Source organism: Paramisgurnus dabryanus, chromosome 15 (assembly GCF_030506205.2).
Source record: "Paramisgurnus dabryanus chromosome 15, PD_genome_1.1, whole genome shotgun sequence".
Classification (NCBI taxonomy): Eukaryota; Metazoa; Chordata; class Actinopteri; order Cypriniformes; family Cobitidae; genus Paramisgurnus; species Paramisgurnus dabryanus.
Genome location: NC_133351.1, coordinates 31,214,617 through 31,286,705, shown reverse-complemented (window position 1 = coordinate 31,286,705; position 72,089 = coordinate 31,214,617). Strand labels below are relative to the sequence as shown.

At 37.6% G+C, this 72,089-nt stretch overlaps 3 protein-coding genes and 3 long non-coding RNA genes across 6 annotated transcripts in view; all 6 read left to right on the top strand.

Moving 5' to 3' along the window:
• Positions 1 to 16,484, top strand: part of LOC135782653 (uncharacterized) — a 237,809-nt gene extending 221,325 nt beyond the window's left edge. The window contains exon 8 of the long non-coding RNA XR_010545450.2: positions 16,353 to 16,484. This is a non-coding gene — a long non-coding RNA (uncharacterized lncRNA). The remainder of the gene's footprint in view (positions 1 to 16,352) is intronic.
• A 9,115-nt stretch (positions 16,485 to 25,599) lies between these two features.
• On the top strand, positions 25,600 to 29,841 carry LOC135782655 (uncharacterized). The gene is made up of 2 exons (XR_010545453.2): positions 25,600 to 26,232; positions 29,609 to 29,841. It is a non-coding gene; the product is annotated as an uncharacterized lncRNA (long non-coding RNA).
• Positions 29,842 to 36,251: 6,410 nt separating this feature from the next.
• Positions 36,252 to 43,572, top strand: LOC135782908 (N-lysine methyltransferase KMT5A-like). Its single transcript, XM_065293396.2, has 5 exons — positions 36,252 to 38,365; positions 38,940 to 39,084; positions 41,862 to 42,024; positions 43,115 to 43,307; positions 43,413 to 43,572. Exons 1-5 carry the CDS (start codon positions 38,282 to 38,284, stop codon positions 43,524 to 43,526), a joined length of 699 nt encoding a protein of 232 aa, XP_065149468.2. The 5' UTR covers positions 36,252 to 38,281; the 3' UTR covers positions 43,527 to 43,572.
• Positions 43,573 to 43,832: 260 nt separating this feature from the next.
• LOC135782658 (uncharacterized) lies at positions 43,833 to 46,255 on the top strand. The gene is made up of 3 exons (XR_010545457.2): positions 43,833 to 43,942; positions 45,825 to 45,911; positions 46,168 to 46,255. It is a non-coding gene; the product is annotated as an uncharacterized lncRNA (long non-coding RNA).
• Positions 46,256 to 46,374: 119 nt separating this feature from the next.
• LOC141280850 (uncharacterized) lies at positions 46,375 to 47,929 on the top strand. Its single transcript, XM_073812021.1, has 3 exons — positions 46,375 to 46,824; positions 47,134 to 47,166; positions 47,318 to 47,929. The coding sequence occupies exons 1-3, from the start codon at positions 46,375 to 46,377 to the stop codon at positions 47,927 to 47,929; spliced, it is 1,095 nt and encodes a 364-aa protein (XP_073668122.1).
• A 76-nt stretch (positions 47,930 to 48,005) lies between these two features.
• LOC135782648 (uncharacterized) lies at positions 48,006 to 52,783 on the top strand. The gene is made up of 3 exons (XM_065293086.2): positions 48,006 to 49,334; positions 49,451 to 49,573; positions 51,645 to 52,783. The coding sequence occupies exons 1-3, from the start codon at positions 48,119 to 48,121 to the stop codon at positions 51,863 to 51,865; spliced, it is 1,560 nt and encodes a 519-aa protein (XP_065149158.1). The 5' UTR covers positions 48,006 to 48,118; the 3' UTR covers positions 51,866 to 52,783.
• The last annotated feature ends 19,306 nt before the right edge of the window (positions 52,784 to 72,089 follow it).

Below are 72,089 nucleotides of genomic sequence, written 5' to 3'. Positions count from 1 at the left end.
AGTTTATGGTAACCCTGAAGCATCACATTAATGTTCAATGCTTTCCTACATTTTTTATATGATGATGCTTCTCCTTCTATGGGTGTCTTTGGATAGTAAAGTGTCCTTTAAATGTTCAATTAAAAATCTAGCTGGAAGTAGTATGTAAACTGGATACATATTACCTACTGTTTTTCAAAATACTATGAATTCAGACATACAGTACTACTCCCCTCCCCAACAGATTTTCACCTACCATGGCATGAAAGTAGGATGCAGCACTTGTCTTGTGTCAGACCGTTCCTCTGCCTAATGAAGCTAATGCCTGACTCGTCTTTTCCTGTCCAGCCGACTGTGCTGTGTCTTAGCTTACTTTGCCTATTAGATTATTTGTCTGCAGTCTGTCTTGCCCCTCTTACTCATCAGGCATCTTCCTGCTATCCCGTGTCCTGAGATCCAGTTGTGTGCCTGACTGTCTCTATTATTAACTACCATTTACAGCTTGAGCCGGTCAATAAATTAGTCTGTTGTCTGTCTGTTCTGAATCCTGCCTTGATTTCTTGAAACTGGGACATCTTGACGTCCTTGTTGAAAGAAATTAAAACATGTTCCTTGACTGCAGTCTTGGGGGAAAGTATATGGTAACCCTGAAGCATCCCATTAATGTTTGATTTTATGTAAGCTGGGTTAACCTCCGCATTTTATACCTCATGCTTCTGCTTTAGTGCTTTTAGGGTGTTTTCAGCCCTGTAAGCTCTGTAAACCCGGGTGTTGGGTACAATGTTGCAATTTCATATTGTTTCGGTTTGCATTCACAAGGCAATATTTCCAAAGGAACCAGACTTTGTTAATACAAGTCACGTGCACGTAAACTCTCCTTTAATTGTTCAGAGTGCATCTGATTATTTTCTGTGATTTCGCTCAAATGTATCCGTCGGGATTGACAGACAGCTGCGGGATTATTTTGTGGCTGTTTTGGTAACTGCAGTTATATTACTTCATTATTGTGAGCAGGAATCAAAACTTAGGCGGGACTACATTCTTACCATGTACCTTTTGTGGTAGAACAATTAGAAGAAATTTAATAAGAAACAGGTGAGCTTTGTTTTTGAATGCCATTGACATGCTCACCAAAAAAGCAATTAGATAGCCTGTTGTCGGTTGGGTCGGATTGCTTCACACGTATAATGCTCCAGAGTTTATTGCAATTGTGCAGTTGTTTTGCTGCGGATCTGAGCGCGATTGCCATGTTCACATATGCCTAAACAAACCGAACCAAGGGAGAAAACGCACCAGGTTCCAAAACAAAGGCTCAGGGGTCTCATTTATAAAACTGTGCATAGGATCCAAAAAATATTAAGACTTATAAAACAAAGCAATGTTCCCTTTATAAATCACAGATCACATGCAAGTGTATGTACATGAATCATCCTCAGATCCCACCCTGAAAGCCCATTCTTTCATTAAGTTTGTTTTTATAGATCACAACCTTTGCATGGGAACTGGCGTATGCACATTTCCAGCCCTGTTTTGTGCGTACGCATGCTTTATAAAAGAGACCCCAGGTCTGAAAACACCCTTAATGTCAACTCTGTAACTGGTATTTCTTTATGACTGGTAAGGCCAGCCAACTTTTTACTATAAAAATACACAATTACAAATCTTTATGGGGCGGTTTCCCAGACATGGCTTATCCTAAGCCCAGACTAAAATGCATGTTTGAGCTGCTTTTATTTAAAAACACCATGTCCTGTTTCATTTGAACATATTTGCTTGACATTGCTTTGTCTTAAGATGCACACCTGAAGTGTTTCTGTAAGGTATGTTTGTAGGCCTAGTCCTGGATTAACCTTAACCCTGTCCAGGAAACCGCCCCAATAAGTATATATAACTAATGTAAGACATTTTTTGGTCATCTCAGAAATTGTAAACACTGGTTTGTGTTGCCAAAAAAACTTGTCTTTGCTCTGTATGCTGAACTTGAGTCTAAAATATTTTGCTCTTTAAAGGCGCAAAAGAGGATGTTTTTTGCCGACTGAGAATCCAAAAATGGTTACAGAGTTTTTTAAATGAGCACATGCGTAAGAACAGCCTCCCTCCTTCACAGCTCATTTCTAGGGAATACCTTCCAAAACTCATGCACGAATATTTGAACACGAGTGTTTCTTTACCACCGGCATATGCTTTGTCGCGTCAGTGGATTCATTATGTGAAATGATATGATAATAAACACATAAGATGTTAAAACGTTAGATCAGTCGACGCTACTCCCATATCAACTAGCATGTAGCAGACTGGTCACTGCCTTACAACTACAGTACAAGAACAACGTCAATATACCTGAATAACAGTACAACAATAATTATTCCCCAAAGAAAGAATAATCACTGTTACCTGTCAGGAAGAATTTAGCGAACTGCGCGTCTGTCTTGACTCCTCTCTGTTCCTTCATTGCTCTCCAGCCTTAAAATGTTTCTCCAATAACGACTCTGTTTACATTACGTTCTTCTGACAATTATCTCCTATTCCCAGTGAATTAAAAAAGTATTTCTTTTGCGTCCTCCTTCGGGTTTTTCGTCCATGGTGCAAATTCGAGGAAGAAAGCAGGATTGACAATGAAAACAAACCGAAACTTAAGACGGAGTTTCATGCGTTATGCGCATGCGTCGCCTGTGTTTAGTTACTGGAGCACGCACGTCTCTCACAAGGATCCTAATGGCAGTGATTGACAAGCCAGAGAGCCAATCGCTGATGCGATGACCGCATGAGCGATTGGCTGATGTTTTTAAGGCCCTATCTTGTGCACAGATGACGTATATTAATATTATTTCTTTCAGTGCACCTAATAAATAGTCTTTTATCATTTAGTAAAGACAGTTTCAAGTAATATTGCAAAAATGTATAAAACAAACATCCTCTTTTGCACCTTCATTCGGACCACTGAAAAAGTCTGACCCATCAAGGTTGCATGTAATTGCTGGTTATAAAATTCTTAAACTCATCCTGCTTTCTGCGATTCCAGCTATAGAACTGGAAGAGAGAGACATTTTCATCATTGACTAAAACAAAAGAGCTGAATGACTTTTAACCTGACGTTTTGACTTTAACTACAGTTCTTATATTTGAGTGCATATGAGATGATCAGATGCCTCCTTTCGTCCCATTACACATCACTTGACTCGTCTGCTGTCTCATATGGATCTTCTGAAGTAACTGTGTTACTGTCCTCCCTAGAGAACCAATAGTCTGTGTTCACAACATTGGCCATCTCACTTTGTAATTCATCAGACAATGTTTTAGCATTATGCTTATCCTACCAGCAAACAGATATGCACTTTAGCTGGACCTTTAATAAAAAAAAATATCTTTGCATTAAGGAGTCAGGATCAGATTTAGGATATGATGGAGGAGTTTTCTTCTACCTAGGACTTTTTTTCCCACAGGGTTTTCTCCTAGAAGTTTTTTCAACCCCTTGGGAGTCCGTAGAACTTCTATACGTTACATTAAACTCCGCTCACTAGTATGCTTTATTCTTAGCCGCTGTGCTACTTTTGTTGTCCTCTGATTTTCTGTACTCTCTCTTATTTTTATTAATATGTTATTATTAATGTAAAGCTGCTTTGAAACAATTAAACAATTGTGAAAAGCAATAAATATTGTTTAATTGAATTGAATAAGTGAACTGACGCCACTGATATTAATGCAAAATTTTTGTTATTTTGTTACAGACTGATCTCACGGAAAGTCATGTTATGGTCACGCAAAAAAATATCCATGGTACAAAATTCAGCTTATTTCGTGCCTTGAGCACAAATGTCTTTTTCGTGTCACTCGCACAAATTTCTATAAATAGTTTCTTGTGTCAGTGGCACAACTTTCTTTTTTGTTTCATTTTCATGTATTGTTTTCTCATTGTTTTTTCTATATTCTTACTATTGTTGCTTGGGGTTGGGGTTAGGATTACGTTCTGTTACATTATTACACATCCTAACCCAAACCCCAACCCCAACTCCAGGTGAGATTAGTTTTTAAAACATTTAGAAACCAATACATAAAATTACATCCTAACCCAAACCCCAAGCCCAAGCAACAATGATTTAAAAATGGAGAAAAAATTTAGAAAACAATACATAAAATGACATGAAAAAGAAAGTCGTGTAACGGACATGATAAACTATTTATAAAAATTTGTGCGCTAGAAAAAAGCTGAATTTAGTGTCATGGACACAAATAAATAAATAAAAAATTGCGTGACTATAACGCGACTTTCAGTGAGATCATGTTGTGTTATAATATTGCTATAAAATGTTTTTTTTGTAATGTTTAGTTTCAGTTGTTTTCATTATTTCTGTTTGGCATCAGAACACAGCATACAACATTACAAACACACAAGCATTGACCACCACAAAAATTACAAAGCATGTTGATGCTTAATATTATTTTTGTCAAAAAGTTTGCTGTTTCTTCTCAGTTGTTTTTTCTTCATGGCAGAACATGGCATACAACCACAGACTGCATTAATCATGGACGTAGTGTCCATGAAGTCACCCGTAGGTTTCTAATAGCATTTTAGAAACCTACAGAACCACGTGTCACTCATTCATGGTTATCCGAAAATGGACAAAGAGGCAGAACATGGGTGGAGCTGAAGTGCCTGGTTGCTGAAACCACGCCCGTCTAGCTCGACAGTATTGACAGCAGCCGCAATTCATCTGTCACTTAAGTAGCCATGCCCTTATTTATGCAGAACTTTCAGGCCTAATATAATTTCACCAGATGAGTTACAAAAAAATATACACCCCTCCATGCTATTAGCTATATAGACAAAAAAATCCTATTTGTACCAGGCTGTAAACATATATATTTCTACTGTAAAGTTGGGCATTGAAAATGGGGGTCCCTTTTGGAGCCTTTCTCTAGTGGCCAGTCGATGAATTGCAGTTGAAGTTACTTCTGTGTTGGCTTTATGGGAGAGACCTCTCTCTCTCTATCTCTCTCTCTCTCTCTCTCTCTCTCTCTCTCTCTCTCTCTCTTTCCTCTCCCCCCCCTCTCTCTTCCCGTAAACCATGTTCATACAGTACAGTAGCATTATAAACATTTCATAATACAATTTTCATGTCCCTGTAAACCACATATAAGGACTATATATGTTTCAAGAACTTAAAATTATGTAATGACTTTAATTTTATAATGGGATAAATAAGTTTATAGTAGAAATAAGTAAAAACATATTGGTATAAAAAATAAAGTAATGTGTCACACAATTTTTTTTAAACGCTTGCTGGTAAACTCTGTATGTAAGAATTTGAGCAAAAGGTACATGGTTTACAATTCAGTTTTCAAATGAAAAACATGTAGTCTGTCTCACTCTGAAACCCTTTGGCTTTGATTTCCGAAAGCTGGCCCAGCTATTAAGACAAGGATCTGAGAGATTATTACTAAACAGGAATTGCTCAAATGACTCCATCTGTCAAACAGTGATTTTTCAAAAGACCACTTTTCAATGGCTAAAAGCTTTCAGTCATATGACAAAGATTTAGCAATAAATAAAAGAACTCATACTACTTCAACACAACACATCTGGTGGTAATTAAAATATTAATGGAAACAACAAGCAGCATAACAGAACTTTGATGGACCATGACATTATTTTCATTGAAGACTTACTCTCATATTGGACCTTTTACTCAAATTCCACTCCAAGCATTTAATGAACCCATTTGAAAAACTTCCGAATGTTCTCCAGGGGAAATAAATCAGCACTAGACACTGTGCTGTTTGTGTCAAAGAATTTGTGTCATACCATGAGGTTTTATCAACATAAGAAAAGTTTTGCTTTTGCCCAAATTGCAATGAATATATAATATTTTATTATTATTATTATTATTAAGTTGTAAGAAATCTTATCTACTATTTTAAATATTTCAAACTTGTATAGCAAAATTCTTAGAGAAAACCTGAGTTTATTAAGATCAGGCCTTATAACTCAGCATGCAGCACCATACTTGTCCAGGGGTTATTTCCAGACTGGACTACAGGCAGTGAAACCGCTCCAAAAGAACCAGAAAGCAGCAGCTCACCTTGCTGGTGGAATGATCTCCAAAACTCTGTCCGGTCTTCCAAATCTATCACAACATTCAAAAAACATCTACAAACACATCTCTTCCGTGAACACTTGAAAGAAACATATAAAAAATAAAAGTAATCTTGTTTAATGTTTCAATACCATTTAAAGGGATAGTTCGGCCAAAAATGATATTAAACCCATGATTTACTCACCCCCAAGCTGTCCGAGTTGCATATGTCCATCGTTTTTCAGACAAACACATTTTCGGATATTTTAGAAAATGTTTTAGATCTTTCAGTTGATGATTAAATGTGAAGTTACGGGGTCCACGACCTTCAAGTCCAAAAAAAGTGCGTCCATCCTTCACAAAGGGTAGGCTGCGTAAGCTCTCATCCTGAATGCGGACGCGACTAAGATGGCAGCGCTACCGGAAGGTATTTATTTACGTTAATAAAGTTTTAAATATGGATATTTCTACAACAACACCGCGCGGATTACCCTCAGAAGACCTGTGTTTATCATCCTGGAGCCGTTTGGATTTAATTTGTGAAGGATGGACGCACTTTTTTTTGGACTTGAAGGTCATGGATTCCGTAACTTCACATTTAATCAACTGAAAGATCTAAAACATTTTCTAAAATATCCCAAAATGTGTTTGTCTGAAAAACGATGGACATATGCAACTCGGACAGCTTGGGGGTGAGTAAATCATGGGTTTAATATAATTTTTGGCCGAACTATCCCTTTAATAAAAAAAATATTTTACTAATTTTGACATATAATCATGTCCCCTTTATCCCAGCCACAACCCCTCTGTTTTCACATGCACAATTAGAACCACTTTTACGTAGTGCAGGACAGTGAAATGCGCTTTGACCTCTTGAAAATAAAACTGCATAAGCTTTATTGAGGTCCCACTATGAGAGGCTGACTAATTAAAGCTGAGGTTTTTCAACATTCTCAATGGAAATCTCTTTGCACTGAAATTACATTGCAGTATCAAGTTAGGTTGAAGAGGACACTAAAAACACTGAATGTTGACACATGGTCTTGTGTAACCTTAGTAGGCTCGGCTAAGTGAGGCCACCAGCCCTTGTTATGGTACATTCACACAGGGCATAAGTTAACGCTTTGCATTCACTTTTTTCCCATTAACGGCAGCCAATCATATAGCCTTATGCAAATAACCTAGGCAGAGCCAGCCAATTACGTTTATAAAAGACCAGAGCTTGTCTTGTGGCCACTGTGATTGGCTGTTGGCCATGCTTCAGACAAGCCTTCGTCAAGCGGTAACGCTTACGCCTGTGTGAATGTACCGTTAGCCTGTCCACTTGTGGCTGCTGTCCTGTCTAATATTCACTATTACTTTAAGACCTGCAGTGCTAGAGACCATATTGATTTCTTTTATGAAAAGAGGTCATTGGCATTGAAGTGGCATTCCAAAATCAACAAAGATGTTGCTTAAATAGAATAATCTTTTCCAAATAAATGGGTGAGCTGTTGCTCAATAAAAAGTGGTTTCTAGATGGAAGAGAAATGTTTTGTTGCCTTGTGGGAGAATGCGCAAATAAAGCATGAAATTTGGGCGGGACTCTGGGCTACATTTTTTAAATTTCACTGTGTTGTTTTTGACAGACACTTAAATCTAAGTTGAGTAACAGCTATCAACTTTACAAAGGGTATGTAGATAGAAAGAAGCTAAATGTACAGTAGTAGGCTGAAAGAGGTAGTAGATGAGAATGAGTATGTTTATATAAAGCCAAGCGCACACCACAGCATTTTAAAATCCTGGCCGGTTATGAAATCTGGTTGCAGCACACACTTAAGGAGAATCTTGTCAGATATAATTTTCTTAAATCTTGAACACATGATCACACTACAAGATTTAAAAATTATTGCGCACGCCAAACTACAGGATATAATTAAAGATTATTGTGCATGAGCGAGCGCTTCACATCACCTCACAGAGAGATGGATCAGATACTGTAGAGATTGTAAAGGTATAGAGACTGTGACACATTTTTTATTATTGTTAATGCTCACATTCACTAGCTAGTACACTAGCAGCTTTCTGCACTCACCTGGTCTGTTTTAAACCGAGACGATTTCTCCTCAGCTCTTGTTTTTGAGGCAATAATGATGATACAGTACAGTATGTTATCACGAGCATTATTCAGACAGGCATGTGTGGTATTTTCTTTCACTTACACAAGCCGTTTCTCCACCTCCGCTGTCTACTGGGCCTTACAACATCTTGTTTCACGGACGCTGTTTCAAAAGGTCTGTCATTCACCTCCCTCTCAGGTGCTATTGTGAAAGTAATGATGTAATCATCCCGATTGAAATTTTTGATATTGTAATAAACCTTAGCCCCCACCCATGGGCACTGGGGAGCTTTAGTTATTATGGGTTTTTATGCTGCCACCACCTTTAATTATCATCCAGTCAGGTCAGGGAGGAGAACGCAACACACACGTCACAGCACGTATAGCAAAAAATCACACTTCATGAAAAAAAATAGCAGCTAAGTAGCACTGGTTAATAATTTTCTTCAAAGTTAAAGGATATAGTCTACCCTTTTGCCATATTAAACTATGTTATTACCTCAACCTAGACGAATTAATACATATCTATCTTTTTTCAATGCGTGCACTGTACAGCACATTGTGAATGTGTTAGCATTTAACCTAGCCCTATTCATTCCTATGGTACAAAAAAAAAGTTTTATTTTGTGGCACCAAACTCACTGGTACAACTCCTCATGTAACAGTCTTTAAATAGGGAAAACACAGAAGTGTTTGGTGGCTTCCCTGTTGGGTACCATAGGAATGAATGGGGCTAGGCTAAATGCTAACACATTCACGACGCGCTGTACAGTGCGTGCATTGAAAAAAGATAGATATGTATTAATTCGTCTAAGTTGAGGTAATTACATAGTTTAATATGGCAAAAGGGTAGACTATTCCTTTAAGTATCATACCCCGGTTATCTAAGATCATACCAAAACACACACTGTAAAAATCAACCCAGTACACAGACACAGTAAGTGTGTCAAATTCCATACAGCCCAAACCCATATGTGAATCCTTACAATTTAAATTAACCAACAAATGACATTAGAGGAAAAGCAATTACATCTGTAACTGAGCACAGCATTAACAAACGCATAAATCAATGAATTGATAAAACACAGACTCCAATGACACCATCATCACATATGACCAAGGCTTTACTCAATATCAGCAAACGTGGTGCTAGCCAGCCACGAACGCCACAATGCGATCCTTATTTTCCCTGTGGACTCTGCAGGCTTTCTCCTCTTTGTTACTTTCTGGGAACTACGGCTTTGTGTAATAAATGCCGCTCCATCTGAAAGCAGGTGATGGCGATTAACTTCTAATGAAGGGACCGGCTTTACTGACGAGATGCATGTGACAATCGCAAGCAAATTTATCATTCAGCCCTATTCAGTGCACACCTTAAAAATAAAGTATACTATATACATGCAAGCAGATAAGACCAGAATATGAAAGCAATGTGCGTCAATACATTAAGTGTTTTCCTCTCATATAAAATCTAATTAGAAGATACTACATTTTATAATACATCCATTATAAAATGTCCTACTGCATCACATACGTTTTCATAATCTTTGTAACAATCTGCTATGCATGTGCTATAAAACGATATTGTGTATATGACTCGATAACAAATGCTAGACTAACATTCGTATCTCCACTCCTTAAATTCATGAAACATTGACCTTTATCGATGTGTACACCAAAGCTTTTAAACGTGGCTGAAAACGCCAGGCAGATGCCGAAAGCCAGCTTTTTTCAGTAGAAAAAATACTTCTGCTTTGTTTATCAGTCGTAGTACGATGCACTGGTTGGTTGTTGTAATATTTGTCTTGCCAAGTTGCGGCTCGTGACTGCTCTTCCGAGGGGCACAAATTCAAAATATGTGTTCAGAGTGTCATGTGTGTTGCTCGTGTTTCCAAAATATGTGTTTGTTGCGTCATGTGAACCATGTGCATCACATGTTTTGTCAAAAAGACACTCCCTTCTGATTTGGCATGAGATTATGCAAGCATCTGGAAAACGCAAGCGTCTCTTTTATCATAAACCCTTTAGATGCATCTGCAGCAGCCAGGCACTTATTTTGACAAGACACGTGATGCACATAGGATCACTCGATGTGTAGAAATGACGAACCACACACATGACAGGCTACATCCATGTTGTGACGACATCGCATTGTGCACCCTCAAAAAAAGAAGCCAACGACCGCCACTGGTCCCGCCCCTCCTCAACCGTGATTGGACACCCATGTGAGAAATGACATTGACAAGCTGAGCTTTTCACTCAAAGTTGAATATTTTTCAACTCTCTGCGCTCAGCGTGGGCAAAACGTTAAACACCAACTTTAGGCACTGCGGACCCATATTTATAGCACTTAAACATGGAAAAAGTTAGATTTTCATAATATGTCCCCTTTAAAATTTAGTCTGCACCTGAGTTTATTTTAATCTAACGAAACCTGCCAAGTGTGAACACACCCAAAGTTTAAGGTTTCAAGCCAAAAGATTAGATGACTTTATATGCTAATATAACCTTCATAACCCTCCGGCAATCACTGAACGTCATTTATTCCCTTCAGCTTCATTTTTTACACTTCTGTGAGAAGTTGCTGAAAGAGCATTTGAATAATGAGTGCTTACAGATGGCTCCTTTATTTCATCAATATTTAAGGTGATTTTTTAAAAAGAAATAAAGACATAATTAAAGAAATGCACGTTAATGGCCGACAAACTGTGTATTAGTGTTAATAAACTTGTGTGTATTACAGGTAAAAGAAACCATCTTCACTTATCCTGCAAAGGCAAAGATTAAGGTGAGGACACGATGGTAGGTCATCCCACATTGTAAGGTCTTTAAATAATAGGCTCATTACCTTTTAATCTAACCTTGCTCTCCCTCAGCAGGAAATGAAAGATACTCATCTCAGTAAAAAACAAAGCCCCTGGACTGTTAGCAATGGTTCATCGATGGTGCACAATTGATGTTGCTGTAAGCTGAAGAACAAATTAAAGAGAGAGGGTGCAGTAGTGCACTGGGCCTCCCTCTGGTTGGGCCAATCCAAGGAAGTCACTGAAAGGCCATTATCTCTTCATCTTCATCGCCCAGGCGGAGTCCAGCCCCACTGATGAGATGCAAGCCTATCAGCATGCTGGGTGCAAGGGAAATTATACAAGCCAGATGATGCTCAGAAACAAGATCCTGAAATTAATGTGTGTGTGTGTGTGTGTGTGTGTGTGTGCACTTACTTATGTCACTTTTGGGGACATTCACCAGAGTACACACCAGTAAACTGAGGACCACCTTGACAATTTAGGACTTTTTTGATGTCCTCATTTGTTTGACTATATAATGGCATTCAGCATGTCCTAAAATGGTGTCCTAACTTAAAATCTCACTTGTCCCAAAAATGCACTTTTACATGATTTGTGTACTCAAAGTGTGTATGCCCCCCCACTAATTTGTGTATAATGCAGCGCCCTCTAGGAGAACTGCACTTCCTGAAAGATACACACTCGGGAGATTCTGACCAATCACAGGTCAGGAAGATTAGGACCCCATATCGCCCCAATCGGCCATTAAATGAACTGCACATTTTAAATATAATGATAATCTGACCAATCAGAGGCCAAATACGCGATCAGTAGAGATTGCGGAAGATATTATATGAAAGAATGGACACATTAGTTACAGTTGTTTAAAATAAACCCTATCAATTCAAAACAGACTAACCTGTATTAAGAATCAGGATCTCTTATGATATGTTTCTCAACTTTGCATCGTATACTCGGTTTCTCTGTCGCGTCTGTAGCCAAGTTTCCATCCACTTGTCAATCGAATTATCTGAAGTTCGGTAAAAAAACGTATGCGAATAAAGCGGGTGAAAGTGTGTTTCCATCCAACGGCTTTAAAGCGAATAAAAACCTGTACGTAATGACGTCACATGCTGTTTTGCGATCAAATTGGTATATCGAATTGATTTGAGACATTTGAAGGTGTTTCCATTCATTTTCACACTGAATCGCACAATATTTAAGCAAACATTTGCGAACAAAGTTTTGCTAGACAAAATGGGTTGCGCCATACAAGTTATAAGTGCTTATGTGCCAGCTGAGCTGATAGCGACATATCAAGCTATAATAATAAGAAAATGACGTTAACATCAAATTGCTATGATTATGCAGATGCATGTAAATGCCCGACGACAACGGAGGCATTAACGTGAAATGATAGTCCGGATCAATGCTTTACGTAAATGAGAACGACAAATATCTTTCCTGAGCTGTTAATATTGGAAGCCAATGAAACTACGAGGGTTCTTTGGCCAAGGATCCATCTCATCAAGGTCGAATTTGCTTTTATTTTCCCTCTGGCACCGTTGCGAGATAACTCTCTTTTTTTAAACACATATCGCTGTTTGAGCACCTTACATTTACTCCGGAGGACGTCCCACTTGTCATAACCATTGTTGGACATTTCCTTTGCGAGTTCCTAATAAATTATGGCATTTCTTAGATTTTTGCTATCTAAAATAGAGCTGTAATCGTGCCTTAAAAGTTAGGCCTGAAATAACCGGAGCCCGACAGAATGCAGCCCGAACCCGAAAGCACATTTAGATTGAAAGCTTTTTAAAAGCCCGAACCCGTTTACAGCCAGATATTATTTAAATGTGCGCACGCAAACAGCTTTTATCAAGAATGAGTAATTTACAAATGTTTTAACATTATATATTAATGACTAACTGGGCTACACGTCACTTGGAAGTTGAAACAAAGAAAAAAAATAAGTCATCTGTATTCTGTAACTAACATCTCGTTCTTAATAGGCATATGCAATAAATTATAAATAGGCCAACATGCCAATAAAAACAATAATTTCTTAACGAATTAAATTAAGATAATACATTCTGAATAAGATGGTTATTTGAGAATAACGAAATTAAGATAAAGGTTCCGTGGGATTTGCTTCGGCAAGCCAACATCCCAACAAACACAAAACGTTCCCCTAACGTTCCCATATGGTTCCCATTTGGTTATTTTTTTGGGAACCAAATAAGAACGTTCTGGGAACGTTCCCTGTAGGTTATTTTTATAATAACCTAAAGAGAACCTTCCCGGAACGTTCCCTGCAGGTTATTTTTAGTTTTTTTTTATAACCTAAAGGGAACCTTCCCGGAACGTTCCCTGCAGGTTATTTTAAGGTTTTTTATTTATAACCTAAAGGGAACCTTCCCGGAACGTTCCCTGCAGGTTATTTGTTGGTTTTTTATTTATAACCTAAAGGGAACCTTCCCGGAACGTTCCCTGCAGGTTATTTGTAGGTTTTTTATTTATAACCTAAAGGGAACCTTCCCGGAACGTTCCCTGCAGGTTATTTGTAGGTTTTTTATTTATAACCTAAAGAGAACCTTTCCGGAACGTTCCCTGCAGGTTATTTTTAGGTTTTTATTTATAACCTAAGGGGAACCTTCCCGGAACGTTCCCTGCAGGTTAGTTTTAGGTTTTTTATTTATAACCTAAAGAGAACCTTCCCGGAACGTTCCCTGTAGGTTATTTTTAGGTTTTTATTTATAACCTAAGGGAAACCTTCCCGGAACGTTCCCTACCTCCTGAAAAAAACAGCTTAAACCAGGCTAAGCTGGTTGGCTGGTTTTAGCTGGTTTAAGATGGAAATAGCTGGCCAGCCTGGTCAAGCTGGTTTCCCAGCCTGGTCAAGGTGGTCTCCCAGGCTGGTCAAGGTGGTCTCCCAGGCTGGCCAAGCTGGTCTCCCAGGCTGACCAGGCTGGTCAAGCTGGTCTCCCAGCCTGGCCAGGCTGGTATTATGGCTGGTCAAGCTGGTCTCCCAGCCTGGCCAGCTTAAACCAGCTAAGACAAGCCAGCCTGACCACCAAGCAGGCATGACCAACCTTCAACGTTGAAATTTGATTAAAATAACCTCAGTTGTTTTTTCAACATTGATACAATGTTGAAACAAAGGTGAATGGTAAACGATTGCTAAAGGTTAATACAATGCTTAAAAATCAACGTTGAAATTTGGTTGAAATAATGTCAGTACGGCGAATGGTAAATGGTTCTTTTATGACATTTTAATTTGTGAATCCTTTAGATAAAAATGTAAAAACTCATTTAATGAAAATACTTATTTTTATAAAATTTAACAAAAGTAATTGATCAAGTTAAAAATATATTAGACACATGCAAATAAATCATCTTTGTATCTTTATTTTTCCCTTTTAAAACAAGTGCCTTTTTGGTAAATATTTTTCTAGGTTCCTCATATTATATAATGTTTAAGAAGCTAAAAATATTTTTTGTATACTATTTGATTGATTTTAACACTGGTGGGGCATTTGATTTCCATATGAATTTAGGAGATGGATTAGGCTATTTTTTTAAGCATTATTATGGTTGTTTTATTTTTATTATATTTTCATCACAATGTCTAAAATATAACGTTTCAAATTAGTGCTGGGCAAAGATTAATCCTGATTAATCGCATACAAAATAAAAGTGATTTTTTTTTGCATAATATATGTGCGTGTACTGCATCTAATTATTATGTATATTTAACCACACACACATTCATATATTAATTTCAGAATTGTTTTATTTATATATCTTTTTTTATTTATATTATAGATTATATAAAAATATAAATAAATATATATAAAAATGTAAATGTTTCTTAAATACATATATGAATGTGTGTGTATATATTTATACATAATAATTAGACACAGCACACACTCATATATTATACCAATAATCACTTTTATTTTGTATGCGATTAATCGCGATTAATCTTTGCCCAGCACCATTTCAAATATAAATTTTAAGAATACCCTTAATAATATAATAACATACAACCTTTTATCTGCTTTCTTTATGGTTCCACAGACAGCTCCCTCAGCCTTTTGTATGCAAAACATGCCCATGCGGGCCCACTGTGAGGTATATTGTGGGACAGTGTGGGCAAGGCAAACTCACACCACATCCCAAATGGGCCCCCAAATTATCATTGTTTGTTATTATCTTAGCAGATAATTTTCTTTTGATGTTTGTTGTTGTTGTTTAATCAAAAACCAGTTACTACACTTTTATTATAATAAAACCATTTTTTTATTTTTATTTTTTTATAAAGCTCTGTCCATTTAGAACAAAATGTGCATGCATGTTTATGAAATAATTGAACCCACCCCCGGGTGAAGATCTAAAAAGCTATGTTTTAAAAGCACAATATTTCTGTTTATTTTAATACAAGAAATGTTTATTGTTAAACAAGTTCTAATTTTCAGTTCAGTCTGGACGTGGGACATCTTTTTTACCATCTTTATTGTTCTTTAACATGTTGTCTTTTGTTATGTGTTATTAGCGAGGGGCAACCTTCCGATCTCTCTAATGAAGCCAACACGGAAGTGATTTAAACTGCAATTCATCGACTGGCTCCAAAAGGGAGTCAATTCCCATAGACTCCCATGTTAAAAATTGCCAACTTTACAGTAGAAGATAATATGTTTACAGCCTGGTACAAAAAGTGTTTTTGGCCTATATAGCTAATTTTGCCCGTCATGACAACTGTGAGGGGGGTGAATGTTTTTGTAACTCATCCGTTTTAATTATATTAAGCCTTAAACTTCTGCATAATTAAGGGCGTGGCCGCTTGAGTGTCGGTTGAACAGCCACTGCTGTCACTAGACTCGCGCTAGGTGGGCGTGGTTTCACCTCAGCTTCACCCATATCCCGCCTCTTTACGTCAATGTATCGCGAGAGCGAGTCAAGAAATTACACTCTCGCGGTACAATGACGTTTACCTGTCAGCGCAGCAAGAAGTCGAACACACGTATTTGCGTGCGCGCGCCTCGGTCCTTGTGAGTTCAAAGTGGATTTTAACCGTTTACCTCAGACGACAGTTTTCATTTCTATGGTAAATTCTAAGGTAAGTTTTTATTAATTCCTGGTTAAGTCATTAAAATAAGTTCACAGTTATGTTTGTTTTGTTTTTATTAACAGTTAATTCGATATGACTCAAATATTCTGAACTTTAATGTTGACCGTTGATGCAGTGGTTTGACTGAGCTCGTGACGCATCTGAGCTAATGTAGTAAAGATCTTTAATTTGTCTTTACCTTCTATAAAAATGTGTTATCCTCGTTCTTCAAATTTATTTGACATTGTTTAGTTAATTATAACGCAAGTTATTTAAATGTAGGGTTTGACGCGTAAATGTAGGGTTATTTAACTTACAGTACGGACACACAGTTTTCAGTAAGTTAGCCTGTTAAAACGGTTAAGAATTTAAACAGAAGCCATCAATTCTGGATTAATAACTATTGTATATTTATGTTCACTTTTCTTTACAGGTCATTTTCTTGTTGTGTTGTGATGTGTTCCATTGGCTGAAGAGTAAGTATTATTTTGTGTTTATATTGAGAATGAGGACATGCGTCACGGTAGCTTGCTGTCACGTGACAAATTGAGCCCGTCCACCATTTTGGGAGGGCACGCTAACGGTTGCCAGGAGCAACAGTGTATGATCAATTCAAAGACGGAGCGGGAAAGAGCAGAAATTGTAATATAAATTTCGAGGAAAATTTAGCAGAAATGGAGAAGAATGCGGCAAAAGGGTCCTTACAGGGAGAAGCTTACAACCAATGCCAAACAGAGGTATTTAGAGAAGCTTTGCGGATATTAAAAACGTTGATCCATACGAGGTGCCTGCAGCTGAATGGAAGAGAGACCTAACGTTAGACTCTTTACCACTGCACGTATTTGGAAATTGTTAATTACTTGGTTTTCGGCATCAGTTATTACACTATGCAAGAATTTAAAAGCCTGAAGTCATTGGAAAGCTACGAAACATTCTGCTGCGGCTGGGTGCGCGACTTGGTCATCTAACGTTACAAGCCTTCAAATTGTGAAAAATAACATTGTACTGGCAAAGGTAAGTTGCTTCACCTTTAGTCAAGTCACTTTTATTTATATAGTGCTTTTTACAATCCAGATTGTATCAAAGCAGCTTAACAGTAATAACAGGAAAATAACAAAGTTTGCTTCTGTGGATCAAACAGTGATGTATCATCCAGCTCAGTTAAGTTCAAATGAAGTAGTGATATATATAATGTTCGTTAATGTATTACATGCAGTGATGTACATTTTATGTCTTTGTAAAAGAGTACAAAAATAGTGTCAATGCAGGAAGATGAATTATTTTATTGAATATAAGGTGAATATTACTTTGTATGTTAATGAGTTTTAACACACTCTCATCGACTCGGAGATGCGGTCAAAAGTAATGTCCTTTCTTCTTACATCCACCCAAGAAATCCGACGTCGTCTTGTCACATCGGAGACATGCTCTCCTTGAGTCTTTTTCCATTTAGGGAAACGAAAAAACCGTAACAAATGGTTCCTAGACTTTCCACGACAATCGTGGGAGACACTGGTGCAAATTTTTTACACAGCAGTGTTTTCCAGGCATTCTAAAATAGCGCGACAACCTCCTCTACTACCAATACAAACAATGAACGAGTTTGGCGGGTTACCACCCAAAATGGTGGAAAGGGGAGGATGACTCGGTCTCTGGGGGCGGGGCACTGTGTCGTGACGACATCTCCTCATTCTCAATATTTGCATCCAATACATAAGCGCCCAAAAAGTGCATATCTGGTTTATCATTGTCATTAGGAAAATATAAGAAAATAATTTAGGATACAATGGTTATTGTTCAGCACAGCAATTCATTTCTTTTTGATTTGATTTGATTTATTGGACAAAAAGTGAAATAACACATTTGTCAAGGATAACACAATAAAGTTAAAATAACTTATTTCCATTGTGGTCCTTAATGTCACTATTCCTTCTACAGTATGTAAGTTAGGCTTACATATTTCAAACCCTTTGTTTTCAATAGACAGAGCCAGAAGTGAATTCATAGTTCAGAGTGGATGTTGACATAAGTTTTAGAGAGGCTTCATATTGACATATAAAATTTGTCTTTGTGGTGGTGTACATAACAGCATTATTTTCTATCTTTATGTATTATGGCTTTAATCATAATTTTTTAAATGATGGCTATGTCCATGAGCTACCACCCACCATTGTAACGCACCATCAAGCTAGCATTTTGTAATAGAAATCAATAATTTACAATTTATTTTTGAAGCATCTCCCCTACAATATTACAATGCATTTAGTATTTGTTTTGTATTCAGATCAAATTCTACTAATCGTAATAACTAAGATGCAGTGTTTTGTATTTCACAATTTATATTTTCTTTTGAAAAGGGGCCATGACTTGTTTTTTATTTTATTATGTGTTTCATATTGTAGGCAGATTACCATGCAATTTGATGAAGTGTGATAAAATACACAGAGGTGAAGTCACGTGTCTTTCCAGATGCCCAAATCTGTACCACTCAAAAGGTAATGAAGTGACAGTGTACCATGACAAATATTGTAAACATTATTTCTTTCAAAGTTGTACTTGGGCCACAGTTTTTTTCTATTTCTAACCAAAACATTACATTTATGATTCTATACTAATGAAATATGTTTTTCTTTTTCCAAACTTTATCAAATGCAATGATCGCTAAGATGAGCCTGAAGAGGAGATTTGGGAAGATGCTGTTTTATAAGTCTTTGCTTTGCCAGATCACCTGTGGTAAGTTTGTAAAAGATATATTAAAAATAGGACCAGAACATCTCCTAATCAAATTTTTTGATTAGGTCGGGATGTCTGCTAACATGATGCCTTGTTGGTCTGGGCGACTTTGAAGTCTCTCACAGACAGTCCAGAAGGTCTGGAGTCCATCTTAGCTTTTATTGGTAAGGGACTGCACAAAAGGCTGTTTGACCCACACCTAAAGCAACCAGTCAATAGCCTCTTTCACACAGTAGTTCTGGTAAATTACCATGAATTTACCAGAATGAATTTACCAGTAAATACAAAAATGTGCTGTTCACACACGCAGTGACGTTCCGTCTTTTTACCAGTAAGACATCATTCACACATCAGTATCAAAATACCGGTAAATTCGTTGAGAAAGCGGAAGTTCCTGTGGGGTGCGGCGAGCTCAGTGTTGTATTTGTAAACAATCCACGTCATTCATATCCACGGTCTGTATTTTGTTGTTTTCACGTCTGTGGTAAACAGTCGCGAAGTTGCTCATGATGACTAAACAACATTGCATGAGGCGACGTCAAACCGAAAATGCATTTTAAAGTCGCCATGAAACGGAAGTAGCGATTGCCTTATTTTCCCCGTGGTGACGTATATCCGAATGAAACGGCTTTTGAGATGAAATAAGGCAGTGCTGGATTTGAATTTGTCCATCGAGATCTGATTGGATCGTTTGAAGTTGGGTCGTGTTGCTAATTGCTAATCACTGCGATCTTCTCCCGGACCCCGCCCACCTGCCATACTTTTGACCGGAAGTGAAGAGAGATCGTTTTGAGGAGGGGAGGAGATTTGCATTTTTGATTAAAGATTATGAGCACACACGAATTTTTAAAAAACAATGAAGCTCACAGATAAGTCATTTGTTAATAATACCACACTATTAAAAATACATATATAGTTTTTCATTTCAATTTCATTGCGACTTTAAACAACAGTACTGTTTGCACTTTAGGCTTTACAGAGGGCGTGCTACGTCGGGAATTCTGCAAGTAGGTGGTAAGCTGTTTTAAACAGCTTTGGTGAAGAAATATGGATGTAAACTTCAGGTGTGCTCGACTTTCAAGCAGCATGTGTGTGGAAACGTCCGTAAACAGTGCGGGGGTAAACGCATCATTTGTATTAAACATTATGATTGGCCCGAAGCTGTCAGCACGGTCTGACGTCGTCTGTTCTAAATGCCGGTAATCCTATATTTTTCGTTCACACATAGCGCTTACCGGTAAAATACTGGTAATCTTACAACCTCTCTTACTGGTAAATTGGGAGCACTGATTTACCGGAAAGGTTCTGTTCAACTTCACACATGATCTGTTAACTGCAATTTACCAGTAAATGTTTGCTCTGTTCAGCATCTCTTTGGGGGGAGGGTTTTAAAGTTGATATGACCTAAGTATTCCGACCCTTTACTCAGTACTTAGTTAAACACCTTTTGAAGTAGCAGTTACAGCCTCAGGTCATTTTGGGTATGACACAGCAATCTTTGCAACTTCTGGATTCATTTGTAACCAAAGCAATCAGAAGCACCATTCACTTCTATAGTATTCTTTTATCCTACTATGGAAGTCAATGGTGCTTCAGGTCAGTTTGGTTACAGACATTCCTCCTAATATCTTAATGTGTTCATCAGAACCCATCAGCAACCATCAAGAGAAATTGGAGGCAGCTGAGCTATATTGCAGATATTGATGCAAATGATCTGAATATGTATAATGTAAATACGTACATAAGCTAGGCATGTTCCAATCCTAAACTTTCAATATAGTTAATGGACATTTATATTATATTTCACAAGTTAATAATGATTTATATGCATAAAATAATGATTTACTGACTGCTTAATATGTTCTAGACTTTAAAAACGGTTGTGTTAAAACAAACCCAATCATTGTTATTTTTGGGACACATTTAAACTCACTGCCTTGTCCCAAACTAGACACAGCTGTGTTTTTATTTGAACAACACATTTGTGTTACTTTTAATACAACGTTGTTGTAAACACACAGAGTTGTGTCTAGTTTTGGACAACACATTTAGTGTTTTTTAATGTAATATATAAACACTGATTGGGTTTGTTTTAACACAACCATTTTAATAAGATACTGTGATTTTAGAAGAATGCAAACAATTGCTGTATGTTAGAATTGTTAATTTTAAATTGCTCACAGTAGGACTATAATTAATTACTACAGTAAACAATTCTGCCAAATGCATAAATGCAACAAAGTATATAGTCAGTATGTGTTCATAATTATTTTCTACTTATTAGAAAATACATGTTGTTGTTGTTTTAGATTAACTACATACGGTCCCTTGGGGGAGCCAACCCAGGTGAAGTCCACTGAAGTCCCAATTGCCTACAGCATGAAATGGAGGAAGGGTAAGAAAGCATTCCAAATGCTTAGAATCTGCCCTTTAATAATAGGCAAGCTTTCTTTTTCGTCTCATTGTTTAAACTCATTTCTGTCCGTTTATTCTCAGCAATATCCAATTAAAAGAGACAGAATAAGATTGGACCAGTATATCACACTCTAAATTCTGCTGGGTTATTTTTAACCCAATGCTGGGTAAATATTGGACAGAACACATGGGTTACCTTTTAAATAAAGCACTGCATTGAAACAACCCAGTATAGGTTTATTTATTATTTACTAATGCAGTATGCCTACTAGAAATGGGTAAATTAAGGCATGCTCAAGAAGAAAAGTGGCCAAGAAGAAAATACATTACGTTAGGACTAGGGATGCTCCGATCGATCGGCCGCCGATCGGTATCGGCCGATAACGTCATTAAATGACTCGATCGGTCCTCGCTAAATTTGCCGATCTCATAAACCGATCTTTCTGTTTACCTTTGTCAACATAGGGCTCCTGAATGCGGCTGCAGTTAGAGAGCATTTTTACGCAATGCGAGCATTTTTATAACCCATCGCTCGTGTGTGACATGAAGATTTGCATTTCTCTCTTTGCGCTTGCAGAGATAAGCGTATTTTCTATGAGGACGCGATCTGATCAACAGCGCGACGCGTCTTCACATTCCCATCAAACAGCGTATACAACACACATCTATCGCGGATAATTGCATCCTCATGCCAAAAGTTTATTATTTGCATGCGTTTTAAAGTTTGAGCGTTTAAACTTTCATTTTCCTCACAGCTGCTCTTGTCCATGTACATCCGAGGCATGCACACACAGAAGCCTCAGTCATCAGTGCACGTGAACAGAGTGATCTCTCTCACGTCTTAAAGCTACAGTATCCTAATTCATCTCTCAATAAAATCACTTTCTGCTCTTCACTAAAGAACTGTTATACTTCATACGAATGCGTGTATGTTTAATTCATACAGTTTAGACTTTGAAGTGTTTTATTTTTATCACTTTTAACTGACATAAGGACTTTTTAAAGGCATATTCAATTTCTCTTTGCAGAAGAAATATTTGTTGTGCTAATTTTTTGATTCTCTATTAAAACAATAATAAACCTAATTACTGCAAGTAATATAACAAAGGCAACATCTGTGTTATTACTTTATCTAGAAAAAATGTTACCAGTAACAGTCATCAAAAAGCTTGCACATCAGCTTGAAAAATCGGTATCGGCATTGGTATCGGCCGATCACGAAGACAACAAATCGGTGATCGGTATCGGCCTGCAAAAACCCTGATCGGAGCATCCCTAGTTAGGACTAGGCCTGTCGCGATAAACGATAAATCGATTAATCGCACGGTAAATAAAATGAGCTCGATCATTTTTTTCGGCCGCAATAATTCACATTTGCATGCTTGTTTGTTTTCCTTGTCTCTCTCTCTCTCTACCAAAGAGACTGGATGACCGCTCCGTGCAACGAGTGACAAGGAGTGAACCCTCGTCAGTCATTTGTCAGTCGCATGATCTGTGTGGGGAGGGGGGACTCCTGGCGTAGCCTATCACAGTAGGCGTACTGAGGAGGATGAGCGCCGCGTAAAGGGCCGGGTATACTTTTTTTCCGCGTCCGTGTCCGGCTCGCGCGCGCACGCGTCCGCGCAGCTTTCCGAGTATAGTCCCCGCGGCTACACGCGGATGGCCGCGTTCGACACTATACGCAATACAAATGATTTCTTATTCAAATTATTCGTCTAACAGGCTGTCAGGGCAGCACTGATTTGGCGACATTTACAGTACATTAAAACATTTGGATAGGTGAAGAAAAGTAACTGATCCACCATTGCAAACACAGTTTAGGAAAAACAACAAGACAACAAAGAACAGGAATCAAACAAACATGCTCCACAGCTTTCTGTTATTGGAAGAAGTAAAAGTTAAAGAAGAAAAACGATAGTGTGTGTGTAAATGCTGTCTATTTCCTTTGTATAATTGTTTATAGTGGAGTGTCCTGTCTAAATATTTTCTCGCGCATGCGCTGTCGTACGCGGACTGTACGCGCACTGTCCGCGCGGTCTCAAATTTTGGGCTGCACGCGGACGGTCCGCGCGGCCGGCCGCGGACCCTCCTGATGACGAAAATGACGTCATGCGGACGGCGCGCATACGCGGACGTCCCTAGTATACTTTCGGCTTAAGGAGTGTAGCAGGAGAAAACACTAGTTGAGACATGAGTTGAAGAAAAAGATGGATTTACTAGAGGCTGTTTACACTTGTCATTAACATGCGTTTTCATCAATCGGATCACAATGTTTTACGTCTTTTCTGACTTTTCTGACACAAGGTGAACAGTGCTATTTTTAACCTTTCATTGATAAACTAAAGCGGGTGATCTCCGCAGTTTCATTTTGCAAGCGTGTGAAAGTTGCGCGATCTTATTTCATCAATTAGCCTTTCGCCGAGCCCCGCCCCCCTTAGTTACTGTTGCTACTTCCGACAAACAAATGACCAGTGTGACAGATTGCCATGACGGAAAGCGATATACCCGTGCGTGTCAGTGACATTTTTTGGAGCAATACCGCCGCGATTTCCTCCAGATCGAGGCAAAAGGGGTTACAGTATGCAGTGGAGGGATATATTCAAAATATAAAAATATGCAATGAAGGAGACACGACTACTATCGAGGCTAATGCTTACCGGTCTCACGCAAGAAATGAGAAACCACAAGACCTGTAACTCAAATGCAACCAGCACAGCCTTGTGGACCAGTCATGCTCTTGCACTGCCGAGTAAGTTATCTTTCATATGGTATAGTCTATTAATGTCTATTGCGAGTAGCTATTTTGTTAAAATACAAGTATGTTGGCTAGCTAAACCTACTGTGTTTCAAAGCCATTCAAAGCTAACTTACATTTCTCTGTCTGTTGTTTTGAGGATAGCCGTTTTGAGAATCATAATGTTTTATTTATGGTGATAGATTTCACAAATAGGAAATTGTTTTGTCTTAAAAGTTTCAGGACAGATAATATAATAAATAAAACGTATAATATAATAAAATTGCACAGCATTTACGGGATTGGGAAACTCAGGGGTAGGTTTTCCGTTCATAAAATGCTACATGAAAGATAAAAACAAATTATTTAAAGTTGATTGTTAAGGGCGCTATGTTGGACTTTGTCGTAAACTGACGAAAAATAAAGTTGGGGAGCTGAAAGTCCCAACACAACAGCAGCTAATGTAGCTAGCGTTAGCTAACATGTTAACTAATGTTGGCAAAATAACTCATTAAATTTAGCATAGAGAGTAGGTTAACATTCTGGCAATTATATTCATGGTAATCATAACTTTGGTCCAATTTGTGTTCTTGCCTCTAGTTAGTAGATCTAGACCACACTGTAACTAGTTAGCTGTAAGCCTTACCTTTGTGCAGACGTATTTATGCTTCGTAAATGTTCGACACATTTAACTGAATGGGGCAGTCCACAATGTTTTATCCATTGTATGCACCGCTCACAAACGCTGCGGGCGTGAATGGTTGTCGGAGGTGCTCGCATAGTAACGGTTGCTGTGATGTGTGATTGGACAATGGCCGTTTTGGGGGAGGGGCCGGCGAAAGGTCAATTCCGCTGAAAATTCAGAGAAAGCTCTAACATATACATGTAGAAAATACTGTGCAGCATGTTTACTTCCTAAACAAGCAGTGGACATAATATTAGTTTGCGTCCATATAAACTCATAATTACTCCCGCTGGCGTTTAAATGACAGCGGAAAGACTCGACCACCGTCTCGACAGACCACCCCCTCACAGTATTCAGGACAGAAGCGGTCGAAAGTGGACAAAAGAGACGGATTTAAATACCAGGTGTAAATGTGATATGTCTCTCTCGTCCACTTGTGATCTGATCAAAAACACATCTTAATACCAAGTTTAAACAGCCAAGTTTCAAAACCAAACGCTACAGCTGCAGTGTGGGAGTACTTTGGATTTAAACCTAATGACCGAGGTGAACCACTAAACCTGAACGAGCCGTTATGTCACATTTGTGGTAAAAACGTAGCACTTAAAAGTGGCAACACGACAAACATGCATATGCACCTAAAACGCAATCATCCTGTTATTTTGTTCATTTCGTGTGGATATTTAAAATGTCTTCCAGTTCCAGTATTACTTATTGTTTAGAAATAAAAGTTTATAGATCTTTGAAAAGGTGTATCTGCATTATTATAATGGTCCCGGAGCATCAATGTTATCGTCTATCGCGATAAATTCCGAGGCAATTTATCGTCTAGCAATATTTGTTATCGTGACAGGCCTAGTTAGGACTGATGTGATTTGTAACTGGTACTGATGTGCTTATAAAATAAGAAAAACATATAAATGATCAGAATATCAACTTGCATAATTATGCATAACAACAGTTCATAACAAGTAATCATAACAACAGTTACAACCATACATCACAATTGTGGTTATACAGGAGTATGAGTATGACATGACATGATGAACTTGTATGTTTAATTCAGGGGTGGCAAATGTTGGTCCTGGAGGTCTGCAGTCCTGCAGAGTTTAGCTCCAGCTCTAATCAAACACACCTGAACAGGCTAAAATCAAGGTCTAAAGAGTTACTAGAAAGCTACGGGCAGGTGAGCTTTTATCAGGGTTGGAGCTAAAATCTGCAGGACTGCCCTCTCCAGGACCAATGTTCGCCATCCCTGGTTTAAATGGCACATATTTTACAAGGCCAATTCTTATGAATTTGTACAGTAAATCATACAAATACCTATGACTATTATTAAAATAAGAATGAATTAAATCAGTACAATGAGCCACCTCGTAACATACATAGTACTAATTGCCATGAGATTGTGTTTTTTTATAATCAGCTGAAAAATTAATTTAATTCTTTCATCGAATTGTATTTACAATCTACACATTATAGAAATTATTGACTGTGATTATTTTATTTTGTTTACAGAATCAACACAGAAAAACTACAAGGCATTAAAGGCCCTTGACGTGGAAGACTTAATTGCATTAGCCCTGAAATTTGCCCCACACAGAAATTTAAAATGGTAATCATATTCAGTGTTTCCCACAGGATTTAGAGAGACTTTTTTAGAGCATGTGGCGATTACGTCACACACTAATTAGCATATATGTGATGTGTTTGCGTTTGATTGAGTGTTGGCACCTGAAATATGTTTAATTTCTTCTCTTTTATCTGTCACATTATATTGCATATTACAGTTTTTCTCAGTTGCTTAAACACATTTACTGAAATTATGCCTCATATTCTCTAAACAGTAAACACAATTGCATAACATCTCACACAATACTCCAAGTATTATATTTTCAGATCAAAATTAAACTCTACACTCAAAACCATGGAGGCAACAGTGAAGCGACTCAAATTAGGCTTTACTCGTGGCTCAGCCTCCCTCATAATCATACCATGGACAAGGACATGGTCAGCTAGAGTGGCTTGAATCTGAGACTGCTTGTCACCTTTCACCATGTCCTCCTCCTCTTCCTCCTCCTTCAACAAGTCCTCTTCCTCCTCCTTCTTTCCCTCCTCCTCCTCCTCCTTTGCTAATTGAGCCTTAGCTGTGCTGACTTGAGTGAACAGTATTGAATGCTAGTGCTTTCCATATGACCACATGGTGTAAGCCCCGAGAGATGTAGGGATTTGTGTGTAGAGTTTTGAAGTAAAACTTCACTGATTTAAAACTCATGTGTTAAATCAGGGGAGTAGTGTTTATTGTTCAGCAAATTGATTTTGAATGATTGTGCTTCTTGAAAAATGGCGTTATGGTTTTGAAATTTTAGTTCAAAAGCCTGTTTATCGTGTTTCCGCAATCGAGAAAAACTGTAAAACAACTGCATGCTATTTTTTACATATTATCTGTTCGGTTGTCAGACATGAAACGAGTATACTATAAAGTAGTGACAAAACACGACCCAGAAACACCTTGTGTTCAATTTAACCAGTTGTTCCTTTAACGGCTGCTAAAATCCTGATTTATAAACGCGACATCGTCTGAAGCGCTTGCAAGAATGAATTAAGCCGTTTACTAGGGGTGTCAACAATAATCGATTCGGCAATGCATCGCAATGCGCGCATGCACAATTCAGCATCGATGCAGCAAATGCCGTAATCGATTATGTCTCTGTTTATTTTCTGGAGATGACCGTGATAGACGGGTAAATAAAAACGCACCCTTTTCCATGGAAAGTGGACATATGGATACATTTCGGATTCTATGAAGTCTATGGGAAACAAGACTTAATTACTCTATGTGTAAAATTCTCATCTCGGTCAGGGCTCGCAAAATCGCTAGCCGACGTCTCGTTTCTATTGTGAATTCCTGTCGGGCTACCAAAATGTATCTCCACCCTGCCCGTCGGGCTATCTTGGGGAGGAAATAATATTTTAATTTTTTGCTTTGTCTCAGATTTAGTTTGGTAATTATAGTTTGTATAATTGTATGTATTTCGGTGTCCTCTTGTCAGTCATTATCCTCACGTACCAAGTGAAACTGTCAGGAAATGAAGTGAAAGCATAAATAAACTCATCCTCTAATGTGCACGTCTGATATGCGCGCGACCCTCTGCACGTGCTTCCAGGTTCTTCACGAGCACCTGCTTGCGCGAACTCAAGTCATTTAATAAAATAACGTCATTTCATTTTTACCTCATAGACTAACATTGTTTTATCGTATTTTTTTCTTTCTTCAGTTAGTAACTTAAATATGTGAGAAGGAAAATATGTTTGAGTGATTTACGTCTCGGCTATTGAGAGTATGATGTTACAAGCTGATAGGTGACTAAACAGCAGTGGTAAGATATGTTTACCTAAAGCGAATAGAATGTGTGTTTGTCATTTCGTTTTACCTCAGAGTCTAACATTAGGGGAACATAAAGGGAATTATGTTTATTCCTTTTTAATAAATATCTGATTTAAGTCTTCTATATTGTGTTTAAGTCACTGGTTGTTTATATATTTGATAAAATACCATGTTATCTAAATACAATGGGTGATGTGTTGAGGTATTTTTTATAAAAAATAACCTGTATTATAATACATTCATATAATATTTCAGAAATATAACAATTAAATTATTCTAACGTTAGGGGAACGTTAAAATAACCTAAAAATAACATTAGGGGAATGTTTATTTTCTTAAAGAAAACATTCCTGGCTAACCAAAAACCTTGGAAAATAGGGGAACGTTTTGGGAACCAAATTGTTAGCTGGGATGGGCAGGAATATTTGGATTACATGGAAATCCAGGATTTATCAATATTCTACATTAAACTGTGTATTTTTTTTATTCTGGCTACTTATATTCATTTCAGGCTACCAAAAATTAAAGAGTGTCTGCCCAAAGGGCTACCAGGGATTTTAAAATTTTGCGAGCCCTGGTCAGCTTTCGTTTTTGTTGAGAATAGTTGAACTTGAGTTTACTACTTGACTTATTAAAAATTTGCCTTGTTGTGTACAGTAGAATTCTGATGCATCGCAATGCATCGTAGAATTGAATTGAATTGAATCGTTACCTGGTGAATCGTAATTGAATTGAATTGTGAGGGCAGTGCCAATGCACACCCCTACCGTTTACCAGTAAAATATAAATGTAAATTGGAACCACCATACTCAATCCCACAGCGACATCTTAAAATAAAAACTCGTTTCAATCTGTATAAAAACTGTACTATTGCAGTACTAAACTTTTACCAACTTGTAGCTGTCGAAGTAACAAAAAAAAACCTTTTGAATAGATTTGTTCTAAAAATACTAAGGTAAAAGAGAATCATTTTGCTGATTAAATCAGTTGTTGTAGAGAAAATAGCCTACTTTTAAAGAAACCATGCGTAAAAGATAGCATACTTTTGAAAATTATGGTGTGAAACTTTTTTACTTGTATACACTTTATCATATTGGTTTAATAACTCTGCTTGTTCGAATATATATATATATTAATATATATATATATATATATATATATTTTAAACTATAAAGGCTATATATATATATATATATATATATATATATATATATATATATATATATATATATATATATATATATATAGCCTTTATAGTTTAAAATAAAATGTCGTAAAGAATCATTATCAAAATTACTAATATCCTGGCGCTGAACTTTTTCTTGTTTGTATGTCTCTTGTTTATCAGTATACCAATATAATTATTTAAAATGAAATATTCTTCTGATAACCAAACTGCAGCGCACTAAATATATTTAAAACTTTTTACGAAGAAGTAGGCCTACACAAAACGCGTTTCAAATCTGTATATGCATTTTTATCAGACCATTTGACGGGGTCGTGCAACTTAATGATAATACTTTTGTCATTGAATTGTTCATCTAAATGTTTAACCTAATGTTACACTAACTTACGTTGCCTTTATTGTTTGTTACTTTTGCAGATGGCAGAGATTGCTGTGGAGTTCTGAAGTTCATTGTTTAAATGTTTTCATTTTTAATATATTAAAATGTTTTTTTATGATACAATGTTCTACATGTTTATTGCCAATTTTATGTGTTATATAAGCAAATTATCTACCCTATTATATTATTATCTAAGTCTATAAATTCTATAAATGTTCCTGTGATTAATGATTTTGATTTTATGTCTACGAATAAAGAATCCATGGATCAACATGGATTGTGTGATTATTTGTTCATTTAAATAGATTATATATAAATAAACTTAGTTTATATAGTGAAATCGTGTTTTTTTTTAATGATTTAATTGTGAATTTTTATTATTAATGGTGCCTAAATATAGGGAATAACTAGAGGTTTTGAGAACGTTCCGGGAACGTTCTGGCAAGGTTCTGCAAACGTTCTGAGCAGGTTAGGTTGATGTTACCCGAATGTTCCCGGAACGTTCTGACAAAGTTAGGGGAACGTTCTGAGAACCTAAAAATAACGTTCTATTTCCGTAAAGAAAACTTTCCTGGGGAACCAACAGGGAACGTTTCAAAAATAACGTTCTGGGAACCAAAAACTAACGTTCTGGGAACGTTCCCGGAACCAAAACCTAACGTTCCGGGAACGTTCTGGGAACCAAAAATTGTTAGCTGGGATTAGTCTATATCCTCTGTCTAAATTATGTATTTAGTTAAACATTAAAAAACCTTTACTCACCATGATTAGGCTACATTTTTGTTGAGGAAATTATTAAATCCACTGTAAATGGCTTCAGCGTGGTCCTGCGCTTACTGATAGGGCATTCAGCAGGATTGAACTTGACCGCTCATTTACCGTGCAAAGGCGGAGCACGAGCCCGTTGAAAATGTTAGAAATGAAGCCCGAATCCGACCGAACCCATCGGGTTCGGGCAAAGATCTTCAGCTCTAAAATAGCCGTTATTTTCTCTGGTAAATTAAATTTTAAATGAATCTCGTCTCGTCGTGTGTCCACTTACATATGACTTTGTTGACACACGCCATGTGTGCCACCAGAGCGGACCTAAAACTTTTTCTTCTTTGTTTTGTGTGTGGGTTGCAACCATAAAATGACCTAAACCTTAATCGCAAATCATTATTTATTCGGCAAATAACGTTTCCATCAGCGTTTATCGCATAAGCCACATATCGATCAAGATAAAATCCGATGAGATCGAACGTATTTCTTTTGAGTCGATATTCATGAAATTCAATCGAATTTTACTGTTTCCATAAGGCATTTTTCATTCGATATCACTTAATTCGGATAAAAACATGTGGATGGAAACATGGCTTGTGTAAAGATGACCCGTGCAGCCTCTCCCTCGACTCACTCATCCAGTGACTGACAGGACCCGCGGTACAGTAATGCAGGCAGCACGTGTGTTTGTGCTGCGCAGATCGATCGGTTTGTGACATCACAGTTTTGCGAAAGCAATTCAAAAGCACACTCAACCGTCTGTGCTCGCGGTAGTTTGATTTCATATCCGGACCAATATGCGCAGCGCTGTATAAAATCGATAACAGTTGTTTATTAATGGTGCAGGAACAGTTTAATACAGGGGAGAAGGACATTAGGCTTTAAAGGAAACATTTCTTTCTAAAAGTAAAGTGGTATGTTTACATTTAATGCAGTAGGTGTCATTACAATGTTTTTTGTTTATTTAATCAAATATATATGACACAACCCTTACGAAAATTAACCATGGTTTTACTACAGTTAAACAAAAACAAATAGTAAACCATGGTAACTACAAAATAACCATGGTTGTTGATAACTAAAAACTATAATTGGTTAGTGTAGTAAAACCATGCTTTTGCTGATAGTAGCATTACCCCAAAAAACATGTTTTATACACTTTTACCACAATAAAACCATGGTTCATTTTCGTAAGGGAAATATGTTAAAACACGAGGAATTGCGTGCTTTTTGTTGCAGTTTGATTGGTTTGAATGTTTTTTCCTTCTTTATGTTTAGTTTGAATAAAATCGATCTCTGACCATTCTGTTTAAGTTCAGATGGCTAAGCGGACTGTAGCCCAACCCCCACTCCACACAGTAAGCACAGCAAACACCTCATGGCATCAGATAGTGATTTATAATATAATCATAGAAACAATCATAATCCTCATGCCATATTTCATCATTAATTATTTTATTCAGTTTCTAGAATCGAATATTAAATGTGTATTTTCAGTTTATTAACTAAAAGCTCTAAAAACAATCACAAATCAAGATGAAGTTTATATGATTTTTATAATTATATAGCTGGAATTCAAAGAAGTAAAGTTAGCAGTTCAGTCAGTGATTTCATGCTTTCCACCACATGTCTAAGCACCCTTCCCCCGACATCACAGTAGCACATCAGACTTTACAGCACATATACAATTCTCATTCAGAAATAAAGTCATATAAGCTGTTTGTTTAGAGAACTGTATCATTTAATTTAAAAGGTGTAGTCCACTGAAGTAAAGTTAGCAGTTCAGTCAGTGATTTCAGGCCTCACATGTCTAAGCACCCTTCCCCCGACATCACAGTAGCACATCAGACTTTTACAACACATATACAATTCTCATTCAGAAATAAAGTCATATAAGCTGTTTGTTTAGAGAACTTTATCATTTAATTTAAAAGGTGTAGTCCACTGAAGTAAAGTTAGCAGTTCAGTCAGTGATTTCAGGCCTCACATGTCTAAGCACCCTTCCCCCGACATCACAGTAGCACATCAGACTTTACAACACATATACAATTCTCATTCAGAAATAAAGTCATATAAGCTGTTTGTTTAGAGAACTTTATCATTTAATTTAAAAGGTGTAGTCCACTGAAGTAAAGTTAGCAGTTCAGTCAGTGATTTCAGGCCTCACATGTCTAAGCACCCTTCCCCCGACATCACAGTAGCACATCAGAATTTACAACACATATACAATTCTCATTCAGAAATAAAGTCATATAAGCTGTTTGTTTAGAGAACTTTATCATTTAATTTAAAAGGTGTAGTCCACTGAAGTAAAGTTAGCAGTTCAGTCAGTGATTTCAGGCCTCACATGTCTAAGCACCCTTCCCCCGACATCACAGTAGCACATCAGAATTTACAACACATATTCAATTCTCATTCAGAAATAAAGTCATATAAGCTGTTTGTTTAGAGAACTGTATCATTTAATTTAAAAGGTGCAGTCCACTGAAGTAAAGTTAGCAGTTCAGTCAGTGATTTCAGGCCTCACATGTCTAAGCACCCTTCCCCCGACATCACAGTAGCACATCAGAATTTACAACACATATTCAATTCTCATTCAGAAATAAAGTCATATAAGCTGTTTGTTTAGAGAACTTTATCATTTAATTTAAAAGGTGTAGTCCACTGAAGTAAAGTTAGCAGTTCAGTCAGTGATTTCAGGCCTCACATGTCTAAGCACCCTTCCCCCGACATCACAGTAGCACATCAGACTTTACAACACATATACAATTCTCATTCAGAAATAAAGTCATATAAGCTGTTTGTTTAGAGAACTTTATCATTTAATTTAAAAGGTGCAGTCCACTGAAGTAAAGTTAGCAGTTTGTCAGTCAGTGATTTCAGGCCTCACATGTCTAAGCACCCTTCCCCCGACATCACAGTAGCACATCAGAATTTACAACACATATTCAATTCTCATTCAGAAATAAAGTCATATAAGCTGTTTGTTTAGAGAACTTTATCATTTAATTTAAAAGGTGTAGTCCACTGAAGTAAAGTTAGCAGTTCAGTCAGTGATTTCAGGCCTCACATGTCTAAGCACCCTTCCCCCGACATCACAGTAGCACATCAGAATTTACAACACATATTCAATTCTCATTCAGAAATAAAGTCATATAAGCTGTTTGTTTAGAGAACTTTATCGTTTAATTTAAAAGGTGTAGTCCACTGAAGTAAAGTTAGCAGTTCAGTCATTGATTTCAGGCCTCACATGTCTAAGCACCCTTCCCCCGACATCACAGTAGCACATCAGACTTTTACAACACATATTCAATTCTCATTCAGAAATAAAGTCATATAAGCTGTTTGTTTAGAGAACTTTATCATTTAATTTAAAAGGTGTAGTCCACTGAAGTAAAGTTAACAGTTTGTCAGTCAGTGATTTCAGGCCTCACATGTCTAAGCACCCTTCCCCCGACATCACAGTAGCACATCAGAATTTACAACACATATACAATTCTCATTCAGAAATAAAGTCATATAAGCTGTTTGTTTAGAGAACTTTATCATTTAATTTAAAAGGTGTAGTCCACTGAAGTAAAGTTAGCAGTTTGTCAGTCAGTGATTTCAGGCCTCACATGTCTAAGCACCCTTCCCCCGACATCACAGTAGCACATCAGAATTTACAACACACATACAATTCTCATTCAGAAATAAAGTCATATAAGCTGTTTGTTTAGAGAACTTTATCATTTAATTTAAAAGGTGTAGTCCACTGAAGTAAAGCTAACAGTTTGTCAGTCAGTGATTTCAGGCCTCACATGTCTAAGCACCCTTCCCCCGACATCACAGTAGCACATCAGAATTTACAACACATATTCAATTCTCATTCAGAAATAAAGTCATATAAGCTGTTTGTTCAGAGAACTTTATCATTTAATTTAAAAGGTGTAGTCCACTGAAGTAAAGTTAGCAGTTCAGTCAGTGATTTCAGGCCTCACATGTCTAAGCACCCTTCCCCCGACATCACAGTAGCACATCAGAATTTACACATATTCAATTCTCATTCAGAAATAAAGTCATATAAGCTGTTTGTTTAGAGAACTTTATCATTTAATTTAAAAGGTGTAGTCCACTGAAGTAAAGTTAAGAGTTTGTAAGTCAGTGATTTCAGGCCTCACATGTCTAAGCACCCTTCCCCCGACATCACAGTAGCACATCAGACTTTACAACACATATACAATTCTCATTCAGAAATAAAGTCATATAAGCTGTTTGTTTAGAGAACTGTATCATTTAATTTAAAAGGTGTAGTCCACTGAAGTAAAGTTAGCAGTTCAGTCAGTGATTTCAGGCCTCACATGTCTAAGCACCCTTCCCCCGACATCACAGTAGCACATCAGACTTTTACAACACATATACAATTCTCATTCAGAAATAAAGTCATATAAGCTGTTTGTTTAGAGAACTTTATCATTTAATTTAAAAGGTGTAGTCCACTGAAGTAAAGTTAGCAGTTCAGTCAGTGATTTCAGGCCTCACATGTCTAAGCACCCTTCCCCCGACATCACAGTAGCACATCAGACTTTTACAACACATATACAATTCTCATTCAGAAATAAAGTCATATAAGCTGTTTGTTTAGAGAACTTTATCATTTAATTTAAAAGGTGCAGTCCACTGAAGTAAAGTTAGCAGTTCAGTCAGTGATTTCAAGCCTCACATGTCTAAGCACCCTTCCCCCGACATCACAGTAGCACATCAGACTTTTACAACACATATACAATTCTCATTCAGAAATAAAGTCATATAAGCTGTTTGTTTAGAGAACTTTATCATTTAATTTAAAAGGTGTAGTCCACTGAAGTAAAGCTAGCAGTTTGTCAGTCAGTGATTTCAGGCCTCACATGTCTAAGCACCCTTCCCCCGACATCACAGTAGCACATCAGAATTTACAACACATATACAATTCTCATTCAGAAATAAAGTCATATAAGCTGTTTGTTTAGAGAACTTTATCATTTAATTTAAAAGGTGTAGTCCACTGAAGTAAAGTTAGCAGTTCAGTCAGTGATTTCAGGCCTCACATGTCTAAGCACCCTTCCCCCGACATCACAGTAGCACATCAGAATTTACAACACATATACAATTCTCATTCAGAAATAAAGTCATATAAGCTGTTTGTTTAGAGAACTTTATCATTTAATTTAAAAGGTGTAGTCCACTGAAGTAAAGTTAGCAGTTCAGTCAGTGATTTCAGGCCTCACATGTCTAAGCACCCTTCCCCCGACATCACAGTAGCACATCAGACTTTACAACACATATACAATTCTCATTCAGAAATAAAGTCATATAAGCTGTTTGTTTAGAGAACTTTATCATTTAATTTAAAAGGTGTAGTCCACTGAAGTAAAGTTAGCAGTTCAGTCAGTGATTTCAGGCCTCACATGTCTAAGCACCCTTCCCCCGACATCACAGTAGCACATCAGACTTTTACAACACATATACAATTCTCATTCAGAAATAAAGTCATATAAGCTGTTTGTTTAGAGAACTTTATCATTTAATTTAAAAGGTGCAGTCCACTGAAGTAAAGTTAGCAGGGTCAGCCAGTGATTATGTTTACATGGACAGTATAATCTAATTACTGACCTTATTCTAAATAATACAGTATTCAAATTAAGGTGTTTACATAAGTTGCTTTTAATGCCTTCATGTTCCAATTTTACATGTTATAGAATATATCCATTAATTGCAGACATCATTAAATCCCCATGTTACTCCTGAACAACATAAAGTTCATTGTTGTTGTGATAGTATATTATTATTATTTTTTTAAATATTACGAAAGCTTAAAGTGCAGTTAATTATTTGTTATATGTGTTAGATGTAGGGTTGCTAACTTTGTCACCCTCACCAAATACAGGACAAAAGGTGGTCGGCTGCAGCAGTGCAGGCATGGTTTTGTGTGTATACAGTGTATTTTGTCCAAATGATAGCTAATCTCTTAATTAAAATTGTATAATAACTCTTATGCCTTGGCAACATACAATAGGTTTATTAACAGTTTGTTGGTACAGCAGGTACGTTTAACACAGTATTTAAATTGAACCATTACCTTATAAGACAAAACACTTGTGACTCCTGCACTAAGGGTAGTTAAACGTTATCCCCTTCATGTTCATCTTACATGTGACAAACTAAAACTAACATAGATTCAATGATTCTGTGAGCTGTAGTTTTGCAGAGTCAACTTCAAATACTTTAATTAAAACACACAGGATGTGAATTAGAAGTGTGAGAATGTCCAAGCAAAGTTGGAAATGTTTTGTTGGGGCCTTTAAGATCGATTTATTATGCAGGTCTGGATCAGTGATCTCTTTGTAATTGAGACTGAGCATTTTAATTATGAAGATCTTTGCACAAATAATAAAAGGATAACATGAAATCATATTATATGACCCCCTTTAGCGTATACTGATTGTGTTTGAGATTATTCTCAAGTGTTCAGCACTGCTTGCTACTTGTTTGACTTCATGCGGTGCCGCATGAACAGACAGGCGAATGACCGCGAGAGCATTTCGATAGCAGTCCGCTTTGTCTGAATTCTCAAATCACTCTTGTTGGATTTTGTTGTCATCTGCTTCTCAGTTGTTGTGGAGCCACATGAAGTCGAGCAAGCCTGTTGTATCAGTCACTGTTTAGATCAACGTAGCAGTCAAAAACAAGACATGGGAGGTCACATACAGGACAAAATCAATGAGACCCAAAATACGGACATCCCGACTAATACGGGACAGTTGGAAACCTAGCTAGAGGGCCTTTTCTGCTTGAAGCCATCTGTTTACAGCCAAACGGTTGACCACTGTGTGTGTATATGTGTCCTGTCACAAAACTCCCACATATTGTATTTGAAATGCGTGTAGGTCATGATGCACTTTGATAATGAAGCTAAAATATGAATATGAATTTGATTTGTGTTTACTTTGATTATGACTTTAGCCAAATAAGAGTAATTAAAAACCACTGTTTACATCATAGTTTCGCAGTATTGTTATTTGAATATTGTTGTGCATGTAAACATTGAAACCCACTTGTTTTAGCCACTGATGCTCCACATCACAGCAGCACATCAAACTGCTAACTTCACAACCAGAAGAAATGAACAGGAGATTTTGTGTCATTTGAGGTTATCAACATATAAACATGCTTTTCACACTGGAAAAGTTAACACCAGGTTATTCTAAACCCCGGGTTAACGGAATCCTGGGTTATCTGTTTCACGTGTCACACTGTTCGTGCTTAACCAGGGGTTAAGAGATAACCCTGGGTATTCATAATCTGAAGTTACACATTGTGTATTCCTAAACCCTAGGTCAGGTGTCTTAAACCCTGCTCATACACCTGTCTGTAATTATCAAGCAACCCTGAACACCTTGATTAGCTGTTTCAGCTGTGTTTAATTTGGGTCAAAAGTTATTATATTATATTTTTTACTTTATTTGTTTAAAAAAGCTTTGTTGCATGTTTAATTTTTATTAGGTAATAAAAAAGACAGTCCAATAAGATATTGTAGGTGGAGCAGTAAATGTTCTCAAGAAACAGAGCTTTCATTAAGCTGTTTTGTTGTATGTATTAAATGTTTTTAAAAGCACCTTCCATCAATTAATTTCCATGTGGATTTGTCTACATTTAGAGGAATCTCTCTGTAAATAGCAGTTGTTTTGGACAGTAGCACGAGGTGCTGTGCTGATCCCATTGTCTGTGGCGTAACAGCAACAACACTAAGCTGTGTTCATACAGCGCTGCGCAGATCGAACAAGATATGACATCACAGTACCGCGAGATCAAACTTTCTCAATACGTGCTCGAATCGCTCACGCGATACTTCAACGTGACATGCTTTCGGCCTTCCTATCAACGACACTTTTACTACGCAAGTCAGCAGCAGTGGATTCGTTTCCCCGGAAATGCAGACACGTGATAATGACATCACCGCTGTTAGCCCCAATTTCCCGCGAAACAGACTACACGCGCCCATTAAAGGAGGAAAGGTGAGTTCAGTCCTATGTATAATAACATATTTGTGCAAAATATGAAAGATAAGCTGGAGTAACATACGATTTGTGAAATATTTTATCTTATTTGACGGTTTGTGGTCAAAAATATTATCTTCCCGAGTAGCCCATAACGATATTGGCATTGGTCAGTAAACAAACATTCGGTTTCAGAGTAACATAACTTACTTTACTGATCTATTAATGTTGTCCATAAACGACTAAGTGCTTAGTAAAATTATGTGAAATAGCAGTAATAGATTGGGTAATTAGTAATTAATTCTTATTGTTTAATCTGAGTTTCAATCATGCGATTTTCTTATCATGCAAACAGTGGCACGAATAGCCACAGATATCTTTTAAAGATTTTAAATTGTGTATGTATAAGTTATCTAGAGTTGTGTATGTGTGTGTATATCTAAGCTATATGTATATTTACAAAAGTATACATGCATGCATATACATAAGTTAGATACATATGTTATACCATTTGTTTGCTATTTGGGTAAACAATTTTAGCAACCTTAATATTATGCTTGATTAATCGATTGATTCATTTAATTATTTTCAGTCATTGCATGTCACTGCAGTCGCTATGATGCTGGGTATACCAAGGCAGAAAAAACGAAAAAGACCTCAACAGGATGCTGAGCATCACATTACTTGTAAAACAGACAAGCCTGAGCTTTATGAGCAAGTTATCAGCAAATATAAAGGTAAGATAAATTCTGTAGTATAGATCGTTTTCTTTCATGTACGCAAATGTAAGTTGCAAAGCATAGTTTATTTGTATGTGCATACAAACTTTTGATGCATGCGCAATTGCGCATTGCGACAAAATGCAACACATCGCCTGGGCTACCTACTTCAAAATCCGTCTGTGCATGCATGATGGAAATTGTGTCACGTGCACTCTACGTGGACTTTTGTGATAGATCCTGCTGACTTAAAGGGGCAATGAATCTGTCGATTTTATTGTTTTATACTGTTGTCTGATTCAAGTGGTTTTTCCATTCAAAAACATCAAAGGCAATAAATAATAGGTTATTTTGTAACATGGATTAGTTGCTCTCTGGATAATGGTTCGTTTGAAGGGGCGGCCCGCAGTGAAGACCTGGACGTAAACGCCCACTGCTATGATCCCCGTCATTACATGTGGGGAAATGTTTTAAAAACATTGATGTGTAAAAATAGCAGCCGAACACAAATGTTTGAGCTACAAAAGATTCTGGGTGCTAAAGATGATACCCATAAATGACAATACGTATAGTAAAGTATAAAAGAACTTTAAACTCAACGTGACTAAATTACCGTAAACAACACAAGTAAGCACGCATCAGAATCTAAACCGCGGCTGATAAATCCTTATGACTAACTTTGTATATTTCTATCGTTATATTACAGTCATATTGTTAAGTGTTGCACCTTTATTAATGGTTTAATGTTTTTAGTAAATTAAAACAGTCAAATATACGTGTTTAGACACTGATGTTACAACAGGACATATCAAGCGATCTTTTACTAAACAGTAGTGACGCGTAGTAACTTAAATAAAGTAAAATGTTTTACTCACTGTGTATACTGTTGTGTCATTCCTGCCAGATGCAATATTAGTGGTGCTTTTAATCACAGTTTCTCTGCAAATCCAGCACCGACTCATGGCTTCTTTACAAATGAATCCGTGGTACACAAAGTAAACAAACACTCCCCACCCGAGCTGGAACTTCTTCAAAAACAAACTTTAACCACGCATTCCTAATGTTATGTTCCAAGCCTCCGTTAAACAGCGTCTGTGTTCTTCCCATAGAAAATTAAAAGTAAAAATAACAACAAGAACCATACAGAACTGTGAACTGTGGCCATTAAACCGTGATACGAACCGAACCGAGGGTTTTGTGAACCGTGCCACCCCTAGTAAACATGTCTTTAAAGATTGCCAAATGTAACCAAAATGACTTTTGAAAACATGTTTCCTAAGAGACAGTTCACAGTTCTGTATGGTTCTTGTTGTTATTTTTACTTTTAATTTTTAACACTCCAGAAATGTATTATCTTATTAATGTAGTAATTATCCATAATTTAGGATACTTTATTAAAAAAGTTATATCATGTAATCATGCACAAACTGAATTTGACTTTAAGCACATTATTGGGACCCTCTCTGAGGAAAGCCAGGTGAGATTTTGATACAGCAAGAGGTAAGACATTGATGATTTCAACATGCTTTTCATTTATTTGGCAAAAAAAGGAGAATGTGTATATCCATCTTATGTGCCTTTTTATCACACAAAGATAACTTGCATTTATCAAACTGCCAACTTCAGTGTAGCTCTTAGATTTATTACTGAGAGGCTGCTTAAATACTGCAGAGAGTATATGTGCAGGAGAGAGAAACATAACGTTTACACCTGTAATATTTAAATCCGTCTCTCTTGTCCACTTTTGACCACCTCTGTCCTGATTACTTTGAGAGGCAATTTATGAAATAAGATCGCGCAACTTTCTCACGCTAGCAAAATGAAACTACGCGGAAATCAGCCGCTTTAGTTTTATCAATAAAAGGCTAAAAATAGCGCACGTTCACTGTGTTTTCGTGGCAGAAGTCAGAAAAGACGTTCAGTACCTTAGCTTTGATAAATGGGCGGAGAGAAGGCAATCTTCTGTGGCTGTTCGAACACATTCAACCCATAGACTGCAGTTCTATCTATTGTTTTTTTCCACTGTCATCGTAGGTAACATGAAATAAAAAGTTTCCACACACCAAACTGGCGCGTCATCCAACTCCGGGCAGACTTCCTTTTCTCTCCAACTTGCCATTTCTACATGTAACATAACCTGCAGCACTCACTCTCCACACCAGTCAACTTTTCTTTCGCGAAAGGGAAACACGCCATCTGAGGCAAGGTCACATACAGGGCACGAGGCTATTGCGCATGCCATGAACCGTGCAACGCACACGCTCCGAACTGAACGGTTCGGATTTTTTTCAAGAACCGTGCCACCCCTAATGATTGTTGAGACACTGCATGGTTTGCTTTACCCCTGACCCACACATGTCACGCAAAGCTGTGGACGGGGCTACAAAAGTGGTCATTGTATATGGGTTTGGGGAGGTGTTTCAATTCTACTCTGACATCATATTTCAGCACATTCCTGAATAGACCATTTTCCTGGCTTGGTGCAAAAAAATGTTATATTTCAATAGCACAGACGGTTTCAGTTTTGAAACTTGCAGGATGTTCATTTAAGTATGATGACCTCTTATATAATAAATTATCAAGGTAAAATTTATTGTTTGATTCACCGCTCCTTTTAATCCAGCCGACAACAACAAAATGAAAGATCCAACTAGGGCTATGTCCAAAATTGTTGGATACCACAGATAAAACTTTAGATCTAGCTATTTTTATTATTGTTTTTGGATAAGAGCTCATGAAAATAATAATTCACTTTAAAGGAACAGCAGAACTTACTCGTATTTTTTTCTTTTTAGGACGTGGAGTTTTCACCACTGAAGCATTTTTTAGAGGTGATTTTGTCCTTGAATACAGAGGTGAACTTCTGACTTCAGAGGAGAGCCTTGATCGATCTAAACTCTACAATGACGTTGAGAACACATTCTTGTTTGATTTTCAGTGGCATGGCAAAAATTGGTGGTGAGTATAGAGTTATTGTCTTGAAGTAATAGGGCGGTTAAGGGTTAGTTCACCAAAACTCCTGGGTCCTGGTGATCCTCGTCTCTGCACATTTGGTATGACGCACTCAGTACCCAGCTGATGATTTTTATTGTGTGTAAAAAAGCAGACACAAAGGGGCAGTTTACCATACAGGGTTTAGATTAATCCAGGACTAGGGCTTAGTAATATTAGGACATTTTACAAAAAAAAAACATTGCTGTGCATCTTGTGATAAAAACAGTGGCACTGATATGTTAAAGAGCACCTATTGTTTTTAAATTTCCTTTGGTGTGTAAGTGTGTATTAGTTCATGTTAACAATATGCAAAAGTTACAAACCCCAAAGTAAACCATGACGCGAGTTATCGTCTCCAACGTAAATCTCTTTTCTTGGATTACAACAAACACACGGATTGTAGGCAAAAGGTTTACTTCCTGGGATTGGTGATGTAGAAATTATCATAATTCATCCTGCTTCGAACTCAGCCTGTAAGTTAACTCCTGTTAGTAACTGAATCTTTCAATCATGGTAAGAAGTCTCACGTTTCCAGCTGACAGAGCTAATCAGACCAATCACAACATACAGATTAGTTGATCAATTAGGCACACAGCTCTTCAAATCCGTGCGTTTCAGGAAGAGAGTGAAATCTGGAAATACAAAAATAAACCTTATGTTTAAAATAATGTGTTTTTTAACCATAAACCACATGAACACATTATATTATACCAAATACACAAAATAATATTGTTTTTAGCAATGAAAAAGGCGCTCTCTAAGATATCTCGGTGCAAGCTGTTTTCTGTTCAGACAATTCAAACTTGTATTTAAGTCTGGGAATAGACTTTAGCCCTGTTCAGGAATCTGCCCCAAAATGTGTAGAGCAGACCATATAACCAGACCCACTGATGTAAAATGCCTTAAAGCCCAAAAAACTCATTTTGATTTCATGTAGTTGTTAAGATATGTTTACAGAAGTTACTCTTACGAGGTACAGGCATAAAGGAAACAACTGCTGTACAAGATTACAAATCAGTCTCTTATGCTTGGTGGTATTTTTATGTATTTATAGCATGGATGCATCCAAGGAAGATGGGTCCTTGGGAAGACTTGTAAATGATGAGCACAGAAATCCTACATGCAAAATAAGAACTGTTGAAGTGAACAAAAAACCTCATCTGTGTCTTTTTGCTGTACGAGATATTCAACCAGGAGAAGAAATCACTTACAGTTATGGAGATTCAGATTGGCCTTGGCGAGCTAAGGTATATCCTAAGAATCTTTAACAATATTTCATGATGACATTTTTCTCTTATGCTGATTTGATACCATATGATTGTGTTCTCATATTTCTCAAATCTTTCATTTAGGTATCATCAACAGAATCCAGTGATAAAAGTCCAGTCAGCAGTTTGGATTTGCAGAAATTGGTAAGTACACAAAACACCTATATTCGGGTTCTATACAGTCATGTGGGAAACTAGCAATTTGAGAGGTTTTTGACATATTGGACAAGCATTTAATCCTCTGTGAAACAATGCCACAACTTCTAAATCGTGCATTTTTTCAGTAAACTTATTCTTGTTTGTTTTTTTTAAACGGAGGAATACTGACAGATTTAAAAAGTAGGTTCAGCTAAAGTTACTTTAGGACAGATGAACGTGTACCTTATATTACTGCATCTCACTGTCTTTTATACATCACAGTATAAAACAAAACCATACAAAAGCTTAGCAAATACAGTACAAAATTTACCCCCTAACTCTTCTTTTCTGACTTTCAGTTCCATCAGGCTCCTCCTGTTTCCTAATCTGCCCTGTATAAGGTGTACATCAATGAACCACATAAGCAAGTTGAGCCACAACAGTCAGGCAAAGCAAGAACATCAGAGGATAAAATGGTAACCATTCTATACATGCAGAAAGTATCTTAGGCTGTTTACTTCATCAGATAACTAGTAACACTATATGGACAAAAGTATGGGACGGCAACTTCTAGTGAACATATTTAACTACTCATTTCTGTGAGCACAAATCTTAAAGGAACATGCCCACATTTTGGGAATTAAGCTTATTCATTGTATTCCCCAGAGTTAGATAAGTCCATACATACCTTTTTCATCCCCGCGCTTGCCCTAACTCTGTCTGACGCACCCCCGCTAGCTTAGCTTAGCACAAAGACTGGAAGTAAATGGCTCCGGCTAGCATACTGCTCCCAATAAGGTACAAAATAATGCGAACATTTTCCTATTTATATGTTGTGATTTGTATAGTCACACCGTGTACAAATAACTTGGTCATATGAGACACAGCCATCTTTTAATCATTTACATACTGGTAACTATATTCTCAGAAGACAAAGCACTGCTACTTGAGTGATTTGCTCACAGAAATCTAGTGGTGAGGAGCAGAGAGTTCCCTCAGAGTCACTCCGCCCATGTTCCTATTTAAACATATAAATAGGAAAATGTTGGCATTATTTTGTCACTTGTAGTATGCTAGCTGGAGCCATTTACTTCCAGTCTTTGTGCTAAACTAAGCTAGCGGGGGCTGCGTCCAACAAAGTTATGGCACGCACGAAGATGAAAAAGGTATTTATGCACTTATCTAACTCTGGGGGATACGGTGAATAAGCTAAATTCCCAAAATGTGGGCGTGTTCCTTTAATGCTACAGCATATAATGATATTTTCCAAAATTGTGTGCGTCTAATTTTATAGCAGCAGTTCGGGCAGAGCTCTTTTCTATTCAAACATGACAATGGTCCCACAATCGATTTTGTGTTTTAAAGACATTCAAGTCTTTAGTAAATCACAACAGTCGTTATTTAACAAAATGATGGTTTGAGCTGGCACAAGCTGTTAGTAAATCTGGCCCATAGACTCTTCTTACTTTATGTGCTATATCTTTTCTAACAGATTTATGGAAGACTCTTAAAGGAATAATCTACTCATTTTCAATATTAAACTGTTATTACCTTAACTAAGAATTGTTGATACATCCCTTTATCATCTGTGTGCGTGCACGTAAGCGCTGGAGCACGCTGCGACACTTCGATAGCATTTAGCTTAGCCCCATTCATTCAATGGTACCAATCAGAGATAAAGTTAGAAGTGACCAAACACATCAACGTTTTTCCTATTTAAGACGAGTAGTTATAAGACCAAGTTTGGTGGTACAAAATAAAACGTAGCGCTTTTCTAAGCGGATTTAATAGAGTAACTATATTGTATGGCGGAACAGCACTTTTGGGAGTACTTCGACTCGGCGCAGTAACACCCTCCCTCTCCCATTATGAGAGGGAGAAGGGGAGCGCATTTTTCAGGCGAGTCGAAGTACTCCCAAAAGTGCTCTTCCGCCATACAATATTCCTCTATTAAATCCGCTTAGAAAAGCGCTACGTTTTATTTTGTACCACCAAACTTGCTCTTATAACTACTATATATAACTTTATCTCTGAGTGGTACCATTTGAATGAATGGGGCTAAGCTAAATGCTATCGAAGTGTCGCAGCGCGCTCCAGCACTTACGTGCACGCACTCAAATGATAGAGGAATGTATCAACAATTCTTAGTAAAGGTAATAACATAGTTTAATATTGAAAATGAGTAGACTATTCCTTTAATCTAAACCAGAGCACTTGAAATTAAGCAATATTTTATATTTACCTTTTATTTTCTATATTTTTGATTGGTTTTGCCTAATGTCTTTGAGTGTCACAGCTTTTAACATTATGTACATTTTACTTTTATTTTAAGTTAAATACCTTTTCATATATCCTCAGAAACTCAAAGATTGCCATGAGCGCTTTAACAGAGCACAAATTAAAACGAAAAAGACTGCCATAGAGCAATCACAAGAATATTTCATGGTGAGTAATATTTGGATATGATCATCACATTACTTGATTAGCACCTCAGTCAATTAAGACTTTATTATTTAAAGTGTTAATAGTCGTTGAACAGTTTCCATGCTGCTTTTATTTTTAACTTTTTTTCAATTATACTTTTAAAGTTACAGACAGTATTATAGCATACACATTTAATGCACCGTCTTAGGCACCATGTGCTATGTCTACCTCTGTAAAAGCCTTATTGCCCTCATACCCTTCTCCTTCTCCTGTGCAGCCCTCATCACCTGTGAAGACCACATCCTCGTCCTCTTCTCCTGTGCAGCCCTCATCACCTGTGATGACCACATCATCGTCCTCTTCTCCTGTGCAGCCCTCATCACCTGTGAAGTCCACATCATCGTCCTCTTCTCCTGTGCAGCCCTCATCACCTGTGAAGACCACATCATCTTCCTCTGCCTTTGTGCAGCCCTCATCACCTGTGATGACCACATCATCGTCCTCTTCTCCTGTGCAGCCCTCATCACCTGTGAAGACCACATCATCGTCCTCTTCTCCTGTGCAGCCCTCATCACCTGTGAAGACCACATCATCGTCCTCTTCTCCTGTGCAGCCCTCATCACCTGTGAAGACCACATCATCATCCTCTTCTCCTGTGCAGCCCTCATCACCTGTGAAGACCACATCATCGTCCTCTTCTCCTGTGCAGCCCTCATCACCTGTGAAGACCACATCATCATCCTCTTCTCCTGTGCAGCCCTCATCACCTGTGAAGACCACATCATCGTCCTCTTCTCCTGTGCAGCCCTCATCACCTGTGAAGACCACATCATCATCCTCTTCTCCTGTGCAGCCCTCTACACCCTTGCCCTGTGCTGCTTCCACCCCTGTGATTTCCTCATCAAAGGTGTCTGAGACACTGTCTTTAATGGAGGTGGGTAATTGAGATTAGTAAAGACTGTTTAATGTGAATTCACAGACCTAATATTATTATCATCTATGTCATGGTGTAAAAAGATTTTATGATACAGTTGTATTGTACAGCGTTTCTGTTTGTGATTATCAAACCGTGCCAAGTGTGCCATCTACTAAGGCCTTATTTGCTGAGCTACAGTTTGAAATATATCTAGTTGAAATAACTGTTTTTTTACTCTTAAGTGTTTTATTTTTTTAATTATTATTATTTACATTTAATTATTATATACAATTTTATGTACATTAGTTTTGTTTTTTCTTTTTCCAGATGCACTCATTAAGGCAATCAAGAAAAAGACAGGTTTGTAATTAACCATGCACTTTATATGCTTAAATGAGTTCCTCTTGTTGAAAATCAGTTGGATTCTGGCAGTTGTCTAGAAGTTTTTAAACATTTAGTTAAAGAAATAATTTTGCATGATTTAAGAAAGTGTAACATTTTTCTCATTTAGTATTCTGGGAGTGCCTACAGTGATTCAGATGTTACGGATTACAGTGATGTTGACTACATACCCCAGTTCAGCTCAGATGAATCAGATGGAAGTGCTTCTGGACAAAGCAAGGCTGAAAGGAGTTCAGATGGATCAAACAATAAGTCTGAATGTAGTGATCCTAGACCCAACAAACGTTTAAGACATACTAAATCACCCCTTTCAAAAAGGAAAGCTGAAGAGGCAGGTATTTCATCTGCCAATTGTATGACAGCAATGTCATCAAAAAGGATGACATGCCAAACTGAAGAGACCGAAACCTCATCTGACAAAAAGACTTTGGTTCAGTCAATGCCATCACCACAAAAAAAGAGCAGGTCATATAACAAAAAACAGTATTGCCTTTATTGCTCTAAGCCATATGCAAAAATGGCAAGACACCTTGAGTTTGTACATCGCAATGAAGTAGAGGTTGCAAAGGCTGTAGCTTTCCCAAAACGTTCCAAAGAACGAAGAGTCCAGTTAAACCTTCTTAGAAAAAGGGGCAACTTTGCCCACAACACAGATGTGGTGAGAAAAGGGGAAGGTGAGATGATTGCCTGCTACCGTCCAAAAAAGTGCAAAAACCCCTAAGAATTTATCCACTGTATTCACTGTCAAGGCCTTTACAACAAGCTCAGCCTATGGAAACCCATTAAAAACTGTCCACTTAAACCGAAGGATGATGAAGCTCAGGGCAGAAAAAGAGTAAGATCTCTTTGTGCCTTAAAAACACCTGTTGGCTTAGAGGTGAGTAAAGGTTTCAAGAAAGTACTTTCCCTGATGAACTATGACGAAGTTTCACGGGTGATTCATAGTGACAGATGCATCATGCAACTGGGAGAGCACATGTTTAACAGGATGGGATCTGATGTGACCAAACATGACTACATCCGACAGAAAATGAGAGAAGTTGGCAGACTTCTTCTTGAAGCAAGAAGGATAACCCCACTGAAAACAATGGAGAACTTCATGATACCAGCAAACTTCAAACATGTCATATCAGCTGTGAAAGTTGTGTCTGGCTTTGACGAAGAGAAGAACTCTTACCGCATTCCCTCTTTAGCCCTCAAACTTGGACATTCTTTAAAAAAGATCTGTAGCATTGTTGAAAGTAATGCGATGATGTATGGAGACCATGAGCGTGCTGAGTGTGCTCGAGACTTCAGAAAAGTACACGAAGCAAGGTGGAATGAATACATTTCTGCTGGTGCTATAACTACATTGAAGGAAGCCAAGTGGAATGCACCACAGATCATTCCTTTCACTCAGGATGTCAAAGTCCTGCACGCACATCTAGAAAAGAAACGGGATAAATTCCTTAATAAACTTAAAAACTGCCCCTCTGCAGACAGCTATGCTGCTTTGGCCAAAGTCACACTCTCCCAAGTTATCCTGTTCAATAGACGAAGAGAAGGTGAGGTGTCACGGATGCTTTTGTCAGCTTTTCAAAGCCGGGATTCTTCTGAGCTGCATGAAGACATAGCCATCTGTCTTTCTGAGTTCGAGAGGAAGCTGTGTAAACACTTTACCAGAGTAGAGATCCGTGGTAAGCGAGGGAGAAAGGTCCCTGTCCTCCTCAAACCTTCATTGGTTTCTGCCATGGAGCTGCTTGTTGAAACACGTGAGGCTTGTGGTGTCCCAAATGAGAATCCTTTTATGTTTGCCAGATCTGGTGCAATGTCTGCCTACAGAGGAGGAGAGTGCATAAGTAAAGCTGCTCGTGAATGTGGCATTAAGAATCCTGAAGCTCTTTCCTCAACCAGGCTCAGGAAACACATAGCTACCATGTCAAAGATTCTCAACCTTGATGAAAATGAAGCAGATCAACTGGCTGATTTTCTCGGTCACGATATAAGGATCCACAGACAGTATTACCGGTTACCAGAGGGGACATTGCAGCTGGCAAAAATGAGTAAGGTCTTAATGGCAATGGAGAAAGGAACACTGTCCAGCTTTAAAGGAAAGAGACTTGATGACATTGAAATCGACCCAAATGGTATGTATGAAATTAGATTTTTGTGCGAGTCTGTGCTTTATATATTTGCAAATCTGTATTTATCTTTCATCATCTTTTGCAAAAAATACATTGACAGATTCCTTTTATTGTTATAGAGCAACTTGAGGCCGAAGGTGATACAATGTCAAGTGATGAAGAGGATTGTAGTGACCTACCTCAGACAACATCACCAGTACCAGCAGAGACTGATCAACCATCTGCTTCACAGAAAGATCAAGGTAAAAAAAATCTTTAAACTACACAAACAGCAAGAAATGGCAAACCCTGAATTACTAAATACAATACCTATAGGCAACAGTAGCAAGACAGGAGCTTTTCAAAATTTGAGTTTGTTGTACAGTCAGTTTGAAGAAATAGATAAACATATATTATGTGATTTGTCATTTATTCACTAATTCTGCCTACACTGTAAAAACCGGCAATGAAATTCACATACACAGTATGATTTTTATTTACATTGTTATATTTTAATGCATCAATGCAGAATACTTAATTATAAAAAGGATTTTACTATACAGCTGTAATATGGTAAATTGGGTATATACAAGTCTTAAAAACAGTAATATGTGCCCCGTCACGGAAACCAGTGACACAAGTCGGCAGAACAACTTTTGAGCTAATGATAGAAAAGCATTTTTATATTTTTTGCAGAATCTGTTGAGATCACCAGACTTGTGTCCCTACTTTCCGTGTTCGGTCACATATCTAAAAATTACAATGTTGGCGTTTTGGTGTAATATCAATTTCTTTTTAGTAGTGCTGCAACGACGCATCGACGTCATCGATTACATCGACTACGAAAATACGTCGACATGCGTAAAAAGCGTCGACGCGTCACGCTGTTTACATTCATCTCGCGTAATGGCTGCTTCTGCTCCTCGAAGTGTTTTCCATACATTGATTTGTTTGTGTGCGCCACAAAATCAACAATGGTCGCAACATTTACATTTTTATTTTCATTTAAAACGGCTTAATTTATTGTTGTGAGCGCTCAGTGATGCCTCTCTTGTGCACGTGCGCTCTCTCTCTTTCTCTGCGTGAAGCCCCTAGACAGCGCCTCTCATACATGACACTGAGTGAAAGAATTAAAAGTTGGCTGTGTTTTCCGTGCGGATTCCTCTGTGTACTTGCATTTTCACGTAAACATCAGATGTTACTGACAGGGAAGACGACTGATTCGAGTTTATCATGAAAGGTTAGCAGTGTTTTCCCACACACACTGGTTCTCTATGTGCTTGTGTGCGAGCTCTCTCCTATGCCCGCGCATGTCTTCTGTAGTAACTCTGTGTAATGGCAATTTTTTTAATTTGCGCCAAATTGTCTGCGATGTCGCGTTTATAAATAAAAATTTTAGTAACTTAGTAGTTAAAGTAACAGCTGGTTGAATTAAACACAAGGTTATTGGGTCATGTTTTGTCACTATTTTAATAGTCTTTGGGGTGGTTTCCTGGACAGAGATTAGTTTAAGCCAGGACTAGACCTTAGTTTAATTAGGAAATATAATTAGTTTAAACAAACATGCCTTACTAAAAACATTACTTGTGTGCACTTTGAGGCCAAACTAAGGGCACTGATGTATTTAAAGATATGTCAGTGGAAGATGTTTTCAGTTTGGACAGCTCTTATATTTATTTTAGTCTAGGACTAGTCTAATCCCTGTCTGCGAAAAAGCCTCTATATGTCTGACAACAGATAATATGTGAAAATAGCATTCAGTTGTGTTAAAATACAATAAAACAAACAATGACTGTCAGATCAGACAGAGAGTAGAAAACAGATTATCCAACAGATTAAATAGCAAATCAAAAAAAGAACACTTTATTAATAAAAAAAATAATCGTTAGAGTAGTCGACTAATCGGAAAAATAATCGCTAGATTAGTCGACAGAAGAAATAGTCGTTAGTTGCAGCTCTACTTTTTAGTGATCTGGCTCCCAACTGCATGAAATTTGCTGTTCAAGCTACTTTGTTTGAACTTGAAATGTCAAAGTTCAATATCTATGTAGATGTTCCTCTGTGTGGCCAGGTTATGTTTCCTCATGTCATATTCTCAAGGGGCTTCATTAATATGGGTATAATATTTAAATTACTATAGTTTTCATTCGCCACATTTATCAACACCCCTTCATTTGTGTGATGGAATTGGCCAGATGAAAGTTTAATGAATCACACATGAGTGGTGTTGTAAGATTATGTTTGCGCATGGATCTGCGCTTGTTTCTACATTTGATTGATAAATAAATCCCATTGAATTTAGTTGTAATAAGGATATGATTTTTCACTTTATAGGTTCATCAATACCTCCAAAAAGAAAATGGGAAGAAGTTGAGGTAAAAGCTGTTGAAAAACACATGATGAAGTTCATAAAGACATGCAAAGTTCCTGGTAAGCAAGACTGCGAGAGATGCATTCACGCAGAGCCAGAAGCCTTGAAGGAACGTACGTGGACTGGTGTGAAAAATTATGTGCGAAACAGGATCACCACTTTAAAAAAACAGGGTGGATTATAGGGGAGCAAATTAAAAACACTTTTTTTCTTTTTACTGTAATAAACAGAGCATGGTGAGGAAAAGTTGCCATGTTACAAAAACATAAAATAATGAATGCCTTTTCTAGAATAACTTTTTAACATGTTTAGGGCTGCAAAATGATGAATTATGACTAATCGTTTGCAGAATAAAAGTTTTTTTTTACATCATATGTGTGTATACTGTGTATAATAATTATCTATATATAAATACACACACATGCATGTTTATATTTAATAAATATTTACATGTGTATATACATTTTTATGTTTATATGTAATTTATATTATATAAACACTTAAAATATAAATAGATTTTGTTTCTTCAAATTATACATTCATGTGTGTGTATGAGCTACATAATTATTATACACAGTAAACACATATATGATGTAAACAAAAGCTTTTCTTCTGCAAACGATTCATCATTTTGTATGTTTGTAATATATAATAGGTTCCTTTCAGACAAACTGTCTTTATACTTTACACATCATGCTCTGTTTTTTAAAAATGAGTGAAAATAGTAAGGAAGAGTAAAGGTGTATGAAGAGGGAGAATTTGTTTGAGTACAGGAGGAAACAGAATATTAATGAGGTAAGCAAGACAGGAGAAGAGAGAGGATTGAATGTAATGGTAAGACGATAATTTCTGTAAAAAGCTGAGGAAAGCAAAAAGAACAAGCTGCACTGACAAATGTCTCATTTTCATTCTTTGTTTACATGCATGTTTACATGTTGTTATATGTTTACATGTTGCTATTTTTTCTGTCAACATATTCTGTTCTATATGCACTTTTAAAATATGTCAGTATTGTTTATTTCCTTTAATTGTAATTACAATTGTTCAATGTAGACAGAAGTTAATTGAGTGAACTGAAAGTAAAGAGATAAAAGGAGGAGCAAAGGTTAACGAGAAGAGGGAGGAGCAAAAGGAAAGTGAAGTGGGAGGAGCAAGGTAGAAGGTAAGAAAGTAAAGGTGAAGAAAAGAGTGAAAGAGTTCATATCAGTTTCATTGATTATACTGTCCTATATTTTATACTGACACTTTAATTGGCAAACTAAAATGCACTTAACTTTTAAGTAACTGTGTTTATGGTTAAGTGCTGTTACCGGTATTGCCTAAAACTTCTGACATTTATAGCATGCATTTGCATGTTAAATAAATGGTTTGGAAGTCATTTTTCCTTGTTTTCTTGTAGTCCTCAAAGTGACTTAAAATCTGAGTTTGTGTATGACTAGAGACCCAGAAGTGACCTAAAATCTGAGTTTGTGTATCAACCAAAGTCCCCAAAGTGAGTTAAAATCTGAGTTTGTGTATCAACCAAAGTCCTCAAAGTGACTTAAAACCTGAGTTTGTGTATCAACCAAAGTCCTCAAAGTGACCTAAAATCTGAGTTTGTGTATCAACCAAAGTCCTCAAAGTGACTTAAAACCTGAGTTTGTGTATCAACCAAAGTCCTCAAAGTGACTTAAAACCTGAGTTTGTGTATCAACCAAAGTCCTCAAAGTGACTTAAAATCTGAGTTTGTGTATCAACCAAAGTCCTCAAAGTGACTTAAAATCTGAGTTTGTGTATCAACCAATGTCCTCAAAGTGACTTAAAATCTGAGTTTGTGTATCAACCAAAGTCCTCAAAGTGACTTAAAACCTGAGTTTGTGTATCAACCAAAGTCCTCAAAGTGACTTAAAACCTGAGTTTGTGTATCAACCAAAGTCCTCAAAGTGACTTAAAACCTGAGTTTGTGTATCAACCGAAGTCCTCAAAGTGACTTAAAATCTGAGTTTGTGTATCAACCGAAGTCCTCAAAGTGACTTAAAATCTGAGTTTGTGTATCAACCAAAGTCCCCAAAGTGACTTAAAATCTGAGTTTGTGTATCAACCAAAGTCCTCAAAGTGACTTAAAATCTGAGTTTGTGTATCAACCAAAGTCCCCAAAGTGAGTTAAAATCTGAGTTTGTGTATCAACCGAAGTCCTCAAAGTGACTTAAAACCTGAGTTTGTGTATCAACCAAAGTCCTCAAAGTGACTTAAAACCTGAGTTTGTGTATCAACCAAAGTCCTCAAAGTGACTTAAAATCTGAGTTTGTGTATCAACCAAAGTCCCCAAAGTGACTTAAAATCTGAGTTTGTGTATCAACCGAAGTCCCCAAAGTGAGTTAAAATCTGAGTTTGTGTATCAACCGAAGTCCCCAAAGTGACTTAAAATCTGAGTTTGTGTATCAACCGAAGTCCTCAAAGTGACTTAAAATCTGAGTTTGTGTATCAACCAAAGTCCCCAAAGTGACTTAAAATCTGAGTTTGTGTATCAACCAAAGTCCTCAAAGTGACTTAAAATCTGAGTTTGTGTATCAACCAAAGTCCCCAAAGTGAGTTAAAATCTGAGTTTGTGTATCAACCAAAGTCCTCAAAGTGACTTAAAATCCGAGTTTGTGTTTCAACCAAAGTGAATTTATATTATGTTGTTGTGTATGAATTGAGTTGTGTATGACCAGACTGCCCAAAGTGACTTAAAATATGAATTTGTGTATCACCAGAGTCTTGGATTTCAAGAAAGCAATCATTTTGGTCTATTGACATTAACTAGGCCAGTGGTTCTCAACGTTATTCCTGGAGGCCCACTGCTCTGCACATTTTCTAAGTCTCCCTTATTTAACACACCTGATTCAAATCATTAGCTCATTAGTAGAGATCACCATGAACTAAACTAAGTCTGTGAGATAAGAGAGACATACAAAATGTGCAGAGCAGTGGGTCTCCAAGAATGTAGTTGAGAACCACTGAACTAGGCAATTCCTGTCTTATGTATGTTGAAGTAGTATATATTCATAAAATCAGCTTACCAATCAATAATCACTAAATAATAGAAGAACTTAACTGTAACCGCTGTATATCTGCACTAGGCTGTTTTCAAGTCAGTATTTGAACTTTGAATTGTAATGTTGCTTATTAGAGTGAGTCATATACATCATAATCTTAGAGTCCTCAAAGGTTAACATAATCAGAGTTTGTGTATCACCATTGTCCTCAAAAGTCGACTAGATCAGAGTTTGTGTTTGTCCTCAAATTGGACATAAAAAATACTGTCCCCAAAGTGAAGGCAAAATGTCAGGTCTGGAAAGACAGCTTTTATTGAAAATATCAACTGATATCTGTAATGAGGGCATTTCCAGTAGTGCAGGGATATCTTTATTTTGTCTCTAGACCCTTCAGAAAGGGGTGTACCCAAAGGTAGGGTGTTCAGTCATACGTCCCCACTTGGTAGATAAGTAGGTATGTGTGTGTGTGTGTGTGTGTGTGTGTGTGTGTGTGTGTGTGTGCGCGCGGAGAGACTACTCTTAAAAACACGATGAAGACCTAGCGGTCTTTTGAGAAAATGTTTCATTAGTCATAACATTGTTTGGTATTATTTATGATGGTGAAACTGTTTTCTTTCATTTATCATTGTAAGCATTTAAAATTTTGATTAGTCTCTGCTATATTGCTGACCCATTTTAATCAGTGCAAAACCATGTTGACCTTGTCTACAGGAAGATTAAGAAGTTTTGCATAAATCTAGAAGCAGGCAAGATGAGGCTGTGACAAGGGAACAAGGTTAACAGTTAAAAAAAAGGAATCAGGCCGTTTTGATTAAAAATGCTATTTTATGTATACCCCTTAAATGTATTGTTCCATCGCTTCCTCATCTCAGTTGTAATATCAAATTATGAGTAACCTAGAAAATAATGTGACGCAGGTGTATTTCCAAATTTTTTTATTTCTTTTTCCGACCATATGACAGTGTTTTGTGTCTCAGGTTCTGGGTCGCTGCATGTGTGGCTAACTGGTTGGCTCTAGCTTAATGTAATGTTAGTTTTTTATGGCTCTTCATGTTTTATGTTTTGCATATGTTTTATGTTAATTTTCTTTTATTGCATATTGATTGTATCTCTTCAGACTTTATTTAGACAAATCACTGAGAAGACATTTGCAACTGTAGCATTACTTGTTGGCAAACAGGTAAAATATCTGCGAGAGCAAGACAAAAGGGACTGCAGTACGCATTTGAGGGATATATCCTCGACATAATATGCAACCGATTCGAAAATAATTTGAAGCTAAAGCCTATTGGTCTGCCTCATATGCTGACCAATCACATGAGAAACACAAATTGAGTTAGGTGAAATTTGTGGAAAATAATCGTTGCAATTATAAAAACAGCTTATCCATAAGTCTTGTAAAAAAACACAAGACGTTAGCCTGACCACTTTGCAATGATAGCATTCTCCCGCTTATAGAACTAACCCTGGGAGATCAGATTGGGGTACTCTGTCTATTAACAAAATGATAAACAAAATTAAAGTCAGCCTCCGTCTTGCCTTTAATCATCTTATTTTACATTTAAATATATGCATTATTTCCAATCAATGGTGTGTTAGCTAGCTTATGTTAGCTATCAATAGCATGCTCTTACATTGGAGAAAACGTATGTTTTTGTTAATCCTGTCGATTTTTAGTTGTTAATGAGAGCTTCTACACTGCTTGATCCACGTCCCACATTTCTCCCTTGGGTTTTAAGTTTCGCGAAAAAAAAAAAAATTCCACAAAACATTTTAGATACTGGGTATCAGATTTACAAAATACACAACACTATTCTGTGTTTTACCCTCTCTGCAGGTTGGAAAATACCCACTGATCTATATAAATGACTGGATTGCACATAGAACACTTGACGTAACTGCATGAGGTGAAGCCAGCGCAGAGTTCGAGCCGCCATCTTGGTATACCCAACCGGCAGAGAGCGTCATTGACTTCCATTCAAAATCATGATCAAAATTTACCCCCTTTACAGCGTATCAGTTACACAAGGTTAATTTTAAGGATATGTGTACATTAATTTTTTGTTAATTCTGGTGTTATTTGCAATTATGTTTTAATCGGGCAGGATAATGGATTTATATAAATAAAGTTTTGTTTGACATTCAGCTACACTGTGACGGTCAGCGTTATTTCTCTAAATATGTTTAGGTAACTTGTAAGTTTAGATAACATAATTACAAAACTAGCAAATTATTGCATGCACATACGGTACAAAGCATGATTATTTATTTAGATTTCAGAATGAGCACGTTTGTCATTAATACGAAATATGCTGCGGTCTGTCTGCTGATCTGATACTGTAATAAAGATGAATGTATAATAACTGATTAAAACGCAAAATGTACAACTTTCAGTAAATAATTTACATGCTTTGGACGTTTGTGTTGTAATAATTTACAGAGTAACTTCACATATAAAAACTAAGTCGAGTAAAGTGATGTTTTATCATTAAAATCTGATAACGTCCATTGATTTAATAGAACGTTTGGGTATACCAACATGGCGGCGCGGTGGCTTCACAAGTGTGACGTCATGCGCAATCCAGTCATTTATATAGATCAGTGAAAATACCACATTTAAATGTTAAAAAAGTTATAGTGAACCACACCAGTATCATACAGTCAGAGGTGGGAAGTAACATATTACTTTTAATTCGTTACATTCACTTGAGTAATTTTTTTGGAAAACTAGTACTTTTAGAGTAAATTGGGATACTTTTACTCAAGTACATTTCTAGTGAAAAAACTGTACTTTAAGTTCGCTACATTCGGCTGCGTGCGTTGCGAGAGGTGGCTTCGCCCTTTAGCGCGCGTAGATGAAAGGAGAAGTACATGAAGGCGTGTGCGAGATATCTGAGGCAGATCACGCGTGGCTTCAAGTTCGTTCTATGTTTTCACTCCAAGAGGTCAAATTATATATCTCATATAGAAATACACAGCCGGATGATGTCAAAGTCCCGTGAGAGCGATTCGCAAAAACATACAGATGAATTTGCTTTTAAATTGCTCTCGCGGAACTTTGACGTCATCCGGCTGTCGGTTCTGTGGGTGGAGCTAATAACTCAGCTTCGCGCAGTGCATTCTGGTTAAATTAGACCATTACGAAAATTTCGCTTCAACACACTTATCAATCTTATTTATCGAAATCATGGAAATGTCTTTTTTTTCTCAAGTAAAATGCAAAATGCTAATTAATTATCTGTGATAACAACCTAGAATGTTTAGGGTTCAATTCCCATTTAAACAAAAATCTCTGAGCTGGTTTGTAAGTTCTGTTGATTTACAAGCTGTGGATTACAGTTTAATATGCTTAGATCTGGCACACTCTCATTACCTCCATTCATTTGTTTATTTTAGTAATCTGGTGTTTTGTCTCAAACTGCCTGTTTCTTAGTCACTCTTGGCACAGATTGATGTGTGGTGTGTTAAAGACGCAGTTACAAGCCAGTGCTTAAAATTACAGACACTTTCTAAAACATCTTTCCACAAGTCAGTACAACACATATTAGCAATGTTATTTGTTGACAAATGTTTCATATCATAATTATATTTTTACATGGTCAAATAAGAAAGAGATCCAAAGCTGAAAAAAGTAAAAATAAAAATATTTATCTTTTGTTATTTTACATAGGTTTTATGTCCTATTAAGACCTAAGCACCCTATCCCTGGTAAAGTTTGCCATGATGAGTCGCCACTACACAAACTGCACGAATATGTAACCGATGATGGTGATCTAAAAATACTAAGTGAAGAGAGATGAAGACAAAAAGCACTGACTTGAATTCAATCTATCCCCAGGAAAGTAAATGAGTAAATTAAATGCAGTCTTCTGTAAGTTATTGTCCCTCTATAAAGGCTAATCGAAAGCTGTTTATGCTTTATGCCAGGCTTTACTATACAGCAGAAAGTATTATGCAAGGGCCGTAAATGTGAAGTAATGAGATAGTTGAAAATGGCTCTTCATCAAAGAGACATATCTGGAGATGAGAGGTCTGAGCATTCGCCAAAACAGCCTCAATGTCTATGCCGGTATTCAAAAGCTAATGCAGCATCTCAATTATTGGCCCGACCCCTCATTAATTCTCTGTGCCCTGCACTTCGTTGTGGGCCATGGGTTTTAGGGGGATTATCCTCATGCACCTGCTCTCCAGGGCGTTCCTAAAGCACTCCTGGCTCACAATTCAGATTCTCTGTCAGCTTTCATTAATCAACCCTATTATATTCCAATACCACCCAACAGTGGGCAACTGGCAGGTCTCATCACTGTGGTGATTTGTTTTTACTGGCAGCCCGGGAGGGAAACTGCTCTTTCTCCAGAGATTCCCAGATGAAGACATGTAATGGATCTTGGAACAATGTTATACACACAGCTGGGAGAAGTTAAGGGGTTGCAGAAAATACTGCTGCGTTTTTTTTTCGCTGTTAAAATGTAAATACTTATTTTCTCAAAATATTAACGATTGCCTGTAAGTGCTATGAAAAGGGTGGTTGGTGCTTATTAATCTAATAATCCAGGCTGGTCTCGCTGTTAATAAGTATAATAACAGACAAACAAGTGTAATCACAATCATTTATTTATTGCAAAATTTACAAAGCATTACCAAAAGTAGGTAAATCAGCGATGTAGGCCACTGCAGCCTTTCTGGAGTATATGAAGTACAGAGACGTTTTAAAGTTATTAATCCACAAAAATTTAAGTCCGGGTTCTCTCTTTCAATCAGCACATTTCACTAAGTACAGCGATCGAAAGATGGCGATGGTGTCATGGTCCTGTCAGCCCTGTATGTATTTTATGTGTTTCATGTGACAGGATCATGGCAGCCCACTGTTGTCTTGTTTTGTGTGGAGTGTCATGTGGTCTGTGTATGTTTTGTGTACCGCATGCTCTCCTGTCTTTAGTCTTAACCTTACCCTCCTGTTTCCTTGTTAAGTCTTGATTAGTTAATTCCCTTCACCTGTTTGTCATTGTTCCCTAGTTTAGTTTTCCCTATTTAAAGCCATTGTGTCTTACGTCTTGTGCCGGTTCATTGTGTATCGTGAGATACTGTCGCGTGTGCCTTGTTTGTCCAAGTCATGATTATTTTCTAGTTATTGTCATTGTTCGCCCCCCTCGAGGGGATTTATGTTTATTAAACGTCTTTTAGTTACGAGCTGTCTGCGATTGGGTTCTATCCACCCCCACACCCTGACAGAATGAACCGGCCATTCTGGAACCCAGCAGACAGCTCTTTTGTTTTTGTCAAGATTACCTGGTCGTCGAGTCTGCTGTTGTCTGTCTTTCGTCATTGGAGTCCGTCTGTGTTCCTGTGGCCGTTCTACGAGCTCTGCGGGAGTGTTCCTGATCAGTGGTCTCTACGGTAGGGCTACTGGTCGGCGGATTTCGCGGGTGTGTTCCTGATCTGGGAGCTCCGCGGGACTGTTCCGGGCCGACGAGCCCCACGGGAGTGTGCTGGTAGGTAAGCCCCGTGGATAGTGCCAGGATGGCGAGATTCGCGGGAGAGTTCCTGGTCGGCGGATCCCGTGGGTGTGTTTGTTTCATCGGAGAGTCACCGCGAGGGAGTTCTGGTCAGCGAGCCCCGCGAGAGTGGGTCGATCAGCAAGCTCCGTGATTCTCACTGGTCAGTGAGCCCCGCGAGTGTTCTTGGACGGCGGGTCCTGTGTCCTGTTCGGGATCGGTGGGCCGAGCGGTGCTGTGTACTGGACCCTTTTCATGTGCGGTGACCGTCCGTCCCGCTTCTCGTCGTGGTGGTCCTGTTCTTCAGTACTGTCGGCCATTCTGGACTTTGTCTTTGTTTTGTCGTGTTTGTTATGTTTAGATGTTGCCTGGGGACGCCTGGAGGCGTCCGTTAAAGGGGGAGTACTGTCATGGTCCTGTCAGCCCTGTATGTATTTTATGTGTTTCATGTGACAGGATCATGGCAGCCCACTGTTGTCTTGTTTTGTGTGGAGAGTCATGTGGTCTGTGTATGTTTTGTGTACCGCATGCTCTCCTGTCTTTAGTCTTAACCTTACCCTCCTGTTTCCTTGTTAAGTCTTGATTAGTTAATTCCCTTCACCTGTTTGTCATTGTTCCCTAGTTTAGTTTTCCCTATTTAAAGCCATTGTGTCTTACGTCTTGTGCCGGTTCATTGTGTATCGTGAGATACTGTCGCGTGTGCCTTGTTTGTCCAAGTCATGATTATTTTCTAGTTATTGTCATTGTTCGCCCCCCTCGAGGGGATTTATGTTTATTAAACGTCTTTTAGTTACGAGCTGTCTGCGATTGGGTTCTATCCACCCCCACACCCTGACAAATGGCGCAAATCTGTGGCGTAGCCAATCAGCGTTTCATACAAGCGTGCCGCACAAGCCCTGAAAAGTGAAGCCAAAGCGTCTCGTTTGCCCCCCAGTGACTGGTCCCAGTATAGGTCATAAACCCCGCCTCCCCCATGTTATTGAATGGGACTTGAGACCAACTAAACAATTTAATTACACTTCAATTATCTTTTTTCCGAAGCTGGTTTCTGTCATTTACTGTAGTTTTTATCACACTGATGTTAATTCAAGTGTTTGTTTTTAAAATAAGTTTGTTTTTAGTTAGTTATTTAATGCTATAAAACAGTGGTGTCACGTCATGATTGACAGCTGTGATATGCGCATTCTGCGAGAGCGAGGGCGGGCCTTGATTTTGCGGCTTTACTTCCTGCTCACTAGTGCGCAGGACTGGACCCAAGATCTCAGCGCCTTTTTTTACAGTCTATGGTTTCATATCATTGTCGTAAAATGTATCGTAAAGTTTCTGGAGGTGCAATATTTCCATTTTAAATTCATAAAAAATTCATAATTTTACGTTTGTGGTGGCTGCCGAGAACTGGGATCAAGATTGCTGCAAAGGGCTGAATTTGGATATGTTCCTTGAAATCGTATGAATTTTAAAAATGTGGATTACAACGGATAAATATAATTAACATGTTTTGGTGTCATTTTTTTAAGTTAAATAACTGAAAGGAATATTCCATTTTCTTAAAAGAAAAATCAAGATAATTTACTCACCACCATGTCATCCAAATTCTTGATGTCTTTCTTTGTTCAGTCGAGAAGAAATTATGTTTTTTGAGGAAAACATTGCAGGATTTTTCTCATTTTAATGGACTTTAATAGAGCCCAACATTTAATACTTAACTCAACACTTAACAGTTTTTTTTCAACGGAGTTTCAAAGGACTCTAAACAATCCCAAATGAGGCATAAGGGCAGGGACGTGCACAGACATTTTGAGGGGCAGGGGCTCAAGTGAAATAAAGGGCACTTCTCTTCTTTTTTTTTTTTTAAACAAAAAGTATATATATTAACGCAATTCTGACTTCCTTTTAAAAAAAAAATATTAAAAAGGTTAATTAATTTTATCTTCCTCAAACTCACGCAATTGTTTAATTTTCAAAAGATGTCTACAAAATAATCAGTTCACACAGACACCATGGTCTCCTAGTAGTCTAGGTTTATAGAGCAGCAAAGGAAGCCATTAGACAATGTGCATGTTTTGAAAACATTAAATTACATTACAATAACATTAATTACAAATTTGTTAAAATGCTAAAAACAATGTTGTGACTGCTGAGTTACACTACATGCCAATAAATGCTATATCATATGCTAGCGTTTAGCTGATTAGTTGTTACTCAAAATGTATTTTTGTCTGATAAGGGCTCAAAATATAAGGTCTGTTTACTAATGTGAGCTTCTGGCATGAGCCTCAGAGCAGAGCTCAACATTATTATTCATATCCCTTTCAAATAGGGCAAAAATAGACCATTTAATTAAAATGTCAAATTCTAGGGTTGTAAATGGACATGTAAAAACGTTTCTGGATAATTTTTGCACTTAATAAAGCAACATACCTTCTATGTAATTGTCAAAGAACAATTTAACATATTATGACAACACATCCTATGGCACCTTTAATCTTAGGTTTCATATTTATGAGGGTTACACATGTCAGAAACAACAAATATAGATTAGGCCTATTTTATTTGTATTTTTTGTGATGTCAGTGAAAATTCAGACTGGGCAAGTAAAATACTGAACCATCAGATTTCTTCCCAATCTACTCCAGCACTCCAGTATAACACATTATACTTATTTAACAGCCATTACAAAAAACGCAAACCAAAAAGATTACTACTGTAGTTAGCAATTTTTCGATTGTTTGTGCTTTATTATTTTATGAGCAGTCTGTTTAAACTACATACACTATACTGTTACAAGTTTGCAACTCTTCAGGTTAATATGGGATTGCCATGGAAAACAATGTCCCTGAATCGTTATGTGTAACAACGTGTCCCATATTTTGTGCATAAAACTGTTAATATAAAAATGCTTTCTTCCTCACACACTTACCGGTAGCCTGCCTGCATAATCATGCACATGATCGCGTCTCGGTCGGGCTGAGCTTTGGCGCTTGAAGCGCAAATCATGCCCCACGAGTGTTGACAAACCAATCATAAAGCGAAGTACGTTAGAGAGGCGGGACTAAGGAAAGGTAAAGCCAATCATATTAGCGATTTGAATTTTGGAGGCGGGACTCATCTGTTAACCGTTTGTGTGCCACAAATAGCGCTATTTTTCTTTATATAAGAGTTTAAATCTCATTTAAATGATTTCTGAATAAATTCATGTTAAATTAAATAAGCAACAAGTAAAAAACACAAGAAACAGACATACATCAGTTGTTATACGAATAAAGATCATATATATATATATTTTTTTTAAAGCACCCCAGAAAAAAAGGGCACTTTCTCTCCAGGAATAAAAAGGGCAGGTGCTCAAGCCCCCTTTGATGCCTATGTGTGCACGTGCCTGCATAAGGGTCTTATCTAGCGAAACGATTGTCATTTTTGACAAGAAAAATAAAAATATGCTCTTTTAAACCACAACTTTTCGTGTAGGTCCGGTCCAGCGTGACCTAACGTAAATGTGTAGTGACGTAGAGAGGTCACGTGTTACATATATAAAACGCATATTTGCGGACCATTGTAAACAATAAACTGACAAAAAGACATTAATTAGTATCAGTTGACATACAACAACGTAGGAATGGTCCTCTTTCACCACATTTGTAAACACTGGGGTGGAGTTTCGCGTTCGTCCTCTGTGACGTCCTCTTGACATCATGACGTATTGCGTGGGGTCACGCTGACGCATCACGACCGCATCTAGACGAAAAGTTGTGGTTTAAAACTGTATATTTGTTATTTTTCTTGTCAAAAATGACAATCGTTTTGCTAGATAAGACCCTTCTGCCTCGTTTTGGATCGTTTATAGTCCTTTGAAACTCCGTTGAAAAAAAACTGTTAAGTGTTGAGTTTAAGTATTAAATGTTGGGCTCTATTAAAGTCCATTAAAATGAGAAAAATCCTGCAATTTCTTCTCGACTGAACAAAGAAAGACATCAACATTTTGGATGACATGGTGGTGAGTAAATTATCTGGATTTTTTTATAAAATGGACTATTCCTTTAAATTATAGTTTGTGCCTTACGCAAATTGCAAACTTTGCTTCTAGGGAGCTTTGGCACTGAGTGCAGTGATGATAAAATTCAGCTTAAATTATTGTATTTCTCTAATCTAGTATCCATACTAGCTGGTGCTTTTAAAACCACCTGAAGTTTATTTACTTGCCCTGCAGGACACCCACTCAGTAATGAATCACCATAATCAGTTTGTGAGGTCATAAACGCATAAATTACTGGATAATTTGATAAATAACACATAAACCAGGTTAATGTCTAACCACTGATGCCGACATGCTTTTCTAACCTAGCACTCCAGTAGTAAAGTATATATAATAAAAAGAATTTGTAAACTGAATATGAAGTGATTGTCAAGTATGGTATTGTAGGCCATATTCAAAATGTGACAGCTCTTTAATCACATCCTAGTGAGTGGTGAAGAAATGCACCGCAAGTCGACCACAATGTGTTTTATGCTGCAACAAATGAATGAAACTTCAAATTTCCTAGCATGTAATGTTAATCATGCAGCATATTTTTGTCATCATGCAATGCAAGGAAATAATAATATATGTTAATAGTTCAATAATTTCATATGCTTAAATGCTGAATACTTCATATGCTGCATATTTTTATGCAAAAATATATTTTTACTAAGTTCATTTCCAATGAAAAATATGGATCTAAAGCAAACCCAGAGAGCCAGTGTACTTGGCCCCCTCAGTTATTACTCACATACCCAGTTAAAAAAGTCACAGTTTGCCACTGAAATATATGTGTGTGAAGGAAAGAGAGAGGAGAGATGATAAAGAGGTTGGCTGGAGAGTAATGCGTGATTCTACAGCTCACAGGCTTATCAATTCCACGGACAACTACAATGCAAATAGGATTTTACACCATGTTGTCGAAAGCTTGAAGCTCCAATTTGGCGAGGCCATAGTGGGAACTGGGGACTAACAATAGCAGTAAGCGTTTCACGCATAAAGAAGCGTATAGTGACCCAGAATTAGCAAGTTCAGAGAAACTGTGGTGAACTTCTCTTTTCAGATTTACCCACTAAAATGCCTTACTCGGAATTGTTTCCATAAATTAAACTAAATGTTTGGGAAAATGAAGTGCAAAAGACAATACGATGCTATGGGCTGCCTAAAATGTATAAAATGGAATGATTTTATGACTAAAGAATACATACTGCTGTCCTAAAATAATATACCTTTGAAGTTAAGATTGTCATTCTGTCTACCTTTTGCAGCTTGTTTGGTTTTGGGACAGAGGCATAATGTCTTAACTTAGCTTTTATTGTATGTAACCTTTTTACATTATACGCTTAAAAATATCTTTCCCACTCCATAATAACATGCTCAGGTTAGGTGCACTTGATGTTTTTGCACTGCTGTGCATGGTATTAATGCAGATTCTTTATGTAATGCAAAACTCATGCTATTATATAATATTTTTTTCTTTTAAGGGCCATTTTCATGAAAAATGGAAAGACATATGATGCCTACCATTTATCATATTAATTGACTAAACGTCTAATAGTCTTAGTACAGTAAATACTGTATAAATACATATTTTAAGATTTTTATTAAACATTGAGTAAGTAACTTAATTCGTTACATTTATATAGCACTTCTCTGCAGACCTCAAAGCGCTTTACATATGAATGGGGGAATCTCCTCAACCACCACCAATGTGCACCTGGATGATGCGACGGCAGCCATTTTGCACCAGAACGCCCACCACACACCAGCTTATATTAGTGGAGAGGAGACAGAGTGATATAGCCAATTAGTATGAGGGATGATTAGTAGGCCAATGGGCAAGTTTGACCAGGATGCCGGGGCACACCCCTACTCTTTTCGAAAGAGATCCTGGGATTTTTAATGACCACAGAGAGTCAGGACCTCGGGTTTAACGTCTCATTCGAAAGACGGTGCTTTTTGACAGTATAGTGTCCTCATCACTATACTGGGGTGTTAGGACCCACACAGACCACAGGGTGAGCACCCCCTGCTGGTCTCACTAACACCTCTACCAGCAGCAACCTGGTTTTCCCAGGTGGTCTACTATCCAAGTACTGACCAGGGTCAACCCTGCTTAGCTTCAGTGGGCAAGCTGTCTTGGGCTACAGGGTGATATGGCTGCTTATGGGACAACCACATCTGGATTAAACATTTTTCATTAGCTCATTGATGGTAAACAACAACCAAAACTGCACCAAAATATCACAGTAGTTTAACCTACTAGGAAAACTATAATACCTTGTTCACACTGTCAGCCCAAATCTGTTTTGGTGCAGATTCAATTTGACAGACTCGCCGTCCACATTGTGTGTCACTGTTCAGATCTGATCTGTGCATCCTGTACTGTAGCGTTCGGACTATCTGTTTCTATGGCAATGACTTTATGTTTTATGTGACGCGACAGCATGACGTAACCGAAAAGCTACACAAACGTGTTTAGAGCGGTCAGACTGAAATGGATTTCCGGAATTTCGATTTGAAAAAGATTTCAATTCACCTCTGGATGTAGCCTGAAACCAATTACAAAAAAAACTGATTTAATGTGTGTTTTGGCCGTTTGCACATTCTAAATGTGATTGGATTCCAATCGGATATGCACCAAAATTGGATTTGGACTGACAGTGTGAATAAGGTATAAGAAGATTTATTGTAAAAATACATATTCATGTAAATTGCTGTTAAATAACTGATCTGTAAAAAACTAAAGGAATTTTTGAACACATTTTGCTTGGTTAATGACCAGTCATATATTAGTTTACAGCTCTTGCTCAAAAGAATTAAAGGCCACATAATGCAGAATCACTCTTGCTGCTTTGGAGCGACCTAAATTACAAACAGATTTATATCAGGATACAGGGTTGGTCATGCAGAAAAAGATCTTGAACTCTTGGTGTGGAGTTTTGTAGTCATAATAATTGGAGTTAAACGTTGAATGGGGAAAGGGGTCGGGTGGGCTAAATAAACTGGCCAACATTTACACAGTTGGGAATTTGCATAATCTGTGGTCACTGGTAATATCCTGTAAATAGAACAAATCACAAAGGAACCCAGTTGCCCTCTTAAAACATTTTATTTAATTAAGAAAAAAATCTCTTTTAAACCAGCAAATGATCTCTAGACATATAAACAAAATTAAACAGTTACTGTTTAACATCTTCAATGAAAAGGTTCTAAGCAGACAGGGTTGTGGAAGGCTGGTTAAATGAAACTGGGGTCTCCCTTTATCAGTGGTGGACCGTCAGGGTCTGCAGGGTCTTTTCTGCTGGCCTAAACAAAATCTAATCACTGTTTTAATATATTTTCCATGAATGTGTAATTAATTGTTCCCAATGCTATATTTTCTTATTTTCATTTTCTCTTGGTTTTCTCATGTATAACCCAGTGGGAAGATAAAATTGTGTGAAAAGCTCAGCTCGTCAATGTCAGCACTCACATAGCCATCCAATCACAGTGGAGGAGGGGCGGGATAAACATCACAACAACCAACCAGTGCATTGTTTAACGACTGATAAACAAAGCAGAAGTATCATACCAAAGCACTCAGCTGGCAGTGGGCTGAAAAAAAGCTGGCAGTCGGTATCCACCTGGCGTTTTTAGCCAAGTTTAAAAGCTTTGGTTTGCACACCACCTATTTTTTTTATAATTTAGGGGTTGCGTACACCAAAACTTTTAAACGCGTCTGAAAAACGCTAGGAGGACGCCGAATGCAAGCTTTCTTCAGCTGAGCGCTTTGGTAGCTCTGATACTTCAGCTTAAGCTGTCCCGCCCCTCCTCCACTGTGATTGGACGGCCAAGTGCGAAATGACATTGACGAGCATAGCTTTTCACCCAAATTTGAGTGCGGAAAAACTGCCGAGCTAGCGGCTCTAGCTGCTGTCTTTTTTGAAAAACGCTGATCTTTCATTGGAAACAATTGAAAACATGCACCGGCCGGGGGCGTAAAAGCTTTGGTGTGCACGCCCCCTTACTGCAGAAATAATAAGCCAGCTAAATTAGCATATTTATCAGCATAATACACTGTTTTTGAACAATTATTGTATTTATAGTTTACTGGCAGTTTCTATGAAAGGTTTTACTGGATTCAGCTGTGGTGCATGGATTATGATCAAAACAAATGTTTTGTAGAAACTTACAGCGTTGTTACATCAAAAATAAGGTGGATATAGAAAAATCACAAAGCAAAGAGCAACAAAAGCATAGTATTTTAGAATGGAGTACATAACAATAAAAAATAATCCTGCAAACATTAAAAAAGAAAGTGTGGAGAGCAGAACCCACCCTAGAGGAAGTGTTACAATTCACTTTTAAGCTGAATGTAACCTGAATCCTGTTTAGACTCATGGGAACCTGTCCTCCTATAAAACAATTACCTCATAGGTTACTTGTGCAAGCAGCTTATTACAACTAATAGTTAAGTTTAGCTGATGTACAAAAAATGTCATGTTATATTATGTGATGTCATAAAATGACATTTGAGTGTCACCACCAATTAAAACGCAGTATAGTTTATACATAAAATTTGACCTTACCCACCAAATTCACAAAAATAGATTTTACATTTATGTATTTGGCAGACATTTTGCATAAGCAATTTACACTATGGGCCCTATCTTGCACCCAGCGCAATTGACTTTGTCAGTGACGCATGTATCATTCGTATTTTGCATCGGCGCACAGCGGGTTTTTCCCTCCACAGGCGCACGTCGGTAAACTAGGGAATGAACTTGCGCTCCCTGGGCGGTTCAGCGCAAAAAAAGAGGCGTGTTCCGGCGCAAACCATCCCTGATGCTATTTTGCAGTTTCAAAAAACAATTGCGCCACTGACCAGAAAAAAAAAGTTTAAAGTCAGTGGCGCGTTGCGCGTTGTTCATTATGCTATTTTAAGGGCGCAAGCTTGACCATAATGTATAGCGTGCACAACACGCACATACTTTGCTTATCTAATCTACACAGATGCAACAGTTATTTTTGCAAATCATAAATTGTTACACTTAAAAATATTAACACATGAGATAAGGGAAATCATTGTGGTGAGCATTGTGGTGATAGTTTTAATTTATTGTGTGTGGCTGCGTTAAAAAATTCTCATGCAAATAACGATTAAAATATTTTCATAAGTTTGTTGTGTGGCTGTATTACGTTTATTTTATGTAAATAATAATTAAAATGTTTTCATAAGAAACCTTAATGTATATGAACTTGATTTGTAAGTGTACTTTGGGGTTGGACCTTGCTTGCGTTTCTTGGGTCCGATTTCAAAGCCCCCAAACCCTTTCAGCTGTGAGGGTGGACGCAGCGATGTCCTCTGCTGGCGTCTGTGTAGAGGCAGATCCACCTCCCGTTACACAGCGTGCCCGATTTATGCTGGCAAGCTTGGGATTCCCCCGTCTCCTGATGAGACTGTGGCTATTTCCTCTCACGGCTGTTTAACCTACGCTGATTTGGGCAGGTTTCTCCTAACCCATACAAAACAACTTCTCTTTCTTTGACTGCTCTTACAAGAACGTCGGTCTCCTCGGCTGTTAACCGCTCCTGGCGTGCGCCTGGTAAATCCGTCATAATAATAGCAACCCGCCATGGAACTTGCGCCCTTGCGTTTAAAGGGAATGTTGGCTAGCGTTCTGATTGGTTTATTTGACGTTACGCCCAAACCACACCTATGAATAATGAACCTACTTCAGACAAACCCCTTATTTATTTGCGCCCGGCGCAAGAGTTATTTCTCACGCCGGGAAAATAGCAACAGCGCCCAAGATCCGCCCACAAACTCACTTGCGCGTTGCGCTTCACACTTGCGTTTCAGATCGTTAAAATAGGGCCCTATGTGTGTTTCCTGGCATGAAACTCATGACCTTTGCTCTGCTAATGTAAGACTCTTCTAACTGAGCTATTTCCAATTGAAACCCTATACAGAATTAAGGCAAAAATTTCAGAGTCATCACCTGCTGCCGGTAGGTGTGCTAATTTAATAAACGCTCCAATGGGTCATATTTGACAAATGACTTATATGGTCATATGCGTTAGAAGATTTATTGAATCATGGGCATCTGTGCGATCTATAGCCACTGAGTTTAACCATGTAGCTCAACAGATACATATCTAACCACAACTATTTTAGCCCTGGATTATCAAACCTGTTAAACTCCTCACCCACCCTTTCAGAGGCAATTCACCCCCTTCATTGGAGAAACAATACCATGTCTTAACCACTGTTTTGTAGGTCAGGGCTTTTGTGTGCATGCTAAGTAACTGAGCGAACCACCTCCAATTCAATGAGCATAGGATTAAACACCATTTTTGAAGATGAAATCGCTGTACCTGGTAGACATTTAAATCGGTGCAACATTTCTCTAATAATCAGACAATGCTAGTAACAAAGTTGTTCATACAAAGCTATTGTCTGATGCTGGCAGGGAAAGAAAACAGCAAATGAGGCTGAAGAATAGGGGAAGTTTAAGCAGATTACTAAAAGCAATGAGTTGGCAAGGGGGAAAACAAGGTAAAAAGAGAAAGCTTGGGTGCCAGAGAGAGGAAGGACCTTTGGAAAACGCTTGGTAAGTCCTCAAGCCCCATTGTATCATTGAAACACCCTTATTTAGAGCTTGGATTTGCATTTGTAATAGGGTTCAGGCTCCTGTTTGTGAAAGGCTTTGGTTGGTCCTGACCCTGTGGTTCAGTCCAACGTTGACACTCTGTGTAATGCGTCAGCCCCATCCTGACACAACCCACAGTGCTATCATGGGAAAATTCGCCAGCTTAAGAGAGCTTTTGGAAGTCATGGTCTGGAAATGAAAAGTTCAAGGGAGCTGCAGTTACATTGTAAGGAAATTACTTGGGAGTACAATAAAAGCTACTGCTGTTAATTACTACTAACAAGTTTCTCCAGAAAAAAAACGGTATGACAAACAGGCTTGCATAAAGAAAATTAAAGGTTAACCATTGTCCAAGTCACGTGTAAGTGTGTATTAGTACATGTTAACGATAGGCAAAAGGTACAAACACCAAAGTAAATGATGACGCGAGTTATTGTCTCTAACCTTAATCTCTTTTCTTGAACTACAACAAACACATGGATTGTAGGCAACAGTGTACTTCCTGGGATTGGTGATGTAGTAAAGACCGACATTATCATAATTCCTCCTGCTTTGACTCACAGCCTGTAAGTTAACTCCTGTCAGCATTGCATTGTGAGCGAATCTTTTAAACATGGAAATGAGCGTCACATTTCTGGCTGACATCAGAGGTATTCAGGCCAATCACAATTTACAAATTAGCTGGACAATCAGGGACACGGCGCTTTTCAGATTTATTGTATATGATGACTCTGTACCTGCGGATATGGTGAGATGAGAAACATTTTTAAGTAATGCTTAAAAAAACTCTTTGCTAAAAAAAACGCTGTCCAAAATGCTGAAATGTGAGGAGAGCCGTTTGTAAATTCTTTATCTCCTGTTTGTTACAAATAAAGTATTTTTAGAGTACAAACCTTATCTTACATACAGTCTCGTTCAAAATAATAGCAGTACAATGTGACTAACCAGAATAATCAAGGTTTTTAGTATATTTTTTTATTGCTACGTGGCAAACAAGTTACCAGTAGGTTCAGTAGATTCTCAGAAAACAAATGAGACCCAGCATTCATGATATGCACGCTCTTAAGGCTGTGCAATTGGGCAAGTAGTTGAATTAGTTGAAAGGGGTGTGTTCAAAAAATAGCAGTGTGGCATTCAATAACTGAGGTCATCAATTTTGTGAAGAAACAGGTGTGAATCAGGTGGCCCCTATTTAAGGATGAAGCCAACACTTGTTGAACATGCATTTGAAAGCTGAGGAAAATGG

Coding starts and splice junctions, on each gene's coding strand:
- LOC135782648 (XM_065293086.2), top strand. CDS start 48,119: ATGAACTATGACGAAGTTTCACGGGTGATTCATAGTGACAGATGCATC. Junction 49,335..49,450: donor CATTGAAATCGACCCAAATG/GTATGTATGAAA, acceptor TTATTGTTATAG/AGCAACTTGAGGCCGAAGGT. Junction 49,574..51,644: donor TGCTTCACAGAAAGATCAAG/GTAAAAAAAATC, acceptor TTCACTTTATAG/GTTCATCAATACCTCCAAAA.
- LOC141280850 (XM_073812021.1), top strand. CDS start 46,375: ATGACCACATCATCGTCCTCTTCTCCTGTGCAGCCCTCATCACCTGTG. Junction 46,825..47,133: donor AGACACTGTCTTTAATGGAG/GTGGGTAATTGA, acceptor TTCTTTTTCCAG/ATGCACTCATTAAGGCAATC. Junction 47,167..47,317: donor GGCAATCAAGAAAAAGACAG/GTTTGTAATTAA, acceptor TTTCTCATTTAG/TATTCTGGGAGTGCCTACAG.
- LOC135782908 (XM_065293396.2), top strand. CDS start 38,282: ATGCAGACACGTGATAATGACATCACCGCTGTTAGCCCCAATTTCCCG. Junction 38,366..38,939: donor CGCCCATTAAAGGAGGAAAG/GTGAGTTCAGTC, acceptor AATTATTTTCAG/TCATTGCATGTCACTGCAGT. Junction 42,025..43,114: donor TGGCATGGCAAAAATTGGTG/GTGAGTATAGAG, acceptor ATGTATTTATAG/CATGGATGCATCCAAGGAAG.